The sequence below is a fragment of the Mastigoproctus giganteus genome, chromosome 5, assembly GCF_048544385.1.
Source record: "Mastigoproctus giganteus isolate SK-2022 chromosome 5, ASM4854438v1, whole genome shotgun sequence".
In the NCBI taxonomy this organism is placed as follows: domain Eukaryota; kingdom Metazoa; phylum Arthropoda; class Arachnida; order Uropygi; family Thelyphonidae; genus Mastigoproctus; species Mastigoproctus giganteus.
In genome coordinates this window covers 162998270-163070358 of record NC_143579.1, presented here as the reverse complement: position 1 = coordinate 163070358, position 72089 = coordinate 162998270, and the positions used below count along the sequence as shown (strand labels likewise).

Genomic DNA, 72089 nt, shown 5'->3' with positions numbered 1-72089 from the left:
ATATTCTTATAGAGTGCGATCATTATCAGTCTATCAGATTCACAACATTTAGATCCCTCCGTAACTTGAACGAATCTCTTGAACTAAGACATATACTTGGAGATAACTCTAATCTATCTGAATTGTTTCACTTTCTGAAACAGATTAATATATATATGCTCTTATAAACTCGCTTTACTGATCTGTTCAGTGTCTCTCCACAGAATTAGGCGCAATTTGGTCATAGTAGCCCTTGCGCCAAAAAACAACAACAACAACAACAACAACAACCAACAATCGACAAAAGAGGTAAACAAATAGAAAATCTTCTCGATGTGTGCCAACTTACCCTTTTGAATACTGGAGAGCCTACCTATATACATTTTTCTACAGGATCCATGAGTGCTATAGACCTTTCAATCTGCTCTCCCTCCATATGTACTAATACGGAGTGGTCTGTTCTCGAAAATCCACTAAATAGCGATCATCTACCAATTCTCTGCAAGCTGCAAACACGGGTAAACTCCCCTTTGCCGGGTCGCTCCAAATGGAAATTTCGTAGGGCACACTGGAATGAATATGCTTCAAATGTTCAGTTAGATGATGAAATAATTCAACTTCAACCCATAGATTATGTCACACAACATATAACTAATCAAATATTACAAGCTGCCAACTCTACAATACCAAAGTCCTTGCCTGGGAAACGCAAACACAATAATTACTGGTGGAATCCGGATTGTACATACGCTAAACAGAAAAAAAATAGGGCTTGGAATTTGTTCCGCAAATTCCCCACAACCAGTAACCTAATTAGTTTTAAACGAATGAAAGCTAAATTCCGCCAAATAAGAAGGAAAGCAAAAAGAGAAGCATGGATTAGCTTTTCCTCTAGTATAAACAAGGACACAGATATCAGACTCATCTGGAAGAAAATACAAACAATTGATGGCAAATATGTCCAGTCCCCGGCCTCAATATTAAACTGGAAAGGAAAGGAGTTGTCCTCTCCAGCAGAAATTGCAAATGCCTTAGCCGAATCATTTGCCAGTATATCAGGCATATCCACTTACAACCCAGTCTTTCAGAAAATTAAAAAATCATCAGAGCAGCATAAGATCAATTTCTCCACTAGAGTTTCACACTCGTACAACCAGCCATTTACATTAACAGAACTTTTAGGGGCGCTCAATAAAACCTCCAGTAGTGCTGCTGGTCCAGATGGGATCTACTACGTCATGATAAGCCAACTAAACAACAGAACAAAAAGGGCATTGTTAAAATATTACAATCGAATATTTCTAGAAAATACTTACCCAAACTCCTGGCGTCACTCAATTATACTAGCCTTTCCAAAGCCAGGAAAGGATCGCAGCTTTCCACATAATTACAGGCCGATTTCACTGACCAGCTGCTTAGGCAAAGTCTTGGAAAAAATGGTTCACAGGCGGCTAACGTGGTTCCTGGAAACTAACAACTTGCAAAATAACAATCAGTACGGGTTTCGAAAGAACCGGTCCACGTTAGATGTAATGATAAAAGCAGAAGCAAACATCCGAAATGCCTTCATAAGGGGACAACATCTGGTCATGATCAATCTTGATATTGAGAAAGCTTTTGATAACACCTGGCGATACGGTGTACTTCAAGATCTTCATTATTTTGGCTTGAGAGGTCATTTACCCCACTTTATACAAAACTTCCTATGCCACAGAACATTTCAGGTTAGATACATGAACAATTTATCTAAATCATTTGAACAAGAGGAGGGTGTTCCTCAGGGGTCCATTCTTAGTCCGACGTTATTTTCAATACGAATTACAAACATGACACAGGATGTACCTAATACAGTAGAATCGTATATGTTCGCTGATGACCTCGTTGTTTCTTGTCAATCCCAATCCATGAACACCATTGAAAGACAGCTTCAAATTTCCATCGCTAAAATTGAATCATGGACATTGCGGAATGGCTATTCCCTATCAGAAAAGAAATCTAGTGCAATTCATTTTTGTAAAAAACGCAAACTTCACCCAGATCCAGAAATATTTTTAAAAAACAATCTGATTCCTGTGACTAACAATTTCCGTCTGTTGGGGTTATATTTAGATAACAAACTTAATTTTGCTTCCCATATTGCTTTCCTTCGAACTACATGTCTTAAAAAACTGAACATCCTGAGAGCAGTCTCTGCTAAGTCCTGGGGTGCTGACAGAAGCTCTCTCCTTCATCTGTATAGAGCATTAATAAGATCACGATTCTACTTCACAATAAAGATTTATTTATTTATTTATTATGGATCACCTGTCTATGACTCCGCTAGGAAAAGTTCACTATTACGTCTAAACACCATACAGCATAGTGCTCTTAGGATAGCTGTGGGAGCCTTCAGAACATCTCCGGTCCACAGCCTGTATATTGAGGCCAATGAACCCCCTTTGCATCTCAGGAGAAAATCCTTATTGTGTAATTATGCAGCAAAAATTAAAAGCATGCCATTCCACCCTAGCTGGCAGTACCTGTTTGATCCTCAATATGTTGAATTATATCACAATAAGCCTAATGAAAACCGCCCCTCAGGGATTCAACTGCAAGAACTCACGATCAGCTGGGATCTTAAATTTCACAACATATTCCAAGACATTGCTACTCCTGAAACTCCCTGGACTGAACTCTCACCTCTCTGCGACAATTTCTTTTCAAGATGGGGAAAATCCTCTCTGGCAAATATAAACTATCAACAGCTCCATAAAACTCATTTGTTGGAAAACTCAGATAAAGTACCTATCTATACCGATGGCTCCAAAACAGACGCAGCCGTTGGTGCTGCAGCGGTTTCTTCTGCCTTCTCAGTTGCTGTGTCTCTTCCTACGGAATGCACTATCTATACTGCAGAATTATTTGCAATTAAACTAGCTCTAGATAGAATACACAACAGCTGTATAAAGCAATCTCTGATATACACAGACTCCTTAAGCGCAATCACTGCCATTCAAACTACCATGTCGCCCTCTCATCCGATTCTTAAAGAGATACAGTCCAAGTTATTTTACTGTAAAAAAGCCAACCAGAAGGTTACCTTCTGCTGGATACCTGGTCATGCAGGCATTCCAGGTAATGAACAAGCGGACGCCGCCGCTAAACACCCTAACTCAAACACTTCCATTCAACAAACAGTGCCCTACACCGACTACAAATCCATCATTGAAACATCATGTAGGAAGCAATGGTCTGACCTCTGGAAAGCTCAAATAAATAATAAACTGTTGCAGATAAAAACAGAGCCAAAATTGTGGACATCTAGTATCACGAAAAGCAGGCGACAAGAAGTAATTCTAGCAAGGCTCCGCATCGGACACTCACATCCAACTCATCTGTATTTGCTTATGGGAGAGAACCCTCCTCAGTGTTTGTTCTGCCAGTCACAGTTGACAATATATCATGTTCTCATTGAATGTCCCCAACTTTCAACTACCAGAAAATCAACCTTTACCTCCCTATCCCATTTGAAGGAACCGATAACCTTATTGCAGATTCTTGGCAATGATGCAAATTTGGAGGAACTGTTTACTTATTTGAAACAGATAAATCTCTATAATAGCCTATGATCACAATAACATGAGAAATTTGTGATAAGCAAATATCGAACAGGCACAATATGGCCCAAGAGGCCCTTGTGCCAGAAAACCCAAACACAACAACAACAGCCAGAAAACCCCCCACAACAACAACAACCACTGTCATTTCGACGAAAGCAATTATCTTTAAAATATACCATTAAATTAAAATCCCTGCCAGACAACCCTACTTGGACGTCCGTTTTCAAGCCACGATGGGAAAACCTATATAACACTCGTCAGACTGCCAATCGGCCTTTTGGTATCCGTGTCCAAGAGCTTCTCAGAGAGCTCGACATCATGGTAGACAATGTTGCCCAGTCACCAAGGCGACCACTTCCACCCTGGCATGCTCGCTTACCATCATGCGATTTCTCCCTTAAAAATTGGGGTAAGTCCATTACTCCATCTTCTGTCTACCACCAACTCTACGCTGCCCACCGGGCCGAATACTCCGACTTCTTGCCTGTCTTCACTGATGGCTCGAAGTCGGAGTTGTCTGTTGGATCTGCTGCTATCTTTTCAGGTCGTTCTATATCTGGAAAGATTCCCCAAGAATGCAGCATATATACAGCTGAGTTGTATGCTATAGAGTTAGCCTTGGACCACATTAAAACCCATAGGTATCAAAGGTGTATGGTGTACACTGACTCTCTAAGTACACTGCAGGCTTTGTCGGGTATGAGGTATAATCCTCATCCATTTGTGACCCGGATTCAGTAGACGCTACACTCTCTGTCTGAGTGTTCTTTCGACATTCGTTTCTGCTGGATTCCAAGCCACATTGGGATCGTGGGAAATGATCTGGCAGATGCTGCGGCCAGGTCACCCGAACCCCACAACACTTATTGCCTGTTAGTCCCCTATACAGACTACAGGCAGTTAATACACGATAAATTACTGTCCCAATGGCAACAATCCTGGCATGAGCAAGTCACAAACAAGCTCTATCAGATAAAGCCTGTAATCCGACATTGGCAGACTAGTCTGCGCAGGAATCGCAGAGAGGAAGTTATTTTAGCTCGCCTCCGCATACAAAGTACAAAGTACAAAGTATGTTGAGGGTCAAACGGCACCAGGAATTTCTCCCATCTCCGCGAGTGTTCGCTGTATCGAGGGACAGTACTCTGTCAAGACCAGAGATTTAAAAGTGTGTGGATCATGTGTTGTGTAGTATGTTGTGCCCATTGTTCTTCTAGCCTATTGGCCGTCGAGCCCCTGATGAGACCCGACGTTGTCCGTACTATGCCAACGAGGAGGCTGGCCAGGTGTACCTTGAAATTTATTATACTCTGGCAGGTCCCGCCGCCTAATTTCCTGGGATTTCAGCGGCTGGGTCCTATAGAAAAAAAAAAAAAGATAGATAATCGCGGTGGTATAATTGCAAATTCGCTATTAAGTTAGTATGTGGGGTTTGTTCCCCGAAATTACCATGGGATTGTACGCTAAAATGACAAGTTCTAGAGGCCTAATGGGGCGAGCAATAATTTTGGTGCTAATTTAAATTTGGATGCGTGGGGCTTCCGCGGTGTATAGTCAAAGAGAAGGGTAGGGAGACTGAAGGCTGGGGGGAAGAAAGTGAAGTAAGGGGCCGATAGGGTAGATGGCCCCTGCAGTCAGTGGGGCATGCCCATGCCCCACCAGAGAGAAAGGGGGATGGCAGGAGGAGGAGAAGACAGCGAGCCATCTCCCCCCCTGCCAAGGAATAGGAGTGAAAGCAGGCTGGTCAAGGTTGCCAGCCCAGATCGCCATATGGCTAGGTGGCAGCAATGTGCTGCAATCATTTCTCTGAGCCCTTGCATGGTAGTATCTGGGAAGGTTTCCGTGGTTGTGTAGACATTCTGCTGGCCTGCACGGCATGGTTGTTTACTGCAGTGGTTGAGGCTGTGGGAGCGTCCTTCTCCTTGTGAAGAGGTCCTGGGCCAGCTGCGCGAATGCCTTGTATGTGTCAACTTCAGTTATGGCGAGGTCTTCTTGATTACTGAGGTTAAGCTGTGTTCTAGTAATGAACCTGCAATAGAGGTCCTCATATAGTGGGCAACTGTACATTAGGTGCTCCCACGTTTCACGTTCACCACAGAGGCAGAACAGTGTATCACTCAGTCCAAATCCTTGTAGTTTGTCTCTAATGGCCCCGTGTCCCGTCAGCAGGTATAGGTGGTGTAGAGTCCTGGTGAGAGCCACGGTGGATATTTCGGGTATACCAGCCGTATGGTGGGTAGAAATTTTCTAGTTATTGCACCTTTGCTGGTCTCGCAGCGGGCCTGCCAAGTTTGTTGGAGGTAAGCGGAGAGACGGCTCCTTTCTACTTTGGGATCATTTGACAGATCTATGGTGTAGTCGAGGCATGTTGCCGTTCTGCCTTTGGTCAGTTGATAGAGTAGCCCATGCTTAACAATCTCCAGGTCCAGAGGGAGGGATCACCGTTAGAGCCTCCGCATAGGACACAATCATCTTACACATGCATTTCTGCTGAGGGCAGATGACTGTCCTATGTGTGAGAATTGTGACACCTATTTAAGTATACGCCACATTTTAACCGAGTGTCCACGTTTTAGAAATGAACGTGATTTTTATTTTATCGTTTTTTAGTCATCTGGCTGAGCCTTATACACTCAGTCTGTTGAATTGTCATTCCTTTGTTCATATATTTTGTACTTTTACACCTTTTATATCTCGACATGGTGGCCTAACTACTTAGGTCACTGAATGTTTTAACTTTTTATATATGACCGGTATTTGGCGCATTATAGCCTCAGTTGCTGATGCGCCAATAAAACCCAAACTAAACTAAAACTAAACACGTCTCCAATACATAGTCTATACGCCAAAGCTCACGAACCCCCTCTCTCTATCAGAAGGAAACAACTTATATTACGCTATGCATATAAAATTATATCTATGCCTGAACACCCAAATTGGGAATTACTTTTCACCCCCCACCACAGCAGGTTATACCAAAACCGCCTTACTGCTAACCGACCGTTAGGTATAAGAATAAGACAGCTTCTAGAAGAACTTAATCTGAGTTTTGGTAATATCGCAAATACCCCTCCACTACACCTTGCTCCATGGAGCATTACTCCACCTTCATGTGATAAATACCTTCATAATTAGGATAAATCTGCACTACATAAAGAAAATACCTTGCAGTTGTGGAGCAGTTTCCAAACTTTGTTGTAGTTCATACAGATGGGTCAAAGAATGACGCCCACGTTGGAATCGCCACAGTTTTTCCGAACATAGCGTTGGCCTACAAACTGCCACATGAGTTCAGTATATTTTCTGGCGAACTGAACTAATGGCAATTCAGGTTGCACTGAAGCATATCGAGACCTCCAATATTGAAAACAGTATAATTTTCTCTGATTCTCTAAGTGCACTTAAAGCCCTGGAAAACACCATGAACATCACTCACCCAGTCGTAAAAGAAATAACAAACTCTTTATATACCTTATCTGAGCTTGGAAGAACCATACACTTCTGTTGGGTCCCAGGACATATGGGAATCCCAGGAAATGAATTAGTGGACAACGCCGCAAAAGCGGCCGACTTACCACCTGATGTACAGTGGAGAGTTCCACATCAAGATTATAGACGAATAATACAGGAAAAATGCATGTACCAGTGGGAATCAACATTGCAAAACCAACTTGAAAATAAGCTTCGAAGTATCAAGCCAAAACTTGAGCAATGGCCTTCAAGCCTGAATGCAATTCGACAACAGGAGGTAATACTAGCTCGTCTGCGAATAGGTCACACTGATATTACTCATGGTTACCTTTTAAGAGGGGAGATTCACCCCCCAGTGTGATCACTGTAAAACAGTGCTTTCAGTGAAACATATCCTTGTGGAATGCACAAAATTTGCAATAGAAGGCCAGAATCTCTTCACTGCAGCCACAACTGAAGACCCACTAACGCTTATTTCACTTTTGGGCAATAAAACAGATGTCTCAAAGATTTTTACCTTTCTCAAAGCGATCAATGTATACCACCTCCTTTAGCTAGTCAAAAATCAGTTGCCTGACTCTGGATCCATAAAGAAATAGCATAAATACTAACCTATGTATGGCGCACTATGGCCACAGACGCCCTTGCGCCAAAAAAATCCCCAAACAAACAAATCTAACTGTAGAGGAAGTTTATGTTTGTTTATGGCCCATTTTAAGAGCCAAAACTCAGAAAGAGTGGTCGAATTGTGCTAGGGGCAGCAGATGCCCATACGTCTGCAGCATATAGAAGCGGAGAGTATACTGTGCTTTTTATATATCTTCTGGTGGTCATTACTTCATTAATATAATGCAAATGCTGTTTGGCCATCCATCGGAGTCGAGCAGCTTTTCCACGTGGTTACCAAAGCAGAGCTTAGGATCAAAAACAACCAGCAGATCAATACGTTTTTGACGATGGGAATAGGAGAATTACATAGTGTTGGCTGAATATAGGAAGGCGTTTTCTTTAATGAGGATATCATAAATTCAGACTTTTCTGGATTTATTTTTAGTCCAGACTGGTTGAGGTAGTTTGGTAATTCCAGGAGTATATTGTTAATTGATGGTGTTATCATGAGAAGATCATCATGTGGAGAAATCAGTGTGAGGAGTTTCATATCATCAGCATAACATAGAGTATCATGCCTGGACTCAACAAGCGGCGAGATAAGCGCTGTAAACAAAAGCCCAGATAAGACATCACCCTGTGGCACGCCTGAAGAGACACATCGCTCGTATGTTTGTCCGTGGACAGTAAGCCGGATTATTCTATTTTGAAGGAGTGAAGTGAGGAACTGTAGAGTGTCTCCCTTAATTTGATCATGGTCTGAAAGTAGCTTCAGCATTGCAGGAACGTTTATTGAGTCGAAAGCTGCTTTGAGAGGCCCCGAGTGCCAAGCGAGTGATCATAGCGATATTTCCAAAGTGATTTGAAAGCGTTTTTTCTCTAAGCGACAGATTGTAGAGATTGTTAAAACCCTCTTTATTTATAAAATTATTTAATTTTGGCTTTTTCTAAATAAAGAACTAAGCTTCATATCAAGGAAGGAAAGACCCTTTCTTTTATATTTATATATATATAACCAATTTCTCTAACACACTAACCACTAATCTCTTATCGCTTGGTCACTGGTGGCACCGCTCCTGCCTCCACGTGGCGGGGCTGGTAGTCTGAGTATTAATCTAATACTCAGGGCGAAAAGGAGCAAATATGGATCCATTAATATCACCAACTGTAGATCCTACGTGCTCGCATGAACTTGAGTCATCTCAAGCAAAAAGAATCAAAAAAGATGATTCTTCACATGACATACCTGCTTTTCTAATTTTACACTCTTTGTCAACGAAACCTCTTAGTAGCTTGTCGCCGTTTCTTGTGCAGAAAAGCATAGAGGCTGTAGCAGGTACTCCCAAAATTGTCAAACGCCTTCGCTCAGGAGATCTTCTTATAGAGACTTCCCATCCCAGTCATTCTAGGCAACTCCTGAAGCAAACGACCTTCGGAGGCCTTCCCATTTCGGTAACCCCGCACAGAAGTTTAAACACCTCAAAGGGAGTCATCTCGGAATGGGACCTCTTTAATGTTTCTGAGGAAGAAATTGCCGAAGAACTTAAAGCACAACGTGTTGTCGGTGCTAAAAGAATTATGACCAAACAAGATGGTGTCCTTACACCCACAAGAAATGTTATCCTTACGTTCAGCAGTCCGAATCTACCAGAATCAGTAAAAGCTGGCTACCTTTCCTGTAAGATCCGACCATATATACCAAATCCACTTAGATGCTTTAAATGCCAGAAGTATGGTCATTCTCAAACAGCATGCCAAGGTAAGACAATCTGTCCCCTGTGTGGCTCATCAGACCATTCCCAAACTGAATGTACAGCAGCTACGCCAAAGTGTCCCAATTGCCAGGGTACTCACCCCGCATATTCTAGAACTTGCGAATTATGGAAAACGGGAAAGAAAATAATGAAGTACAAGGTAGAGAAAAATGTATCTTACCAAGAGGCACGTAAACAAATATTAAATGTGATCTCTGCCAAAACATATTCCAATGCAGTTAAAAACACTAAAGAATTTTCTACACAGACTTATATTACTATTCCTCCTAAATTATCTCTTATTCAATGGGCTAGATCCATCCTTGCGGATGGTGAGACACTAACAGCAACAAAGACAAAAAGTCCATCAAATTCTACTAATACAAAGCCATCCAAGCCACAACAAGACGTTCCAAACTCAGGCACATTATTAAAGGAGAAAGATGTTCATCGTACACAAAATAAACCAACTGAACGAACCATGGAAACCGATGAGAAATTAGACAATGATGATGCTGTTCTCATGCTTCATGCTGATGATGAGATGGATATTACTCGCCCAGTATTTTCAAAACGAGAGAAATATAAACAGGATCGAGGGAAAAACAAACGATCAGACCAATCCATCTAACCTAAACCCAAATAATGCAGAAAATTATTCAATGGAATTGTAGAGGACTAAGAAGTAATCTTGACGAATTAAAATACCTAATGCACCAGCATGATCCTGCATGTATTTGTCTACAGGAAACTTATTTATCATCAAATTATAGCCCACACGTCTCGCGGTATACACTATATAGACGTGACAGATGTTCCGATTCTCCAGCAAGAGGAGGAGTAGCAATATTAGTTCGTAGTAATGTACCATCGAAACCCGTTCAGCTTTCCACTAATCTAGAAGCAATAGCCGTTCGTATTGTTCTTGGGATTAATCTCACCCTTGTCTCCATTTATATTCCACCAAACGTTTCATGTTCCATTGCAGAACTTGATAATTTACATAATCAACTACCCCAACCTGTATGCTTTCTAGGTGATCTAAATGCTCATCATCCTTTGTGGGGTTCCCCGAACATGGATCGTAGAGGGAGGATGATCGAAACTCTACTTGATAACCATCACTTAACACTACTGAATACCGGTGTGCATACTTATATTCACTTGCCTACAGGTTCTAGCTCTGCTCTGGATCTGTCCATATGTTCCTCGTCCATTTATCCTAGCTTTGATTGGACAGTATTAACAGACCTTCACAACAGCGATCACTTTTCTATAATTTGTGAAATACAGACGGATACAAACTATACATCTAACCAAAAAATTACGTGGAATTTTCACAGAGCTAACTGGGAAAAGTTTTCGAAAACAGTGCAATTTGATAACCATTTGATTCTTTCTGCATCTATTAATAATGCCACTAGACATATAGTAGAACAATTACTTGAAGCTGCTTAACCCTCATCCGATCCTGTCCAGGATCCGGCAGATTCTATTTTCTCTCATAGAATTGGAATATGATATTCGCTTTTGCTGGATCCCAAGCCACATTGGGATCCGGGGAAATGAATCGGCTGATGCCGCTGCTAAATCAGCCATTTCCCTGGATAATCATTGTCTGTCAGTCCCCTATACAGACTACAGGCAAATAATACGTTCTAAATTACTCTCCCAATGGCAAGATTCTTGGCACGGACAGGCGACAAATAAATTACATCGTATTAAGCCTGTAATTGCGCAATGGCGGTCCAGTCTACGCAGGGACCGAAGAGAGGAAGTTGTTCTTGCTCGGCTCCGCATAGGTCATAGTCATCTAACGCATTCCTACTTGCTGAGGGCGGATGACCCACCTATGTGCGAGATATGTAACGTAATTTTAACCGTCAATCACATTTTTGTAGAATGTCCTGTTTTTATTGAAGCACGACGCTTGTGTTTTACTGATTTTAATAATTTGACTGAGCCATTTACACTCAGTCAGATAATATGTGACAGAGACAATTTGTCTGACGTTTTTAACTTTTTACAATTTATTAATGTTTACACAAAGATCTAAGATTTATGCTTTTACTTTTATACCTTTTTAAACATAATAATTAATTGTTTGACGTGGTAGCCTTTGCTACCAAAATGTTTAATAAGATTTTAAATTTGTCTTGGCGCATTATGGCCTTAGCTGCCAATGCGCCATAAAAAACCAAACCAAACCAAACCAAACCAAACTTGAAGCTGCTACCAGCGCAATACCGAAAGTTAACCTTACGAAACAAAGGTACAATAATTGGTGGACAAGGGACTGCTATCTTGCCAAAAGGAAACAAAACAAAGCTTGGAACACTTTTCGCCGAAATGCTACAATGGAGAACCTTATAAACTATAAACGGCTGAAAGCTGAAGCACGCCGAATTCGTCGAAAAGCTAAACAGGATGCGTGGATTCGATTCAGTTCTATCATCTGCAGAAACACTGACCCCAGAATAATTTGGAGAAAGATCCGTATCCTCAGTGGAAAGTGTCAACAAACCAAAGCCCCAATCTTGTCCTGGAAAGGAATAGATATTTCTTCTCCAACTGATATTGCAGAGGCTTTAGCACAAACATTTGCAGTCACTTCATCATCTCAATCTTATGAAGACTCATTTAGACGCAAAAAAATTTCCGTGGAAAAATATAAAATTAACTTTGTTACAAAACAATCTCATTCTTATAACCTTCCGTTCACTATGAATGAACTCAACGAAGCTCTCCAGAATTCTAGAAATAGTTCTGCTGGACCAGATGGCATTTTCTATATAATGCTTTGCCACCTCAACTCAAACTCAAAATCTATATTACTGAAATTTTACAATAGAATCTTTGAGGAGAATGTTTACCCTGATACATGGCATCAGTCAATTGTGGTAGCCATAGCGAAAGCCGGGAAAGATGCTTCCTCTCCCAATAGTTATCGTCCTATATCTTTGACCAGCTGTTTAGGAAAGATAATGGAAAAGATGGTACACAAGAGACTTGTCTGGATTATTGAAGATCAAGATGCTATATCATGCCATCAATTTGGTTTCCGCCGTAACAGGTGTACAACTGATGTCCACATCAAGGTTGAAGCTCACATTCGAAATGCTTTTCTTAAGAAACAGCACATGGTAATGATAACATTCGATATTACCAAAGCATTCGATACAACCTGGAGATATGGAATCCTCCAAGACTTATACAAACTTGGACTGAGAGGTAACCTGCCTAGATTCATTCAGAATTTTCTTCACCTCAGGACCTTTCAAGTAAGATTCCAGAATGAGCTGTCCAAAATTCACACACAAGAAGAAGGAATACCTCAGGGATCGATTTTAAGTGCCACACTCTTTGCATTACGTACCAGTAGCATTATAAGAGACATCCCAGCCGCGGTAGAAGCTTATATGTATGCAGATGATCTTGCTATTTCCTGTCAATCATCGAACATGGCTACCATCGAAAGACAACTACAGATAGCAATAAACAAAATTGAAACTTGGACAGAAAGCAACGGCTATCAACTAACCGAGGGGAAAACAGCAGCAATACACTTCTGTAAATTACGATCGCTTCATCCGGAACCTGTATTAAAACTGAAAGGCAGAGAAATACCGATGACAGACTGCATAAGATTATTGGGTCTGAATTTAGACACCAAATTAAATTTTCGTAAACATGTGACCTATCTACGAACTACGTGCCTCCAGAAACTAAACATCCTTCGTGCAGTATCCTCAACATCTTGGGGTGCTGACAGACAGTCACTGCTCAATTTATATCGTGCTCTAATCCGGTCACGATTAGACTATGGAGCCATAGTATATGCATCAGCTAAAAACAGCATCTTACGGTCTGTGAACACCATTCAACACAGTGCCCTTCGATCAGCACTAGGTGCCTACAGAACCTCGCCAGTTCAAAGCTTGTATATAGAAGCACACGACCCTCCGCTTTATCTTAGAAGACAACGCCTACTCTGCCAATACGCTGCTAAAATAAGAAGCTTTCCAACTCACCCCTGTTGGGTATATCTCAACCAACCTTTATGGTCAACACTTTATGAATCCAAACCTAATGAACCCAGACCTGCTGGAATTCGTCTTCAAGAAGTAATAAAAAAGTGGAAACTCGATCTCAATAAAATTGCGGAAAGTGTAAATATGCCTTTACCTCCATGGAATAGACATCATATAAACATTGATCTTTACTTCGCTCAGTGGCCAAAAAATACCATTCCACTATGTAATATCCGACTGTTGCATGCCAATCATACTTCGCAACACACTGGAAAGCTCATAATCTATACGGATGGATCTAAAACCCAATCACATGTAGGTGCAGCAACCGTGTTCCCTTCGCATGTAATTTCAAAATCCCTTCCAGTTGAGTGCAGCATTCTATCTGCAGAACTGTATGCTATACAGCTTGCATTAAGTGAAATATGTCAACAGTCATCCCTCTCTGTTTTAATATACTCGGATTCACTGAGTGCTATTTCAGCCATACAGGGTAAACGACATTCTCGTCACCCTCTTCTACAAGAAATTGAGTTTTTAATCAACCTTTGTCAAAAGAAACACTCTGAAATAACTCTTTGCTGGATCCCAGGACACTGCGGAATAGAAGGCAATGAAAAAGCAGACATTGCAGCTAAGTCAGCATCAGAACTGCCAAACAGAACAATGATAGTTCCACACACTGATTTTAGTCCAATCATTATTAGAGAAAGTGAAAATGAATGGACCCAAATATGGAAAAATGAAGTCAACAATAAACTACATGAAATAAAACCTAATCCAGAAATATGGAACTCAAGCATCAGAGAGAGTCGCAGAGAAGAAGTAATACTTGCCAGACTGAGAATTGGCCATACTCATCTTACTCATTTTCATCTATTGGCAAACAAAAATCCCCCACTCTGTTTTCAATGCCAAGTTCAACTTACAGTAAAACACATTCTTTTGGTATGCCCTCGATTCAGAAATTCCAGATTGCTTTGTTTTCAGAGTTCATACAATAACCAGAATCCAGTTACCCTTCAACAGATCTTAGACAATAACGCGAATATACATGAATTGTTTAATTTTATTCGGCAAATCAGATTTGATAAACAAATCTGAAAAAATGTTTGATGTACATCAAAAACTTGGAAAGACACATCTTGGCCATTGATGCCCTTGTGCTTAAAACCATTAATCAACAACAACAACAACAGCTGCTTCGAGGTCTACATTCATGAGATTCCAACGCAGAGAGGATAGAGCTGGTGGTGGCTAAGAGATCAGTCACAGTGGATATATTACCTGGTCTTGGCGCATTATAGCCTTAGTTGCTAATGCGCCAATAAAATCCAAACCATTCGTTGTGGATAGGTTGAATAAAATCAAGAAGAACTAGACAAACTATTGGAGGGGATGGATAGGTAAAAATCTAAAATTATGTTTTGGTTGCTTTCTCGCATCATTTGCCACTATTACTATTAAGTAGTGGAAATGATGCGAGAAAGCAAGTTTAGTAATTAATACTAATACTAGTTGCCGTTGATTTTATGGCCATCTTAGTCAGTACACATTTGCTTAATTATTCTTTCACTCTCCCATGGATTTCGAATCTATACCTCATCAAACAAGTGAGAAGTGTGAAAACAATGCTGTCACGGAGGATATATATATATATAATTTATTTTTGCAGAAATTACTCTGCAGAATCAACTCTGATTCTGCAAAAAATAACTCTGTCCTTGATAATATACAAAATGTGAAATATTTGTAAATTGTACTGTAACTATATTGTAAAAATGTAATATGTGATTTATTATTATATTAATATACTTTATAATAATATTATAATAATATAATAATATTATTACTTTATAATAATAATATTATACTGGTTGGATTGAAAATAATAAGTAAAATGCATTTCTTCGCATTTTTAATAATAAAATTAGTGACTATACAAATTTAAAGGGATTTTTATTAGATTATTCTTATTTATTTTAATAAATAAGATTTTAATAAATATATAATTATTCTTATTTATTTTAATAAATAAGTATAATTTTCACGCTTAAATGTTGCTTTCTCAATGTTCACCTAAATGAAATTAAAATTAATAAATAAAATTGCGGTTGTGTACATGAGTTGCGTAGAAAAAAAAAAACAGAATGCGCTTTAAGGAACTTTCATTTGATTTTAATTGTTTAATTAATTAATGAAATTCAAAATTCCATACACGTGAATTAGAAGTATTAAATTACCCTCGGTTTCGATCCTATTGTTTTCCATTCCTTCTCTCAGAAATTAAACTATTCTGCTAAATCTCCAGTAAACGTTTAGTTACAAAATTGAACAAGAGATGGCGACATAATAGAGGTGTAGAGTTCATAAAACGCTGCAAATACAGAATGCGTACGATGCACTGTGACACGTAAAGCAAAGTTCGAAGTCAACGGACAATAAATCAACTTCTATTTTAAGAAAGAACAAAATGGGAGGGTGGAGATGTGGGGAAATCATTTTAGGTGATATGCATCTATTTGAAATAATTTTTTCCATTCTCAATGTTTATCTTTTGTATTTTTAGTTATTTTTTTATTATAATTTGATGTATTATTATTTATTTAAAATACGAAGAGTGTTCTAGATGAACTTATAAAAAATATATCGAACATCGAATTTATACGTTATGTGCTTACGTATTTAAAGCAGTGATACCAGTCTTCTGCAGTCTTCTGATGTACACCTTCTGTAGCTATGGTCGTAGCTACACAAGGTGTACATCAAAAGTGTTCTTCCTTACCAATGCATTGATTGTCAGCGTGGGCTTTTGTTGTTAATTGTAGAAAGATAATTATCATTTGAAAATTGATAAATATGATTCACAACTGTTTGCACTTATAGGGCGCGGTAGAAAATTTAATTAATCTGTAACATGACTATAAGGACAAACTTATGTCTCGGATTATGCTGAAAAAAAAAAAAAAGAAAGAAAGAAAGAAATTGGAATAGTTAGAGTTTTTGGAATAATTGAAATAGTCCCCCTTCACATTGAATTTTAGTTTTAGAATCGGTACATCGGTTCAACGCTGGACACAAGGTCTTAAGGTTTTGTTCCATCATCAAACAGCATGTAAGTTGTCTTAAAGACAACTTACATGCTGTTTGATGATGGAACAAAACAGTTCAGAAACTGGTCACAGCAGTACCATTAAAATTTTAATGGATAACGAATTTGTTTCCTGGTGAAGTTGTTATTCGATTTAGTTATTTTTGGTTGACTACGTGGACAATGTAGTCGCTTCTAAAATTAATGGCGCGAGATATTTGTTTGGGTCTTTTGACAAGGGACTAAATCAGTCGGTTTCAGGTGAGGGTTGCATGGTTTTTAATTCCGGAAAGCCAGATGTTCTGTTCAGCAAACAGCAAGCCGACCAATGATTACGCGCAGTTACAGACGCAGTATACTGATGCTTCATAACCTTAGTTTCTTTGGCGCTTGAAACACACATTTCTATATATATATATAGAAATGTGCGAGAGTTCCTATCTATGCGTTCAATTATCTACATTACGCGGGTAACTACTAAAAGTACCAGATCGGATATTATTTTGTTGAAAAATAATTACGAAATTAAATTTAAAATTCTGCTTCCTTTACCATGATAGGAAGGCATTGGGAGAAGTGGTTTTCATGTTATTACAATTTAAAGTGATGTGATTCATTTTCGGTCTTAACGGTCAACTCACTTTCCGGCTCCCTTAATTTGGGGTTATCTTAGCGTTTACGTGTCCATTTTTTAAATATTTTATGTGTAATTTTACATTAGATAAACACCGTCCTTGAGACATCAGCGAATGTTTCAAGTATCTGGGCTTGATGGTAATGACGCATTAATTACTTCTTATGTCTTTCTTCAACCTTGAAGCAGAGGTCACAGTTTGGAACGCCTAAAATAGCATTCCATAAATACTTTAGACTTTGAGCGATCAATGACAGCAGCTTAGAACGTCATTAACCCCTGGAAAGGACATCGAATTTCATTGATCTTTCGTCTCTCGTTTGTTGAAATGAGTTTAAACAGCTACCCGTATACGATGAATTTTGAATTTGGATTGAGCATATTTTGCGCATGGTGCTGCTTCCCATCATGACATAACAGTAAAATAGTAACAAATTCTTTACATTGTGTTGAATACTGCCTTGCAACTCAAATAAGTTCCTTGCAGGAATTTATTTGAGCACCTCAAAGGGTTACACTTTAAATTAAATAATGAATTAAACTTATATACAGTATAACGAAATGGTTTACATGTTTTATATAGGAATATTATAGCGTATAGTTTCTCTTATCTCATCGCTTCTTAGAGTGCTATTCTTTGATTTTGTTTTGCGTTCTTGATTTAATTGAAAGCAAAATGGAATTTAGTTTTTCCAATAAGAGTTGAATTCTAACGTTACTGTATTTATTTAGAATTATTGTCATGTTTCGTGTTTAATGGTATTTAAATATTTTTTCAAATATATTTTAAGCTGGAAATGCATGTTAAAAGAAGGAAAGCAAAATATTCATTTAATATCTATTATTTCTTCGGTAGAAAGATGGAGGTAAATATCATTTGTTTTTCGGCGCATCATCATCTTTGGTCATTCGCAACCGTATTATAATTATACAAGCGTACAGGCGTATCCACTTGCTAATTTTTCATGTTATGGATGGGGGTTGAAAAACCTAGACTAACTCATGCCAAAAAAAAAAATAATAAATAATTAAAAAAAACCCTGACCTATCAGCTTGTGATCGATTGACTACAGCAGATTTAAAGACTGTTAAGACCTCTTCCAGTCTCCGACGGAATTCAAACTCAGACTTGAGAGCAAGATAAAAAGAGAGACGTTAGAAGCTATTTTTTATTATTTTTTTTAATATATATATATTTTTTTTTCATGCTATGTTTCGGTGTTGAGAGATACTGTCAAAGATTTTGCAATAATACGTGTAATCCATTATGTATAGATTGTTTACTTATGAGGCCCCCTTCTTTGTTGAAGACCCGGGTGTTTTCCATCCAGTTTTCCTCTCGTTTCACCAGTCTGAGTTTGTAGTTAAAACATTTTTTTTTTAGATCAACATTTCAAAAAAATGAACTTGAAATGATCCTAAACTATTATCACTTTATACCTATATAAAAAAAAAAAGTTGATGTCTTCTTCAAGTTATTAATACAGTCCACGTTGATATCCACCTGTTCATTTAATTCTCGGCCAGTTATTCGATCACTGTCCTTCCACGCCTTGTGGAAGGAATGCATGTGAATCCTCTGTACAGCTACAAAAATGACCTGCCCAAATTGCAAAGGTAACCATCCTGCATATTCTAAGACGTCAAAAGTGGAAAACAGAGAAAAATATAGTAAAACACAAGGTTGAGAACAAAATTAGTTACCAAGAAGCGAGAAAACTAGTTGCGCTTACTATAACCGAAAATATGACTTATGCTAATACTGTAAAAAAGTATCAAACAGTCTCCACTCAAAGTGATGTAACAGTTCTCACTAACAAATGAATTTCTGATTAGGCTAGAAATGTTCTTTCTGAGCAACAGGCCCCGGGTGCCAAGCGTTCCGTGACCAAGTGATTTTTGTGCGTTCCAAAAAGCGTTATATCCAAAGAGCCTTTGAACAAATTATATTTCGTTCCAACTACCGTTTTCTTTATTTATAAATTACTGCAGCACTTTCGCACTACAAGAAGTAGGCAAAGGCCCAGAAAGGGAAGCCACCTTTCTGTTTCTATTTCTAACAGTACTAACCAATTAACTCAGCCGCTTGGTCACCTAGTGGCACTGCTCCTGCCTCCCCGTGGCGGGGCCGGAAACCTGGGAGGTAAAGCAAACCCCCAGGGCCAAAAGGAGCAAAACATGGAATATGACAACTTCCCCCCGATTAAGACTGCAAATCTGAATAATACGGATTTGCATCAACCTGATATCGACTCTACCAATCCAAAGAGACTGAAAACGGATACTCATCGAATTGAACATCCGAGTTTTCTGATTCTCCATTCACTGACAAACCAACCCTTAGGCAATCTATCGCCATTTCTAATTCAAAAATGTCTTGAGAATGTAGCTGGTTCCCCGAAAATGGTGAGGCGACTAAAATCTGGCGACTTGCTTGTAGAGACCACAAGCTCTAAACACTCTGAGTCTCTACTTAGACTCAATTCATTTGGTGGAATTCAAGTCAAGGTGGAATTCAAGTCAAGCCACATGCCACACTAAATACATCCAAAGGCGTAATTTCAGAATGGGACCTAATGAATGTTTCAGAGGAGGAAATTGTACAGGAATTGCAGGAACAGAAAGTCACACAGGCCAAAAGAATCATGATGAAAAAAGATGGCGAGCTAACTCCAACTCGGAGCATCATACTAACATTCAGCTCACCAAACCTACCTTCGTCAGTGAAAGCAGGGTATTTGCATTGTCGCATACGGCCATACATTCCAAACCCAATAAGATGTTATAAGTGTCAGAAATTTGGACACTCACAAACAGTCTGTCGAGGTGACCCAGTCTGCCCAAACTGTGGATCGAAAGAGCATACCCAAACTGATTGTAATGCCCAGTCTTCTCTTTGTCCCAACTGTAAAGGCAACCATCCAGCCTTCTCCAAAAATTGTGAACAGTGGAAATACGAGAAAAAAATCCAGAAATATAAAATAGAAAACAAAGTCTCGTTCCCAGAAGCACGAAAGCAACTGCAAATACAGATGCCTAGACGTACATATGCCGAAGCCTCTAAAAAATTTCATTCAGTATCCATCCAAACTGACACATCAATTCCACCAAACATCTCTATTGCTGAGTGGGCTCGATCCCTGCTCTCTTCTGCACCACAATCATCAAAGCAACATATATCAAGCAGGGCTAACAACACGCCAATCACCATACCACCTGCTGTCCATGCAGCCCCTGTAATATCCGTTCAAACAGAGAAACCAGATCCCGTTAGCAAACAGACAGTTGACTCCATCCTTATGGATACCAATGAAATCCCCAGTCAGGAAGAAACAGAAACGATTCTGGAGATCCATCCGGAAGATGAAATAGACAAGAGACCAGTTTTCTCAAAAAGAGATAAAATCAAAATTGACAGCGGTAAACAGACTTTTAAAAAGCAGACAGACTCAGCTCCCTCATCTAAATCTAAACAATGAATAATGTAGTCCAGTGGAATTGCAGAGGCTTGCGTAGCAATATTGATGACATCCAGGAAATAATTAAACGTCATAATCCAGTTGGCATCTGTTTACAGGAGACATATTTAACTCCTAAGGTATCTCTCTCGATCAAAAATTATTCTCTTTTCAGAGAAGATAGACCAGTTACAAATAAAGCTCACGGTGGGGTTGCTATTCTCATAGATTCACGAGTCCCTTGCAGGCGTATTCCTTTGCAAACCTCTATTGAAGCGGTTGCTGCGCGAATAGCAATTGGAGTCACTATAACAGTTGTCTCTATCTATCTACCGCCCACTCAGCCTTGCACTATTCATGAACTTGAAGATCTAATACTGCAGTTGCCAACCCCTTTCTGTTTATTGGGCGACTTCAATGGACACCATCCATTGTGGGGCTCTCCCAATGCAGATGGACGGGGACAACTTATTGAAATGCTCATTGACAGGCAGAATTTATCCATCCTAAATACTGGTTCACCAACTTACATTCATCTCCAAACAGGAACTGTGTCCTCAATAGATCTATCTATATGCTCTCCAATCCTTTTTCCTTGTATCGAGTGGACAGCTTTGGATGATCCACTGAACAGTGATCACTATCCACTAATCTGTAAAATTCAAACTTCACACTCTGTGACTTCAGAAAACTGCATGAAATGGAAATTTTCCAAGGCTGATTGGGCAAAATATACTTATCATGTATCATTTGATAATCAGATAATTGAATCTTGTCCAATTGACATAGTCACCAGCCATATCACTAAACAAATCCTAGCAGCTGCGTCTATTGCCATTCCACAGTCACAGTCAAGCTCTCGTAGATCCACAAATTATTGGTGGAATGAAGACTGTAGAAGTGCCAAAAAAGAAAAAAACCGAGCCTGGAATATATTCCGCAAACATCCTACTACCAATAATCTTATAAATTATAAAAAACTCAGAGCCAAGGCTCGCCATATCAGGAAAAAAGCAAAAAGAGACTCCTGGATCCGATTTGCAAATTCAATTAATAAAAATACAGATTCTAGAATAATATGGAGAAAAATAAAACAATTAAATAGCAAATTTCCTCCTCCATCCTCCCCAATTTTCAACTGGAATGGACAGTTGCAGAAATTGCAAATGCTTTAGGCTCTGTATTCTCACAGCTGTCTGCATCGACCGCATACGACCAGTCATTTCAGAAGATTAAAGCTTCAGCTGAAAAATCTCGATTGAACTTCAAAACCAAATCGTGTCTATCATATAATCGGCCCCTCACTATGATTGAACTTCAAGAAGCTATACATACCTCAAAGAACAGTGCTCCTGGTCCAGATGGAGTGTATTATACAATGCTTAAACACTTAGATAACAAAGCATTATCCTTGCTGTTAACTTTCTACAATCGTATTTTCACTGAACATTCATTCCCCACATGCTGGCATCACTCCTATGTACTGGCAATTTCCAAACCAGGGAAAGATCACTCTGTCCCTCACCACTATAGACCTATTTCTCTTACCAGCTGCGTGGGCAAAACCCTGGAAAAAATGATACACCGCCGACTAACCTGGTATCTTGACTCCAAACATTTAATATCTGATAGCCAATTTGGATTCAGGAAAAATCGATCATCCCTGGATCTCATGGTCAAAGCTGAAACAGACATCAGGAATGCGTTTATCCTAAACGAGCATCTCGTTATGGTATGCCTTGACATAGAAAAGGCCTTTGACACCACTTGGCGTTTTGGTATCTTGAAAGATCTACATTCCCTTGACCTCAGAGGCCACTTACCATATTTCATACAAAACTTCCTTCAGAATAGAACTTTTCAAGTCCGCTATCGGCACTTCGCTAGGAGCCTTTAGAACATCCCCTGTCCAGAGTCTGTATGTAGAGGCGTATGAACCTCCACTTCACCTTAGAAGGAAAATGCTGCTCCTTAATTATGCAGCCAAAATTCAAAGCCTTCCAGCCCATCCTCTTCGATCATTGATTCTCAACCCTGATTGGATCACGTTCTACAACAACAAAGTTACAGAAAATAGACCCACTGGTATTCGATTAAAAGAATTGATACATGCCTGGGACATAAACTTTGACAATATGCTTCAAGAGAAAGATGTACCTGATCCACCCTGGTCTGTAACTCTCCCTCACTGTGATAACTATTTTCAGCAATGGGGAAAAAAATCCCTGCCATATGAAAGTATTAAACAGCTACATAAAGACCATGCCCTCAACAATGCTAAACGCTGTATAATATATACAGACGGTTCGAAAACAGAGTCTTCTGTTGGTGCTGCAGCTGTCTTTTCCACTTTTACGGTTTCAATATCATTACCAGTTGAGTGTAGCAGTTACACTGCAGAATTATACGCAATAAAATTAGCCCTAGAAAATATAAACACTTCCCACAATACTAGCAGTATAATATACACAGATTCCATGAGTGCAGTATCCGCTTTGGACAATAAACTTTCAATATCGCATCCGGTCATAAAACAAATTTTTTCCTGCTTAAACCAGCTACGAAGTAAGAATCATGCAGTGCTATTTTGCTGGATCCCAGGGCACTCTGGTATCACAGGTAACGAGAGAGCAGATCAGGCAGCCAAACAACCAAACAGTGCAATACCATCACATTACCATGTACCATACGTAGACTATTTGAAGCACATTAAAAAAATCAATACAATCCAGTGGTCTGAAATCTGGAGGTCACAAACGAACAACAAATTGCTTGAAATCAAAGAGAAACCAGCACTATGGAAATCTAGCTTAAGAAAAAACAGACAAGAAGAGGTTGTGCTAGCAAGATTACGCATAGGGCATACACATCCAACCCATATATATCTACTCAAGCAGGAGGTCGGTCCCACCTCAATGCACTCATTGTGCTTTACCACTTACCGTCAAGCATATACTCTTAGATTGTAAGCAGTATTCCTATTTCCGAAAAAATAGTTTCCCTTCACTGTCACAACTGAAAGAGCCTCTATCACTTGCCCATATTATTGGAAACAATGCGAATTTAAAAGAACTATTTACCTTTCTTAAGCAGATACAAATATATGATTTTCTATGATTACAAACTGGAACCAAATTTTATATAAAAACAGGTCATAAGAACAGGCACATTTTGGCCCTAGTTGCCCTTGTGCCCAAAAATACCAATACCAATACCAATACCGCTATCGGCAAGTCCTCTCGCAAATCTATATACAACAGGAAGGAGTCCCACAAGGCTCAGTTCTGAGTTCTACCTTATTTGCAATAAGAATAAATAATATAACCAAATGCATACCAGTCCCTGTAAACACATATCTCTATGCCGATGATCTGACTGTTTCCTGCAGTTCACAGAATATGAACTTCATCGAAAGGCAACTACAAACCTCTCTTAACAATATTGAATTATGGATGACACAGAATGGATACCGACTATCACATCAGAAATCCAGTGTCATTCATTTTTGCAACAAACGAAAGATGCATCCTGAACCAGAGCTTCACTTAACGAATCATCCTATATTAGTCATGAAAAGTATTTGTCTCCTGGGCCTCATTTTTGATAGTAAGCTTAATTTCTTAGAACATATCAAATATCTGCGGACTACTTGCCAGAAAAAAATGAATATACTCAGAGTTCTTTCTTCGACAACATGGGGTGCAGATCGCTATACCCTGCTTCAATTGTATAGAACTCTAATTAGGTCTCGTCTTGATTATGGTGCCCCAGTTTATGACTCTGCCAGGGAAAGCGTACTTACACGCCTTGCACCTATTCAACATTCTGCCCTCAGGATTGCTACAGGAGCTTTTAGGACATCGCCAGTACAAAGCCTTTATATTGAAGCCAATGAAGTTCCACTCTGTCTCAGAAGAAAGGTGTTACTTCTGAATTATGCAGCTAAAATTCGAAGCATGCCTACCCATCCAATTTGGCCTATACTTAGTGACCCACAGTTTAAAATCTTTTATAGAAATAAACCCAGTGCTGTTCAGCCTACTGGTATCAGATTACAAGCACTATCAGAAACTTGGAATGTCCATCTCGAAAACGTCCTCCAAGATCCAACCTGTCCAGTCGCCCCATGGGCCTATACTATACCATCCTGCGACAATTACTTCGTAAACTGGGGGAAGCATTCCCTGGCAAATATCAATATACAACAACTCCATAGTGCTCACACAGAGAATTATCCTCTTTTTACAAAAATATATACCGATGGATCAAAGTCTGATAGCGCAGTAGGTGCTGCAGCAGTATTCCCTTTTAACACCATCTCTCTATCACTTCCCACAGAATGCAGCAGTTATACAGCTGAGTTATTTGCCATCAAGCTTGCCCTACAAAATATTCTCCATCTGTCCATCAAAAAGGGTATAATATATACGGACTCGCAGAGTGCACTTATAACCCTACAAAACACCTCCCCACCAAAGAATCCTTTAATAAAAACTATAAGAGATATGTTGATACACACTCAGGAACGCCAGCTTGTAGTTATCTTTTGCTGGATCCCAGGCCACACTGGGATACCTGGAAATGAATGTGCAGATTATGCAGCCAAACATCCTTCTAATTCAGAGTCATCATGTGCTCTCGTTCCATATGCTGACTACAAATCTAATATACAAAGAATATGTAAGGAACAATGGACACTTATATGGCAAAATAAACCAGATAATAAGCTCTTTCAAATAAAACCAGATCCACAATTATGGGCCTCTAGCTTCCGGGAAAACAGAAAGGAAGAAGTAATCCTAGCCAGAGCAAGAATTGGTCACAGTCACATTACCCACCTATTCCTCCTCACAGGCAATGATCCTCCTCAGTGTACACACTGCAATTCTCAACTCACAATGAAGCACATTCTTGTTGAATGCACCTTATACTCGCATGCCCGGCAACTCTCATTCAGTTTTCTTCCTAATCTTAAAGAATCTTTAAACCTCTGTCATATCATAGGTAATAATGCCAATCTCACAGAATTTTTCTCATTTATCAAACGGATAAACTTATATGATCAGTTCTGATTGTTTGCAAAACAGTCATCATGAGTATCGTCCACATCGCTGATCGGCGCAATATGGCCTGAGCAGCCCTTGCGCCAAAAATAACAATAACAACAACAACAACATCTGAGCAACAAACAAGTATACCTAAGAAACAATCCAAGTTCTCTGACAGGGCAAATAATACTCCTCTGACAATGCCAGCGGCATCTCCTGCTCCAGTGATAGATGCCATATCTCATAATACAAACGCAAATGTAATGAAAAATATTCAGGACACAATCATGGACACAGATGGCACATCCATACAAGAAGATCCCCTTCCAGAAATCTATCCAGAAGAAGAAATGGACACTGGCCGGCCAGTTTTCTCCAAAACAGATAAACCAAAATTGGAACGTCATAAGCCTTCAGAAAAACAGTCAGATACAGCTCCATCAATTAAACACAAATAATGCCTTGTATTTTACAATGGAACTGCAGAGGTTTTCGTTGCAACACATGATATCCGTGATATAATTAACCGATATTCTTCAGTTTCCCTTCAGGAAATTTACCTAACTTCGCAAATTTCTCCTTCGAAAAAGAACTATTGCCTTTATCGAAAAGATTGTAATACAGAAAATGCTGCCCATGGTGGTGTAGCATTCCTGATAAATTCAAAGATCCCAACTAAACATATTTCACTTCAAACTGAAATAGAAGCTGTTGCTATTCATATAACTCTCCACATTTCAATAACACTTGTCTCAGTTTAAATACCACCACCCATACTTATTTTTAAAAGATCTTGAAGATCTGTTCATACAGATACTGCCACCTCAATGTATATTAGGGAATTTTAATGGGCACACTCCTTATGGGGTCGGGCCTAAACTAGACAGACTTGGTCAACTCATTGAAAGCTTTCTAGAGTCACTAAACCTCACCATACTCAATACTGGTGCACACACTCACATACAGCTCCCAACTGGAAACACCTCGGCAATAGATCTCTCAATTTGTTCTCCAGCACTGGTCTCGACCATAGAGTGGTATGTTTTAAATGATGCTATGGGCAGTGACCTCTTTCCAATCATATGCAATTTTTTAATATGAAAGACTCCTCAAACAAACTCCGCAAGAAATGGAAATTTGTTAGTGCAACTGGGCAAAATTTCTATCATCAATCTCTCTTGATGAGGAAAAAATCCATCTCCAGATTATTGATAATGTAACAGATTACATCACGTAGCATCTCCTAAAAGTGCCCAAGGACACAATACCATTATCAAATTCCCCTGGTCGCAAGCATTATAATTATTGGTGGAATGAGGAATGCACAAAAGCAAAGAAAGCAAAAATTAAAGCCTGGAAGTTATTTCGACAATGTCCAACCACAACCAACCTCATTAATTATAAGAAGTTAAGGGCAAAAGCACGTTTTATTCAAAGGCAAGCCAAGGAAGAATCCTGGACCCGTTTTGCAATGACCTTTAACAGAAACACATCCCAAAATAATATTGGAAATAATTAGACAGTTATTTGGTAAGTTTCCTACCATACCTTCTCCAATCCTCTCCTGGAAAGGACAAGACCTAACCAGGGCAAGACCTAAGGCCTATCCAGTACCTTAGATATTGCTAATGCTTTCGGCAATACTTTTGCAGAAATCTCAGCAGCATCAGCCTATTCTGCGTCATTCCAACGAATTAAAAACACTAAAGAAAAGCATGCCATTAATTTTCAAACTGCCCGCCTTCTTCCATATAACAAACTTCTGCAGTACTCTGAACTTTTGCATGCCATTAGAACAGCCCACAATGGTGCTGCCAGGTTAGATGGGATTTATTATGTCATGCTACAACATCTTGATGAAAAAGCTTTGCGCCTGCTTTTAGTTTTTTACAATCATATATTTTTAGAAAATGTTTTTCCAGCTTCTTGGCATCACTCTACTGTTTTGGCAATCCTAAAGCTTGGGAAAGATTCAACCAATCCCCATAGCTATAGACCAATATCTTTCTCAAGCTGCCTGAGCAAAATCCTAGAAAAAAATTGTCCACAGAAGACTCGTCTGGATCATTGAATCAGAACATCTAATGAGCCATAGTCAATATGGCTTTCGTAAAAATATATCATGCTTAGATCTTATGGTCAGGGCTGAATTCGCCATTCCGCCTTTGTCAAACGTGAACATCTTGTAGTGGTTTCAATAGATATAGAGAAGGCTTTTGACACCACCTGGCGGCATGACATACTTAGTGATTTTTATTCTTTTAGCCTGCGGGGAAACCTTCCTATATTTGTTCAGAACTTCCTACATACTAGATCGTTTCAAGTTCAATACCAACATGCTCTCTCCGCAACGTCCATGCAGGAAGATGTTCCCCTGGAATCAGTACTGAGTGCCACACTGTTTGCTCTTAGAATAGATTCCATCACCAGACAGCTTCCAAAAATACAAATAAACCAACCTACGCTCAGAAGGTAGCAGGGAGATGTTCCATCGGAACTCAGACCGAAATGACGATACCACCAAAGGAGTCATTCACTCCTATTGCTCGCTACCTGCCAAGTTCAATAAAACCCGCACAAAAGGACCACTCAGCTGCCACTCCAATATCTGTACCTCCTAATTCCCCACCAGTTATAACACAAGTTTCTGGAGAAAAGAATAAGAAATCTGACGTATATCCTAGTTCTCAGGAAAAAATGGATGTTGAGGAGAAAGAGGTACATGAAGAAACAGTCTTGGAACTCTTTCCTGAGGAGGACATGGACAAGAGCAGCGTCCATATTTCCCCAGAAAGGATAAATCTAAGACTGACAAAAATAAGCCCTCAGCACCTCGGAAGCCGCCTGAAGGAACCACCAAGCCAAAATAATGGCTAAATTCCTACAATGGAATTGTCGTGGATTCCGGAAAAATGCAGAAGACATCAAGGCACTCCTGCAAAAGCACAAACCATCTTGCATTTGCATACAGGAGACTTACCTAAGGGCAAATGACGACCCCAGGATGCATAACGTTACTATCATTCGCAAGGATAGAATTGGGGATGACCCGCTCAGGGAGGAGTCACAATCCTTGTGGGCAACCATACCCCTTTTCAGCCTCTGCGACTTACTACCAGCATAAAGGCAGTAAAAACTCAAATAACAGTGGGGTTTTTACTAACCGTTCGCTCTATATATTTGCCACCTGGTACTGACATCTGCCAGAAAGACCTTGATGATCTCGTAATGCAGTTGCCTCCCCCTTTCTTACTTCTTGGGGACTTTAATGCTAGCACTACCCTGTGGGGTGGTGCTAGCATCAATAGAAGGGGACGAGTCATAGAGCGTATGCTCATTGACAATGACCTCTCCCTTCTTAATGTGGGAACAAACACTTTTTTCCACATGCCTACCCGTACGTTTTCTGCCATTGATCATTCTGTCAGCTCCCCTTCTCTTCTCCCTTCACTTACTTGGGAGGTACAGGGGAACCCATATAGAAGTGATCACTTCCCCGTGATAACCACCTTAATTACTGGGAGACGTTGTCTTCCTGTCAGGTTACCGCGGTGGAAGTTTGATCAGGCTGACAGGAGTGCCTTTCAACACCTGGCAAAGTTTAACAACTCTGCAGTCAGTCAGGAGCCTATCAATGATGCAGTTATGTACATAACAGAAAATATTTTCAATGCAGCTGCAACTAAATTCCAAAAACATTCACACGCGGTTTCCTCCCTTTCCAAAACCATGGTGGAATCCAGAATGCACAGCAGCCAAAGAGGCTCAAAACAAAGCTTGGGGGATATTTCGACAATATCCTACCACGATAAACCTATTAGCCTTTAAACGTGCACGAGCCAAAGCACGCTACATCCGCCGTCAGAGTCAAAGTGAATCGTGTATCCGTTTCACATCATCCATCACCCAGACGTCCAGCGCTAAGGTGGTCTGGGAAAAAATCCGGAAAATGAAGGGAAAATACACAGCACACCACTCATCGGTCCTTGAATACAATGGATGTACTATTGCAGACTCTACTGCAATAGCCAATGCTCTTAGAGAAACATTTTCTAACATCTCTGTGACATCATCCTACTCCCCAGAGTTTCTGGTCTTAAAACACAACACTGAAAAACAGGCCCTTAAATTCACATCGAAGGGTTCCTACCCATGTAATGGGCCATTTACCATTCATGAGCTGTAAACTGCACTTGCCCGTACAAAGGCTACCGCTGTTGGACCAGAAAACAACATCCATTATGAAATGATAAAAAATCTTTCACCAGAATCCATGAACCATCTGCTCTTCCCGTAAAACAGAATCTTTCTTGAAGAGCATTTTCCGGATACCTGGCACAAGGCAACTATAATTGCTTTTGCCAAGCCAGGAAAGGATCCGAAATCTACAAAAAACTATCGTTTTATTTCTCTGACCAGCTGTCTGTGCAAAATATTGGAGAGAATGGTCAATGCTCGTATCTTATGGTATTTAGAATCCAACGACCTTCTCCCCCGCTTTCAGTGGGGCTTCCGAAGAAACAGGTCCAAACAGGACCACTTAATTAGACTGTAAACATCTATCCGAGATGCTTTCCTTAAAAGAGAACACTTGGTGTCCATCTTCTTTATCATGGAAAAAGCGTACGACACAACCCGGAGATTTGGTATTTCAAAAGACCTTTACAACCTCGGTCTAAGAGGCCACCTTCCCATGTTTATTAAAAATTTTTTATCCTGCCGTTATTTCTAAGTTCGTGTAGGATCCTCCCTCTCGCAGCCCTTTTGCCAAGAGGAGGGGGTACCACAAGGATCTGTCTTAAGTGTCACGTTTTTTGCCATTAAAATTAATTCTCCGAACAACTTCCTCTACGTCGATGACTTTCATGCAATATGACAGTTATTGAGAGACAACTGCAACAAGCTATTGACCGTCTTAACTCCTGGGCCACGGCCAATGGTTTTAGGTTCTCACCGGAGTAGACCAGTTGTGTCCATTTTTGTCGCAAACGTAACCTCCACCCTGAGCCTGAATTACGACTTGGACAAAGCACCATTCCAGTTGTATCAGAGACGAAATTCCTGGGACTCATTTTTGATAAAAAGCTGACATTTGTCCAACATGTTCGTCACCTACGTATAAAGTGCACGAGAAGCACTCTACTCCGTTTATACTGTGCGCTAGTACGCTCAAAATTAGATTATGGTTCTCAGGTGTATGCATCTGCCAGAAATGGCGCTGTTCGTTGGCTTGACCCCATCCATCATCAAGCCATTCCTATTGCTACTGGTGCATTTAGAACTTCGCCTGTCCAAAGTCTGTATGTCGAAGCAAATGAACCATCCTTGTCGCTTCGACGAATGCAGTTGTCTCTACAATATGCCTTCAAGCTGAAATCCCTGCCAGACCATCCCACGTGGATATCCGTTTTCGAGCCACGATGGGAAAATCTTTAGAACCCAACGGACCGCCAATCGCCCATTCGGCTTTCGTGTTCAAGAGCTACTCAATGAGCTTAACATCTCGGTAGACAAGGTTGCTCGATCACCAAAGGAGCCCCTTCCACCCTGGCATGCACAAACACCAGCATATGACTTCTCGCTCAAGATTGCGACAAAGTCTAATACTCCGTCTTCTGTCTACCTTCAGCTCTATTCACAACACCGTGCAGAACATTCTGACTTCTTGCCAGTTTACACGGCCCCGGGTGCCAAGCGAATTCGAGGTCAAGCGTTCAAAGTGCGAATATATAGCGATCTTTCCAAGTGATAAAAGTTTATATTAAGTTATATCGTTTTTTACTGGAAGTTCATTTATAATTCAGTTCTATACTTGAAAAATCACAAGTAAGAACAAGGAAGGAAACTCACCTTTCTTTTTAATTACATATATTTACTCTATTTTACTAACCAACTAACTTATCTAACCGCTTGGCCTCCTTGCGGCACTGCTCCTGCCTCCCCGTGGCGGGGCCGGAAACTTGGGAGGGAAAGTCAACCTCCCAGGGCAAAAAGGAGCCTAACATGGACTACGACAATTACCCAGAGCTTGAGCAGCCTAGGCGCTCATCCAGTACCATCAACAATGCTGATCATGAAATTTCTCACGATGTAACAAAGTCTAAACGACTGCGTACAGACACAGACCAACAGGAATGCCCATCATTCCTTATCTTACATAGTCTGTCGGACAAATCTATGAGCACTCTCTCACCATTTCTTATACAAAAATGTTTGGAAAATGTGGCGGGCTCTCCCAAAATGGTGAGAAGACTAAGATCTGGAGACCTCTTGGTAGAAACAGTGAGTCGTGCACATTCTGAGAGACTGTTGAAACTAACAGTATTTGGCGGGCTACCCATTCAAGTTACCCCTCATGCAACACTAAATACTTCCAAGGGAGTAATTGCTGAGTGGGATCTGATAAATGTAACAGAAGATGAACTGGCCCAAGAACTCAAACATCAGAAAGTAATACAAGCCAAGCGCATCATGATCAGGAAAGATGGAGAACTTGTTCCCACCCGCAACATCATCCTGACATTCGGAACACCTATCTTGCCATCCAGTGTCAAAGCCGGCTATCTCAACTGCCGAGTACGACCCTTTATCCCGAATCCTATAAGATGCTACAAGTGTCAAAAATTTGGTCACGCACAAATGGCTTGTCGAGGAGATCCAGCCTGCCCAAACTGTGGGTCGAAAGAACATTCGCACACAGACTGTGACGCCAAAACACCGCACTGTCTGAATTGCAAAGGCGTGCATCCAGCCTACTCCAAGTCATGCGATCTATGGAAAACTGAAAAAAAAATCCAAAAGTACAGGGTAGAACGAAAAGTCACATACCAAGAGGCAAGAAAGCAAATTATGCTTAACGCACCTAAGAACACCTATGCAGCAGCAATGCAAAAACACCAAACAACAGCAACACAAACTGAAGTATCAGTTCCCCCAACAATGTCGATTGCAGATTGGGCCCGATCTATACTGTCACCATCAATGAAACAGACTCCAAAAGAGCTAAAGGTAGTAGATAGAGCCAACAACACCCCTGTCTCAGTCCCACCAGCAACCCCACATAGACCACCAGATATTTCAAAGTCAAAAACCGACTCAGTTACAAATAGGAAGACAAACAATATCACTTCAGAAAATATGGACACTGATAACAATGCTGACCCAAATGAACCTATCCTAGATCTTCATGCAGAAGATGTCTTGGATACCGGACGCCCAAACTTTCCAAGAAAAGAGAAAATGAAACTCGATCGCCACAAACAGCCTGGAAATAAAAAAGACTCAGAATCTTCCTCAAGTAACAAAACCAAATAATGCACCAAATCATACAGTGGAACTGTAGAGGAATTCGCAGTAACATTGATGATATCCACGAGTTAATTGATCGTTATCATCCCGTAGGCATCTGCCTACAGGAGACAAATTTAACACGTCATGTGTCACTCTCAGTTAAAAATTATGCACTCTTTAGAAAAGACAGAACTGCTACAAATAATGCTCACGGAGGGGTAGCCATACTCATAGACTCCAGAGTACCTTGCAGATTAATTCCTTTACAAACCTCCATCGAAGCTGTTGCAACACGTATTGTGATTGGTATTACTTTGACAATTGTTTCTATCTACCTTTCGCCCAATCAGTCCTATACCATCCATGAACTGGAGGATCTTATTCAGCAGTTGCCAACCCCTATCTGTTTATTGGGTGACTTCAATGGACACCATCCATTGTGGGGTTCTCCCAATGCAGATAGACGAGGACAACTTATCGAACAGCTTGCTGACAGACAAAATCTGATTATACTAAATACTGGCTTGCCAACTTACATCCATCTCTCTACGGGTACAACTTCTGCAATAGACCTTTCGATATGCTCTCCGATCCTCTTCCCTAGTATTGAGTGGACGGCCCTCGACAACCCGCTAAATAGTGATCACTTTCCGCTAATATGTAAAATTCAAACAGCACAATCCATAATTTCCCAAAACTATGTAAAATGGAAATTTCACAGAGCAGATTGGGCAAAATTCACTTCCCGAGTGTCCTTTGATGAACAGATCATCGAAACCTGTCCTATTGACACAGCTACCGATCACATCACAAGACAAATACTCGCTGCTGCATGCACTGCGATTCCACAATCACAGTCAACAACCCATAGAACCACAAACTATTGGTGGAACGAAGAGTGCAAAGGTGCAAAAAAAGAAAAAAACCGAGCATGGAATCTGTTTCGAAAATATCCCACCACCGCCAATCTTATAAACTACAAGAGACTCAGAGCCAAGGCCCGTCACATTAGGAAGAAAGCTAAAAGAGAATCTTGGATTCGATTTGCGAGCACGATTAATAAGAATACTGATTCAAGAATAATATGGCGGAAAATAAAACAACTAAGTGGCAAAGCTCCCCAATTATCCTCTCCAATTCTGAACTGGAATGGACAGGATCTTTCTTCTCCTGTAGATATAGCCAATGCCCTAGGGACTGTTTTTTCACAGCTATCTGCCTCAACAGCATATGATCTATCATTCCAGAAGATCAAAGCATTAGCTGAAAAGTCCAAACTGAACTTCAGATCTACGAGTAAATGTACTTTACCTTATAATCAGCCGCTTACAATGCTTGAACTTCAAGAAGCCATATCTAGCTCAAAACACAGTGCTGCAGGCCCCGACGGAATATACTACATAATGCTCCAACACTTAAATAAAGAATCGGTCTGTTCACTGCTCACTTTTTTCAATCGCATCTTTCTTGAACATTGTTTCCCCAGTTCCTGGCACCACTCCTATATAATAGCAATTCCGAAACCAGGAAAAGATCATTCCATTCCTGAAAACTATAGACCTATTTCTCTCACCAGCTGCTTAAGCAAAACCCTGGAAAAAATAATTCACCGTCGACTTACTTGGTTTCTCGACTCTAAGAATATAATTTCTGACAATCAATTTGGATTCAGAAAAAATCGATCAGCCCTGGATCTCATGGTCAAAGCGGAAACAAACATCAGGAATGCATTCATTCGAAATGAGCATCTCGTCATGGTATGCCTTGATGTAGAAAAAGCCTTCGACACCACATGGCGTTTTGGTATCCTAAGAGATCTGCATTCCCTTGACCTGAGAGGCCACTTACCGTACTTCATATTGAATTTTCTTCAGCACAGATCTTTTCAAGTCCGATACCGACAAGTTCTCTCTCAAACATATATACAAGAAGAAGGGGTCCCACAAGGCTCTGTGCTCAGTGCCACCTTATTCGCAATAAGAATAAACCATATGACTAAATATATGCCCAGCACTGTGAATTCATACCTCTATGCCGATGATTTCACTTTTTCTTGCAGTTCTCAAAACATGACTTTCATTGAGCGGCAGCTCCAAATTTCAATTAATAATATTCAGTTATGGATGGCACAGAATGGGTATAGACTCTCTTGTTCAAAATCTAAAGTAGTTCACTTTTGCAACAAAAGGAAGATGCATCCAGATCCAGAAGTACACTTAACAAATCAAACTATCTCAGTTGTGAGCAGCATTCGTCTGCTTGGTCTGACTTTTGATAGTAAGTTGAACTTCATAGAGCACGTTAAACATCTAAAGACGTCTTGCCTGAAAAAAATGAACATACTCAGAGTCATTTCTTCTACATCATGGGGTGCAGATCGGTACACGTTACTGCATTTGTATAGAGCCCTAATCAGATCTCGCCTTGATTATGGTGCCCCGGTGTATGATTCTGCTAGAGAAAGTGTGCTAGCGCGACTTGCACCAATTCAACACTCTGCCCTGAGGATTTCTACAGGCGCTTATAGAACTTCACCAGTCCAAAGTCTTTATATTGATGCTCATGAACTTCCTCTAACCCTCAGAAGAAAGATGTTAATTCTTAACTATACAACTAAAATCCAAAGTCTACCTACCCATCCCATTAGGCCGATACTTAACGACCCACAGTTCACAACATTCTATAGAAATAAACCAAGAGCAATTCAACCTTTTGCTCTCAGAGCTCAAGCACTATCAGAAACCTGGAATATAGATCCCGATAAAGTTCTTCAAGATTTAAGCAGTACGGATCCCCCATGGAGGTGTATTATGCCACTCTGTGACAGTTATTTTCTAAACTGGGGAAAACACTCTCTTGCAAATGTTAATATACAACAACTCCATATAGCCCATACACAAAATTATCTGCATTTTTCAAAAATATATACTGACGGATCAAAATCTGAGAGTGGAGTGGGTGCATCAGCCGTTTTCCCTCATAAAACCTTTTCTGTATCACTTCCCAATGAATGCAGCAGCTATACAGCTGAATTATACGCCATCAAAATTGCAGTGGAAAATATCCTCCATCTGACCATCCATAAAAGCATGATATATACAGACTCCCAGAGTGCGATTATAGCTTTACAGAAAAATTCTTCTAAAACACATCCTTTAATAAAGCTCATAAAATCCAAACTGATGCATCTTCAAGAACTCCAACGAGTGGTCATTTTCTGTTGGATCCCAGGCCATGCTGGGATACTAGGAAACGAACGTGCAGACTATGCCGCTAAACATCCATCCGACAGAGAATTATCACAGCATTACGTCCCATATCTTGACTACAAAAGTAACATTCAAAGAATGTGTAAAGAACAATGGAGAATTCAATGGCAAGCCCAAACACACAATAAACTCCGCCAAATAAAAATTGAACCGCAATCGTGGACCTCCAGTTTCCGTATGAACAGGAGGGAGGAAGTAATTTTAACTAGAGCGCGAATTGGCCATAGTCACCTTACCCACCTTTATCTCCTCACAGGTAATGATCCTCCACAATGCACACAGTGCAATTGTCCACTCACAATAAAGCATATTCTTATTGAGTGTACTTTATACACCACTGCCCGCCAAGTCTCTTTTAGCTTTCTACCAAACCTTAAAGAACCTTTGACACTCTGCCATATCATAGGTAACGACGCTAATCTACTGGAGTTCTTTCACTTCACAAAAATTATCGAATTATATGATCGTTTTTAAGTAATGCCATCACAACCACCATGCATATGTACCATTTATAACAGTGATAGGTGCAATATGGCCTAAGCAGCCCTTGCACCAAAAAACAACAACAACAACAACAACAACAGCCAGTTTACACAGACGGCTCGAAGTCAGAATCGTATGTGGGATCTGCTGCTGTCTTTCCAAATAATACCATATCAAAGCAGATACCCCTTGACTGCAGCATTTACACTGCAGAGCTGCATGCGATAGAGTTAGCTCTAGATCACATAAGAAAACACCGTTACCAACGGTGTATTATATATGCCGATTCAGTGAGGGCACTACAGGCTTTATCAGCGGTGTCACGCACTAATCATCCAACCCTGTCCCGAATTCAGCAGATAATAGACAGTCTCTATGTAGGTGGATTCGATATCCGCTTCTGCTGAATACCCAGTCATATCGGGATTAGGGGAAATGATTTGGCTGACATTGCAGCCAAATCGGCAGCCCTGACGGATATAAAAAAAATTACTATATTAGGGTTACCCGTAAATGATTACATTAACCCGTATTCGTGTCTGTAAATTGCGTGTGTTCTCTGGTCGATTTGCCTGTTTTGCTGGACGAAAAAACCCCAGTTTCTGAGGTAAAAAACCTTGCTATCTACGCCTGAGACCGACTAACTCTGCCACGGAGTGAAAAAAGCCCACTAAAGTTCCTCGCGTCATCGACGGGATTCGAACCCGGGTCTTTTCCTCCCGGTGTGGGGAGGACGGTGACGATACCACTGTACTACCCACGTAGACGCCCTGACGGATAATCTTGACCTGTTAGTCCCCTATACAGACTACAGGCAAGTGATCCGTAATAAGTTACAATCTCAGTGGCAAGATTCGTGGCATCGACTGATTACTACAAACAAACTATGTCGAATTAAGTCTGTGATCCATCCTTGGCGGTCCAGCTTACGCAGGGATCGCAAAGAGGGAGTTGTTCTTGCTCGGCTCCGCATAGGACGCTGTCATGTGACACTCCTTTTTGCTGAGGGCTGATGACCCTCCTATGTGGGAGCAATGCGACACCATTTTATCCGTCCAACACATTTTATGTGATTGTACCAGTTTTAGAAATGCTCGTTTTACCGCTTTTACACATCTGACTGAGCCATATACACTCAATCAGGTTTTAAATGACAATGTGTCAGCAGTTTTTAAATTTTTAAAATCGATTAATATACAAAGGGTACTAGGAAAGTTTTGCAATACAGCTTTGTTTATTTAATTTTTTCAAAGTAATTTCCTCTACATTCAATACACCTCTCCATCCTCCGAAACCAATCTTTAAACCAGTTCTGCCAAGTTTCACTAGGGAGTAAAGCACACTCGTTGTCCCAAGCCCGTAGAAGGTCCTCATCACTGGAAAACCGCCTCCCTTTTAGCTTCATTTTCACATGCGGGAACAGTGCAAAGTCGCAGGGAGCAAGGTCTGAACTGTAGGGTGTTCGAGAAGTTTCAGTCCTGTCGTGGTCAAATATTCGGTGCAGGCTTTGGCGCGGTGAGCTATAGAATTATCGTGATGGAGGTACCAGGTGTCCATTCTTGACTTTGGCCGCAGGTTCTTCATAGATCCAATGACTTTAGGCAGGCATTGTTCAGTATACCACTTAGCTGTGACTGTCTTCTGCGTGTCCAAAACGACACGTTCCACAATTCCACTCGATTTGAAAAATACAGCTATCATTTTCTTCTTGACAGATCGGGATTTTCTGACAATTACGGGTGTGTCGTCATCATCAAAGACCCAAACTTTGTTTTGAGCCTTGGTCGGCAGATCGTAATAGTACAGCCAAGTCTCGTCACCTGTCACGATGTTGTTCACATACCGAGATTGTCCCTTATCAAACTTTTTTAACATCTCCCGGCACCAAGTCACACGTCGTGTCATCTGCTCTTCAGTCAGTTGATGCGGCACCCAGAGAGAACAAAGTTTCTTCACGTGCAAATGATCTTGCAGAATCGAACGAATTGCTGGTGCATTTAGGCCCAAAGTATCCTCTATCTGTTGGTAGGTCACTCGCCTGTTTTCGTCAAGCATTTTCCTCACAGCAGTAACGTTTTCCTCCGTAACTGACGTTCGTGGCCTTCCCGGCCTCTCAGAATCCTCCAGAGTGAAATTTCCCCTTTGGAATTCTCTATACCACCTGAATATCGTTGTACGATGTGGACAATCATCATCTAGTGCAAGAGTCATTTCTTCTAAGCACTGGTCTATGGTTAAACCACGCACGAAATTATACCGCAAAACTGTCCTTATCTCATTTCGTGACCACGATGCCATCGCAAGCACTTTACACTCTCACTACTAATGAATAACTGAGCCCATCGACTTGGCGCGGCGGCTACTATGCACGTATGAACATGTCTCAACATGCAGCAACAAGCAGCTTCCTGTGATTCATTGTTGCGTCATATTGCAAAACTTTCCTAGTACCCTTGTATATACATTCATATGAAATATACAATTTGCTTTTATCATTGTACTGATTTTATTTATTGATATGTCCGTATATATATATGCACTTTTCGACGAAGTAACCTTTTTAAAAGTTACCAGTCTTATGTTTTTTTTTTTTGAATTTTAATCTTTCCAGGGGACACTATAACCGTGCTGTTTTTGCGGCACAAAAATCAAAATCAAATCCAATCAAATCTCAATGGCTATCGACTCTCGCAGCAGAAAACAGTTGTTATCCATTTTTGTAGGCAATGCAAACTTCATCCGGATCCTGAACTTCAAATTTCTAATGTCTCCATCCCGGTCACTAATAATATTAGATTTCTAGGATTAACCCTTGACAACAAGTTAAATTTTATAGACCATATTAAAAATGTATGTACGTACTTCCTCTCTAAAAAAGTTAAACATACTCGGAGCTTTATCCGCCCAAACATGGGGCGCAGTTGTCCCTCCTGCTTCGGCTGTACAGGGCATTAATCAGATCCCGCCTTGATTATGGAGCTCCCATCTATTATTCTGTCAGAGCGAGTGCATTACGCTGGCTTGATCCCATTCAACACAGCGCTTTGAGGATTGCATTTATTGCTTTCAGAACGTAGCCCACACATAGTCTCTACATTGATGCTCACGAGCCCCCGCTAACTTTACCTAGGAAAACACTATTACTAAAGAATGCTGTTAGGATACAAAGTTGTGCTTTGCATCCTCCAGTTGAATCATACCTTTTCAATCCACCATTAGAAAACCTCTACAGAAATAAACCTAGTATAGTAAAACCAGCTGGTCTTTGTCTTCTTGAACACGTTTGGAATGTTTCCGTCCATTCCGTACAACAGATAACAACTTGCTCTCAACCACCATGGGCTTCTTTTCCTCTAGTAACTTGTGCACTTACCTTTGTCAATGAGGAAAGAATATTTTAAAAGCATCAAATGTCAGACAACTTCATGCAGTTCACAGTCAAATATATACTGATTTTTCCTCAATTTCTACAGATGGCTCTAAATCTAATGCAAATGTTGAAGCAGCAGCAATGTTTTCAAATATCATTATTTCACCAACCCTTTCATCTGAATTCAGTATCTTTTCAGCTGAATTATATGCAATCAAACTAGGTTTTGAAAATGTTTGTTCTGACTGTTGTTTAAAATCTGTGATTTACACCTATTCCTTCAGCTCAATCAGTGCATTATCTTATTCTTCAGATAAAGTTCACCCTGTTCTAGATGAAATCAGAAGCTTATTGTTACAAATTGAAAAACACCATCAACTGGTCACTTCCGTTGAATTCCAGCACATTCTGGTATTTTGGACAATGAACTGGCTGATAAAGCTGCAAAAAATCCAACTACCTTAGATTTAATCAATATCCCTGTTCCGGCATCAGATTGTGCACTAACCATTCAGGCTACATGCCTGTCAGAATGGACAGCACTCTGGCACTTGCAGACTAACAATAAACCTTTTCAGTTTGATCAGAATGCTAAAATTTGGCGCTCCATTGTCCGTATATCAAGATGAGAAGAAATAGTCATTTCAAGAGCAAGAATAGGTCATACCCATCTGACCCACTTCCATTTACTCACAGGGGATGATCTACCACAGTGTCCACATTGTTCTATAAATCTGACTGTGAAACATTCTGATTGACTTCTCGTACTATAAAGAAGACAGAACTTCAATCTTGCTGTCACTGGTTAATCTTTGTAAACCAATGACTAGAAAATCTCATTGGTGACAAGGCAAATACAAAATTTGTATATCTGAATTTTTTAACTTCCTCAGGCGAACTGGACTTTTTAATCGTTTCTGATTTCAGATTTCTTTCTTTCACAGGTTAAAAATTTCTCATTTTTTTTATCATTTTTTTATATAATAAATGAATAGGTGCATTATAGCCATAACAGCTTATGCGCCATTAAACCCCCCATAACAACGATCACATTTGAGGGTAGCATTATTTTTTCTCCCCGAAACTCAGGTTTTCCGTCCAGAAAACAGCAAATTGACCACAGAACACAAACATGGCGCACTATAGATGTTGATGCACCTTCAAAAATAACTGTTATTCTTAATATTCTTCTGATTCATTCCCGTTTCTTCTCTTCCAATTTTATTCTCTCCATTTTCTTCAGTTTCTTTATCTAATATCGAAGAGATGAATGATCCATATAATAGAGGGTTTTCGTATTAGGTGATTTCGCGGTAGCTTTTATCCTATGGATCAATCATCCCTTTCCTATGGATCAATCATCCCATCAATCATCCCTTTTGTGCCCATGCATTGGACCCTATATCTGTTCTTTTTTATTCTCTCGCTCTCTCGAAATATCGGAGGCAATTTACTCAGTCGCTTTTGATCTTGTTCTCGACCAATTGTTGGCTCTCGCAATATTTGTATGATTTTCAGGACGTGACAAAAGCGACAAAAGCGGCAAAATTGCCCCAATCGGGCCCGTTGTCACAACTTGGATTCTCGTGTACTATGTTAGTTATTCATATTCATGGAAGACACACGACTGTGTCAGAACTCATTGTTGTGCCCATGCATTGGACCCTATATCTGTTCTTCTTTTTTATTCTCTCACTCTCTCGAAATATCGGAGGCAAGGAGAATTTAGAAGATAAATTTCAAAAAAAAAATAGTCGAAAAATTGGAAGGTAAGCGTACATTTGATAATTTTAGTACTTAGCAACTGAAAACTATGAATTAATAAATGATAAAATTCAGCTTGATGTTTTTAAAAAGGTGTTCATTTCTTTTGTGATTATTTAAAAGTTAATTTATTGGATTTTATTTGCATTATTCTTCTGGTAACCAAGTGTTTCTTTCATGTTTTCTGTTTTTGATGCCCTCTTTTCTTTCATGATTTTTTTGTTAAATTTTTTTTCATGTTTATGTTTTTTCTCTTTTTATCTTTTCTCATTTATCGTACGCCCTCGAATTAAAAACATTTGTACGATAAGTATGCTTTAAATTCAATGAAATCTAATTAAACTCAGTTAATTAAGTACGTCGTCAATATCTTAAATTATTCTATATTTCTTAGTATATCTGAATTGTCCTTTTGTTTGTTTGTGTTTAATTAGTTTTTTTGCAGATACACTTTCCGTCATAATATTAAAAATATATATTTTTTAAGTGCTGTAAAATTCTTTAATTCGGTTTTGAAGAAATTAAAACTTTTGTTTGCTTTATATAGGTTTAAGAACATTTTCAAATGAAACTTTGCATTATTTGTCGATCAACGCTTCGGTATTGATCGACAAATAAATAACACTTCCATTTTGAGAAACCTTTATGATATCGATGTCATTTTCCTTTCAAGAAACCTTGTCGATGTCTTTGTCCTTTCAAGAAATCTCGTCGATGTCTTTGTCCTTTCAAGAAATCTCGTCGATGTCTTTGTCCTTTCAAGGAACCTTGTTGATGTCCCAGTCCTTTCAATGGATATACACTACATTGTACACTCCAAGCATTGTAAACCGAAAGTCTCAGGATAATATACATGTAATATGTAAAGAGCTTAAGATACTCAATTAAAAAGCAATTAAAAAGAAAAAATAAACTGTTTGGTCCCTAATTTTTTTTTTTTTTTTTTTTGTTAATTTTTTTTTTGTTCATCACTGTTGCTAAAAGATCCAATTTGTAATAGGATATTCTCCACGCTTTCTGTTCTGCTCTATTTCAACACGAATTCTGCAAGAATTCTGCAAAGAATTGTTGGATAAAATTCTAGAAGAGATAGAAACAACGCCAGAATTCGTATGTGCTTGCATTTCGCTGAAAATTTAACAAATAAAGTGTATACCACAATGCATAATATCTTACAGAATGTGAATATTTATGTTTTCATCTATGAATTATTGCTTTAATTGTTATCAAAGCTGCAATGTTTATAGACAGACAACTTCTGTGTTTTATACTCAGCCGTTATTGATTTTAATTTTAAATCTGTTTTTTTTTTTTTCAATTAGTTTATTTATTTTATTAATACTCACTGAAAACACTTTTCAATTAGGAGAACTCATGTAGACGTTACTTTTCGAATTTTCTATTAGATATAGCTATAGGCACGGGCTTATAAAAAATCAACTTCTAAAATAAAGACCTTGTTAGTTCCTTGACTTTTGTTTTGCTTTGCGTTGTGTTTGTTTACTGTAGAAATCATTTCTTGTACTTTTATCTGGCTATCAATGCGCCATATCAGAATTGTTTAGAACAGGGGTCGACAACCTATGATACTAGAGCCAAAGGTGGCTCCGAAGTTCCAAATGACACCGCTAGACAGTTAATCATCCTCATCTTGACGGAACGATTCTATGTAAAGAAACACGCGTGTCCGTGTTCAAATATCACAAAGGATCAGTAATGACTGATCACAACCAAGGATCAGTAATAACTGATCCTTTGTGATCCAGTATATCTGGAAAATACGATATTTTAGTTTCGCATGGTTGTAATCTAAAATTATATTAAATTTTATGGAGATTAGTCAGATAAAAGCTTTTTTTTAGCAGTAATTTGTTTCATTTTTTTCCAGGAGGTGTTCTCAAACTTGAAAAATGGGGCCATTGTTGTCTTTATTGATAATACAGGCGAATGCTTCAATGTCTTCAAGGAAGTAGCTGAGCAATGTGATATGGAAGCTGTGATGGGTCCGTATGATCGAATTCGCTATAATAAAGTTATATCTGGAGGTTCTACCTTTGAAAAAGTTTCCAAAAACTGCAAAAGCGAATTTGGAATTTCTCCAGTGAATTCCCTTATTGTGTCAATGGGGATATGGTGTAAAAGAGCTTTGTCATCTACTCGAATTAATTCTTTAGTGGAGGAATTAATGAAAGGAACTGACTACTTTAAATTTATTACTGAGGTTATTCAGATGAGATCTTAAGACGCTGTATATTATACATACGGCGAAGTTTTATACTCTTGCTATCGCACAATTTTTATACTCTGTTATAAGTTAATATATTTAACTGTATTTTTATTACCAGATTAAATGAATCTGAACTGATGTTCCAGTTAATACTTAAGGGTCTTAAGTGAACCGATAACTGGTTCATAAATATCTTATATTTTAATTAGTTTTTTATATTTACACTACTGTTGTTATATAGTCATTGTTCATCTGACAATTTGAAAAGTTTATACACCTGCAATCAAATTTTTCGGATTAAGAATTAGACTGAAGTTGGATTCAGATTACAGCATGAGCCAATGATATCTAGGACCTTATACCATCTAGAAGCTTCGTTCACTTATTTGTTAGCATTTTTATGCGATATATATCGCAAATGAATATCAGCAGATAATTAAATAAAATTAAAATTGAATTGAAATTAATAAATTGAATTGCATTACAGTATTGTATGTTCTTTTGGAATCAGTTCATGTAACGAATGACGTATCTAAGTTGTAATTAAAACTGAAACTTCAAATTATACAGTGCATATGATAATTAAGGCCACCAGTATTTTTTTCTATTAGCAAGGTGTGTTAATTATTTATTATTCGAGGACTAAATTTTAACCAAGTATGTTAAAATATGATAAAAAAATAATAGTGATCTGGTGAAGTGAAAATAAACACATTGTTAAAGAGTTACTTTATTTTTCAAGAGTAACAGATTCAGAAATAAAAAAATATTATTTTGCATTGGTGATTCTCATATTTCAATCACATTAAGGAAGTTGTAAGGACTGCCTTTCATTGCTATGCCGTGAAATGCACCAGACTAAGTGGGATTGATATAAATGACATTAAAATGGAATCAAATAATGAAAATATATTAACTTATTTTCAAATCAGAAAGCCTATACATTCAAGACACGCCAAAAGTGCATTTTAATGAAAATGCATTTCAACAAATTTCTCGCGGTTTTTGAACACCGGACCCCATGGATTTACACCACTACTGCTGCTACCACTGTTGGCAGTGCTGGTACCACTGGTTTTTTTGTCACTTTCTTTCTTCCATTCGGACCAGTTAAAGGTCTGTTTTTCTGTAGCAGATTTGCTCGTCCAGGAGGAAAACGCGGACGACCTAAGAAAGAAAGAAAGAAAGAACTCATTGTTTATGGCAATCTCTTTAAGTAACCATACTATGTGCAAAACAAATCTTAATTATTTATGCTAAGGGAAAAGTTCATTCTAGTGGCATTCCCAAAGCACACACGTATACATATATGGACACGTATTGCCCTGTTACAATTTCGTAAACCTTATTCATTAATCTCTCAATAAAAACATGTTTTATTTATGGTATTTGCTAGTATTATAGAACTCGCTTATAATTTGTAAATATAACCTCGAAGGAATTTATGTTTGCATGGATTAGTTTTATAGGCATAATTCTTCGAAAAACATAATACTTCCAACAACAACCAACCAACTAGGCTAGGGTAGCATGGTTTTTCTCCCGGAAACTCGGGTTTTTCGTCTAGCAAACATAAAATCGATCACAAAACACAATATGGCAAAAAACGCAATAAGGCATTATGGGCCTTAGTCCCTGATGATTCTAAAACCCAACAACAACAACAAAATACACACGGATATGGGTCACGCCGCGGACCGCTAAAACAGTACTCATTATAATATATTCTATTGTGAGTGTTCTTATAAAATACATATAAAAGCTATTTAAGAATGCTCTAGCTTTTCAGCTTCTACTGTTAAAACTATTGGATTAGAGATTTAAATGAAAATGTATTTACCAAAAATCACTCGTTCTTTATTAATTCTCTGCCATAACATTTAAAATAGAATTTTTAAAAATATAAAAAATGCATGAACGGAATTTTGGTGATATTGAGCAAGAACACCAATATACAGTTTAACCAATCCAAATTTTTAGCACATTCACTTGAATGTAGACCTACCTGTCAGTACTCTGTTCATCAGGTTTCTTAGCAACGGGTTCATATCCCATGCCTCTCATTTTGACGGTATTAGTTTTAGAATTAAAACTTTAAGATCCAGACCCTTTAACGGGATCACCGAAAGACTGTTTCCTGAAGCCCACCTACAACAAAGAGATTGCGAGCCGTTTGCCCAGAAGATCTGTGTTTTTTACTGGTGAACCTTCGCAGAAGGTATGTGAAGTTGGTTTTCAACAATGGGATAACTGCAATCTATTTTACGAATTCCTAAATAAAATAAAAGAAACAAATAAATATATACGCCATCATTTTCAGGAAATTCCATATGTGGAGATTCTAAAAGCAGTTTAAAATATGATATGATAAACAAAGCCTTTTGTATCATGGAACTCACCTGGATTCCCATCAAATAAGATATCCTTGCTTTACTAACTGGCATTTCATGATAAATGCCTGACGGGGAACATTCGTTTTCGAGCCACAATGGGATAATTTCTATAATGCTCTTCAGACTGCCAACCATCACTTTGGTATTCATATCCAAGAGCGTAAAATTACGGTAGACAACGTTCTCCAGTCAACAAGGCTTCCACCCTGGCATGCCAACTTTACACCATGCAATTGCTCCCTTAATAATTGGGGAAAGCCAGCACATCAACATGTGTCTACCTGTAACTCTATGCTGCCCATCGATCTGCTTACAATGATTTAATGGCTGCCTTCACTGCTGGCTGGAAATCAAAATAATCTGTGTGACCCGCTGCATTCTTCCCAAATAGATGTCTTAGAAAATCTTTCACGAGTGCAGTATATACGCCAGTGAGTTGTAATGCTAATAGAGCTAGCCCTGGACCACAGTAACACTAACAATTATCAAAAGTGTATGGTATACACAGTTTCCCCCCTCGATTTGGCCACCTTTACGTTGTGAAGGAACCTACCATGATGCTGCTCGGCTTCTGGATTATCATCACTGGGAACCAAAGCCCATACCTAGGTTTCATGGTTACATCATTGGAACCAGGAGTTTGCAGCCATGCGCTGCAACCCGTGGAAACTCAGAAAGGGGAATCCCGGTGAGTGAGGGCCCAGCCCTAATACACCACATTGATCTCTGCTTCGACAAGACAGGAGGTCCTGAACTAGCCCGACTGGGATCAATTGGCATGCTGTTGTTACTAATAGTCAAATGTATACGCATTGTCGTCTAGTTAGTGATGGTATCCTAGTAGAGTTCTGTGGTTGGTGAGGTACTTAGGGCATCAGAAATTTTTATTTTACTCATATGGGTAACATAAATCCTCTTTGTCTTCTGGGGCTCCAACAAGGCCTCTACCTAATCGAATATGAGATGCTGTCACCAATTCTGTTAAAAGAGCCAGAACAGGATACACTACCATGAGTGACAACACTTTTTCTCATTCTCCATTCCACCAGAGCGCAGGCAATCGGAAAAAAGCCACTCTTTATTAAAATAGGATCACCCAAAAACCTGTGAATAGGGCTACAATCTGGAGATCTTTTAAACGAAGCCTTGTGTCATAAACATGTTCAGTCAATTTTGAGAGCCACATCTATAAGCGAAATACCTATCGCAGTAACTCCATAGAAAACCCTGAACTCTTTATGTAGTGTTATATCAGAGTAGGATCTTCACGACTCAGAAAGAGATTTACTCTGAATTGAAATATCAAGAGAGGCAGCTATCAAGCGAATATTATTGCGAAACAATTGGTATCTCTTTCCTACTCGATTTCTCTTGTTACATTCCACGGCCTCCAAATCCTATCAAGGCAGGCAAATTAAACTGCACAGTAAGGATTTACATTCCAAATTCACTGTGGAATTTCATGTTAAAAAGTACAGCCACTCGCAAACAACCTCTTGTTGCGACCCTGCCTGCCTGTGCTTGATGTAATGCCAAAACCACGAGAGCAAGGGGTCCCGAGTGACAAGACAGTGACTATACCGATTCCGAAGCGATTTACTTAAAAGAGCAGTTGATTATAGAATAGTGTTATTTTTCTGAATTTATTTAATTTTGCATTTCTGAAATAAAGTTTGTTCACTTGACAGAAAGGCAAGACACCTTTCTTTTTGTATATCGGAATAACTTATTAACACACTAACAACTAATCTCTCCTTATCGCTAGGTCACTGGTGGCACCGTTCCTGCCTCACGTGGTGGGGCTGGAAGTCTGGGAGAAGAAATCCACTCTCCCACGGCTAAAAGGAACAATGATGGAAAATACAAAACAGTCCAGCTGCGGATCTACTGATCCAGATCTAGATATGCATGACCTAGATCATGACTTAAACCCATCCCACGCCAAGAAACAAAAAAAAAAGGGACAGATTATTCTGCTCTTCTCTTTTTAATATTGCATTCCTCCACAGACCAACCACTGAGTAAGTTATCTCCATTTTTGATTCAGAAATGTCTCGAAAACGTGGCTGGCCCTCCAAAAATGGTTCGTCGATTAAGATCTGAAGATTTATTAGGGAGATGAATGAACACAGACATGCTGAGAGACTCCTGAAAAGTTCTAACCTTTGTGGAATTCCCACAAAAGTTACCCCACATGCCACCTTGAACTCCTCTAAAGGGGTAATATCAGAATGAGATCTCCTAAATGGATCGGAAGATGAACTTTTCCATGAATTAAACAACCAAAATGTAATCCATGCAAAAAGAATTTTTATCAAAAGAGGTGGAGAGCTTGTCCCTACTCGCACAGTCATACTGACTTTTAAAACACCAATTCTCCCCACAACTATAAAGGCTGGATACCTCAGATGTCATGTTAGACCATACATTCCCAATCCGGTACGGTGCTTCAAATGCCAAAAATTTGGTCATTGGCAAACTGTATGCAGAAGTGTAGTCACTTGTGCTGTTTGTGGTTCAAAAGAACACACACACATACCGACTGTAACAAGGAAACTCAAAACTGTCTTAACTGTCATGGTAATCATTCTGCCTTCTCTAAGGACTGCGATCAATGGAAACGAGAGAAGAATATTCAGAAATATAAAATAGAGCATAAGGTGTCATATCAAGAGGTAAAAAAACACTTTACAATTCCTGTTAAATCATCTACATACGCGTCAGTTACTCAACGACTACGCTCAGTATCAATTCAAACTGACTGCTCAGTCCCTCCAAATATCTCTATATCTGGTTGGGCTAAATTAGTACTTTCTTCATCCAAGGAACAATCTCCCTCCAGATATGCAACTCAAGAAGTAAATACACCAGTAACAATACCTCCAGATAAGAATCCCAATCAGTAACAGAAAGAACAAATCAAGAGCGCTGAAAGAACCGATAAATACAAACTCAGATTTGATGCCATGGACATCGATGAAAAAGCAGGCGAAGACGGTACAATTCTTCAAATTCATCCAGAAGATGACACTGACACAGGCAGACCAGTTTTCTCAAAGAAGGAAAGGACAAAAATAGACAGGCGTAAGCAGACTACTTCACGGACATTAGCAGACACCAGTTAAAACCAAACAATGTGTCAGTTATTCAATGGAATTGAGGAGGGATCCGTGATAACTTAGATGACTTTTACGATCTATTAAATAAATATAAGCCTGTTGCAGTATGCATTCAAGAAACCAATCTCAAAAATACAGTATATATGACAATTAAGCATTATACTATATATAGAAAAGATAGAAGTTCCTCTAATTCAGCTCATGGAGGAGTAGCAGTCATAGTGAACTCTGTAGTTCCCTGTAAACCTATCCCCATGCAAACATCTTTAGAGGCGGTTGCAGTTCGTGTCACCATTGGTATAACAGTAACATCAGTTTCGTCGTATCTATCGCCAAACCATACATACAGCCTTGATGATTTTGATGATATAGTAAAGCAAATACCTGTTCCCTTTTGTATTATGGTGACTGGAATGGCCATCACCCCCCCCTATGGAGTTCACAACATCTTGACTCTAGAGGACAGATAATAGAAAAATTTTTAGATAAACATAATCTAACTATTCTAAACACCGGTGATCACACACACGTACACTCTCCATCTGGTTCAAGTTCAGCTATTGATCTTTCAATATGCTCCGCAGCGATATTTCCTATCATAGACTGGACTGTTACTGATACCCCTTGTGGTAGCGATCACTTTCCTATAATGTGTACTTTCAGCTCAAGTTCTCTTCCCCAGTGAGACATTAGGACAACCTGGAAATTTGACAAGGCTAACTGGAATAAATACCAGGAAATAGTCAAATAGATACTTCCCTCATTACAACCCTCACAATTGATTCTGCAGTCAGATATACTACACTAAAAATAATGAAAGCATCTGAGTCTGCTATTCCAAAATCTTCATCCAAAATCCGGCTTCATCCAAAAATGTGGTGGAATGAAGCATGCAACAATGCTAAAAAAGAAAGGAATAAGTACTGGAATCTGTTTCGAAAATATCCAACCACAGCCAACCTCCTACAGTTTAAGAGAGCCAGAGCTAAAGCTCGTCATATAAGACGAGAGAGTAAAAAAGAAGCATGGGCACGTTAAGCTTCCACCATGAACAGATCCACAGATACTTCTATAATCTGGAAAAAAAATCAAACGAATTAATGGCAAATACTCGCAAACAACTTCTCCTATTCTACTTGTAAGAGGGAAGGAAATTTCTGAACCTGTAGAGATTGCCATTGTCTTAGGTACTTCATTTGAAACACTTTCAGCTGTTGCCACATATGAACCAGCACTTCAATTGTCAAAATTCCGGACAGAAAAATGCAAACTAAAATTTAATACTGCCGTCCCATATTCGTATAACCTACCTCTGACCATGATTGAATTGCGCAGTGCACTTGCCCGATCGAAGAACAGTGCTCCAGGCCCTGATAGAATTTTTTACTGCATGATCTATCATTTAAGTGAGGATTCGTTAACTGCCCTCTTACAACTGTATAACACAATTTTTCTAGAGGAGTATTACCCTGCTAGCTGGTGCCATTCTTATGTGCTAGCTTTCCCGAAACGAGGAAAAGACCACACAGATCCCAGAAATTACCGCCCTATTTCTCTAACCAGTTGTCTGGGAATAACATTGGAAAAAATAGTTAACGCTAGACTGACATGGTTTCTAGAAACGGAAAACATTCTAAGTCCAAACCAGCATGGCTTCCGGAGAAAAAGATCTACGCTTGATCTCATTATCAAAGCAGAAACAAATATCCGGAACGCTTTCCTCAGAAATGAGCACCTAGTCATGATATGCGTTGACACAGAAAGCCTTCGATACAACTTGGCGATATGGGATTCTTCAGGACTTACATAAATGTGGACTTCGGGATCATCTGCCGAAATTCATTAAAAACTTTCTAGGGAATAGATCGTTTCAGATCCGATTCCATTCTTCATTGTCTCGAGCATATGTACAAGAAGAGGGAGTTCCCCAAGGTTCAGTGTTGAGCGCCACACTCTTTGCCATTAGGACTGATGCCATAACCAAGTGTATACCTAATACAGTTGACGCATACCTATACGCTGACGATCTAGCCATCTCATGTCACTCTCAAAATATGCGACTAATTGAAAGACAACTACAAGGTACCATTAACAAAATAGTCTCTTGGGCTAAAAACAACGGATATCGACTTTCTAAACCAAAAACAACTGCCGTACACTTCTGTCGCAAACGTTCTTTACATTGTGATCCAGACCTTCAGTTAGATTCTCATCGTATTACTTCCCAGTCTAGTATTAAATTCCTTGGTGTAATACTTGATAAAAAATTAAAATTCCTGGAACATATAAAACATATTCGTACAAGTTGTCTTAGAAAACTAAATCTTCTCAGAGTAATTTCTTCTATGTCATGGGGCGCAGATCGTTACGTGTTGCTACACCTATATCGCTCGCTGATTAGATCCAGGTTAGACTATGGGTCTCCTGCATATGGCTCGGCCAGACCGAGTGCACTGAAACGGCTCGATCCCGTACATCATAGTGCCCTACGAGTTGCACTGGCGCTTTTTGTACTTCACCAATCTTAAGCCTCCACACCGAAGCCTACGCACCGCCGCTACATCTTCGAAGACAAGTTCTGTTACTAAATTACGCAGCCAAAATCAGCAGTCTTCCACATCATCCTGCTGCTTGCCTATCACAACAGACAGCACTCTAGCACTCTCAGACTAATAATAAACTCTTTCAGTTTAAACAAGAGCCGAAATTTTGGCGCTCCAGTGTCCGTACATCAAGACGAGAAGAAGTAGTCCTTTCAAGGGCAAGAATAGGTCATACCCATCTGACCCACCTTCATTTACTCACAGGAGATGATCCACCACAATGTACACATTGTTCTAACAATTTGACTGTTAGACATATTCTCATTGGCTGCCCCTATTACAAACAAGCCAGAACTTCATATTTGATCTCACTGGTTAATCTTCATAAACCAATAACTCTTGAAAATCTCATTGGTGATAAGGCAAATATTTCTGAATTTTTTGACTTCCTCAGGCAAACTGACTTTTTAATTATTTTTGATTTCGGATTTTCTTCTGATTTATGGAAAACTCATGTTTTAATATAATAAGTGAATAGGCACATTATAGCCTTAGCAGCTTATGTGCCATTAAGCCTCCATAACAAAACAATCCACATCATCCCATGTGGTAACATCTCTTTACGCCTAAATGGAGTGAACTCTATGAAAGTAAACCACCGCTCAATAAACCATCTGCCATTAGGCTTCAAGCTCTTATCACAAGCTGGGACCTGAATTTTACTAACATACTTCAGGATACTATCATGGAAACCCATCCATGACAAATGACCCCAATACATATTGATATATGTATTGGGGTCATTTCGAATTTCGGGGTCATCGTATTGGGGATATATCGAATTCCATTAGCCCTGGATGGTAGGCCACTGATGATAGACGGGGAAATGAATTGGCTGATGCCGTTGCTAAATCAGCCATTTCCTGGATAATCATTGCCTGTCAGTCCCCTATAAGCAAATAATACGCTCTAAATGATATTCCCAATGGCAAGACTCTTGGCACGGACAGACCGCGAATAAACTACACCATATTAAGCCTGTAATCATGCAATGACAGTCCAGTCTACGCAGGTTCCGAAAAGAGGAAGTTGTTCTTGCTTGGCTCCGCATAGGTCATAGTCATCTAACACACTCCTTTTTGCTGAGGGCGGATGACCCACCTATGTGTGTGAGACGTGTAACGTTATTTTAACTGTTTCTCACGTTTTTATCGAATGCCCTGTCTTTAGACAATCTTTTTTTAGAACTTTTAATAATCTGACTGAAGCATTTACACTCAGTCAGATTTTAGTTGGCAGAGACAACGTGTCTGACGTTTTTAACTTTTTACACTCGATCAATTTATACACAAAGATTTAAGTTTATATTTTATACCTTTTATATAACCTTTAACCACAGTATCATTTTTACCTTTTTGACACGGTAGCCTGTTCTAAGGCTGACCAATATTTTTGTATTAGTTTTATTTTTGATTTGGTGCATTATGGCCACAGCTGCCAATACGCCATTAAAAACCCAAACCAACCAACCAACCCATGTCCATTTACCAACAGGGACTACCTCCGCAATTGATCTCACCATCTGTTCCCCAGCTCTCTTTCCTCTTCTTGACTGGTCTGTTTCTGATGATCCCTACAACAGTGATTATTATCCAGTTGTGTGCCACCTACTAGCAAATGACGTACCGCAATCTGTAAGAGGTACAAAATGGAAATTTTGCAAAGCAAACTGGGAAAAATACCAATGTGTTGCTTCTTTAGATAACAAAACTATAAGGCATTCGGATATCAATAGTGCGGTTACTTATGTCACAAATCAAATAATCTCTCCAGCAAATATTGCAATACCAAAGACAGCTAACCAGTTCCATAAACATTACAAGCAGTGGTGGAATGAAGAATGCTTGGAAACAAAGAAAGAAAAAAATAAGGCTTGGAATCAATTCTGAAAGTATCCCACCACCACTAATCTCATAAAATATAAGAAAGCCAGAGCAAAAGCACGTTATATACGCCGGAAATCTCAGAAAGAGTCCTGGATATCTTTTGCAAGCAAAATTAATAGAAATACGGACAGCAGCATAATCTGGAATAAAATTAGACAAATATACAACCGTCCCTAAACCGATCATAAGCTGGAAAGGTCATGACATTACTGAACCAGAAAAAAATTGCAAATCTACTAGGAGAAACATTTGAGGAATTATCAGCAACAACATCATACAGACCAATCTTTCAAACATATAAAGCTCAAATCGAAAAATACAAAATTAATTTCCTTGCAGCTCATGAGATTACATACAACCAACCCTTTACTATAAATGAATTTCACAAAGTCCTAGCCAAATCTAAGCAAAGTGCAGCAGGTCCGGATGGAATCCACTATCAAATGATAAAACACCTCACCGAAAATTCCTTATCCATGATCCTACTGCTTTATAATAGGATATGCCTTGAGGATACATATCCAGACTCTTGGCGACATTCGTTTGTACTGGCCTTTCCAGAACCTGGTCCCAGGAAATAATCATGCAGACCAAGCCGCAAAAAATCCAGATCTTAATATACAAGATAACTTTCAGTTTGTACCATTTACAGATTATACCACAAATATACCTCCATTTGGAAACAACTTTGGAGGGACCAACCGTGCAATAAACTCCGCAGAATAAAAAAAGATCTATGTTCATGGCATTCTAGCTCACGTACAAATAGACAGGAAGAAATTATATTGACAAGACTGCGCATTGGGCATACCTTCCTCACTCACAAACATTTACTTCTAAGAGAAGATCCTCCGCTCTGCTCTGTCTGTCAGATACACTTACAGTAAGGCACTGATTGATTGTCCATCCTATTCAGCCGTTCGAACCACATCCTTCCAATCATTAGTAAACTTGCAAGCTCCTCTAACCCTCTTTCATATACTTGGTGACAAAACAAACCTAAGTGAGCTCTTTATATATATTAAACATCTTGGAATAATAAATACATTTTGATATACCCATAAATCATTAAAATGAACAGTGACTCTGACAGAAAAATATTGGCATAGTTGCCCTTGTGTCGTGAAATTTGCATAACAACCAAAACCTTGGAAGGACCATTCTAACCCATATAGTTATCGCCCCATTGCCCTCACTAGCTGTTCAGGTAAAACGTTAAAAAAAATTGTTGAATAATCGGTTAATATAATTTCTTTGACTTCCATAACCTCCTTAGTCCTAGTCAATACGGTTTTCCGAAGAACAGATCAACAATGGACATAATGACAAAAGCTGAATCAAACATACGCAATGCCTTTCTCCGAAACAAACACCTTGTAATGATATGCCTTGATACTGACAAGGCGTTCGATACTACCTGGAGATATGGTACCCTTCATGAATTGCACAAATTAGGACTTCGAGGCCATCTACCGAAGTTCCTTAAAAATTTCATGGCTAAAAGAACTTTTCAAGTTCGCTACCATCATATTCTGTCTCTAATATACAATCAAGAACAGGGGTCCCCCAAGGCTTAGTCCTCAGTGCAATCCTTTTCGATATCAAAATCAACCCTATAACAGAAGTTATTCCAGCAACAGTTGAAACCTACCTATATGCCGACGACCTGACAATGTCATGTCACTCACAGAATATGCGGACAATCGAGAGGCAGCTTCAATGTGCTATTAACAAAATAGAGTCCTGGTCCATCTATATTGGATATCGAATCTCAGTACAAAAGACAGTGGCAATACAATTCTGCAGAAAACGAAAGGTGCATCCTGACCCAGAACTAAGAATAAGCAATCAACAAATTCCACTCAAAAAGAGGACTAATCATGGATCACAAATTAAATTTCCTAGAACACATAAAATATCTACGTACAATGTGCTTAAAGAAATTAAACATTCTACGAGCTGTATTAGCCATGACATGAGAGCTGATCGTTATTCACTTTTGCACGTTTATTGGGCAATGATAAGATTATGGTTCTCCCATTTACTCCTCAGCTAGGAAAAGTGTGTTGAACTGGTTAGATCCAATTCATCACAGTGCATTACGTGTTGTTTCCGGAGCCTTTCGTACCTCACCTGTGTATAGTCTATACACAGAGATCCATGAACTCCCACTCAGTCTTCGTAGACAAGTTCTTCTTATGAACTTTGCTGCGAAAGTTCAAAGCCTTCCTGGCATCCAACATGGCAATATCTGTATAAACCGAAATGGGAAACCTTATATGGGAATAAACCTAACGCATGCAAACCTGCAGGCATCCGACTAAAAGAAATACTCTCACAATTGAACTTAAGTATGGATAAAGTCTACCAATGATAACCCAGCATCCATTCCACCGTGGGAAATCATGGTGGAAGGGATGTGAGGGTTCAGTTGACTGTGACATGGTGCTCAAAAAATGGAAACGGAACAATATCCCAAATCAACATATAAAACAGCTACATTCCTCTTATGTAACGCAATTCTCTGACTATTCTCATCTGTACACTGATGGATCCAAGACGGCTGCACACGTTGGTGCTGCAGTCGTATTGCCAAACAGCATAATTTCACAGTCTCTTCCAATAGAGTGCAGTATCTATAGTGCTGAATTGTTTGCAATAAGTCTCACACTAGATCACATTGCCAAAACTTCCCTCCTAAAAAGTATCATTTTCACAGACTCATTAAGTGCAATATATGCTTTACAGACAGAAGATCATCCATCTCATCCGTATGTATGAAAAATTCTTTCCTCCTTATCACACCTTAGGAAAAAAAAACAGTTTTTTTTTCCTAAGGTGTGATAAGGAGGAAATGAACGTGCGGATGATGCTGCAAAACATCCGTCTGACGAAAATTCTCACATTCTCACTCTAACGAAAATTCTATACACATAGAAGTGTGTAGTGCACAGTCTATCGAAACCGAAGTTAGCACAGTTGGTATTATCACCGTCCTCTCCACACCGAGTCGAAAAAGACTTGAGTCCGAATCCTCTCAACGACGTGAGGAATTTTTAACAAAAATTGGCTAAGTTAGTCGGTCTCGGGTGAGTGTAGCATCTGCCCCTACCCCGAAACTGGGGTCTTTCATCCAGAAAACTGTTAATCAACTAGATAACACACAATTTACTGGCATATTATATACAAGGCGCAATACGAACTAAGATGCTGACGCGCCTAAAACCGTACTACAACCAACCAACTTGGAATGCTGAATGCAGAACAGCAAGAAAGGCGCAAAACAAGGCATGGGGGAAATTTCGTCGTTAACCCACCACATATAATCTTCAAAAGTGCACGCACCGAAGTATATTACTTAGACACCAGTTTCTTTGTTTGCTTGTAGGCTTTACGGCACAAGGGCAGCAAGGTCACTATGGTGATGTTAAATACATAGTTATATCTGTATAGATGTTATTCAAATTTATAATGCGTTGTACAGTTTTATCTGTTTGAGGAAACGAAAAATTTTGGTCACATGTGGTGTATCTGCTAGGAGTTAGGAAATGCTGAAAGAGGTGTTCGTCGTGGAAAATGAGGTAAACATAGCTTGTCGCTCAGAATTGTATTTGGGGCAATCAATAAGTAGATGGTGGACAGTGAGCTCAGTGTTGCACCTTGTGCACTGTGGTGGAGAAGTGCCTGCAAGATGATAAAGATATGTTAGATGTGTATGGCCTATTTGCGGTCGAGCTAATACTACCTCTTCGTGTCTGTCCTCACGTATGCTCGACTTCAAAGGTTTGAGATCTTTCTTTATACGGGGTAGTTTGTTACCAACTTGATTTTGCCAGATGTGTTGCCATTGCTCCAGACATCGCTTCTTAATAATTAACTTGAAATCGGAGTGGTATGCTAAAGGGGTGATCTACAGGACATATAGATGTTTTGCAGCTAGGTCAGCACGTTCATTTCCAGCAATTCCAGAGTGACCAGAGATCCCACAGAAGAGAAATCGTTGTTTGTTCTTATTTAACTTGGCCATGGTATTCCAAATGAGTACGAGTAAGGGGTTATGATGATTTTTATTCTGCTGTATAGCTTGGATAGCACTAATTGAGTCTGTGTAGATAACACTGTGCAAAATAGTTGTTGAGAAGGTGAAATTTAATTCTATGTAGATAGCGTAGAGTTCTGCAATGCAGCTACTGCATTCAATGGGGAGTTTTTTGGCTATCGTAAGGTTGGGAAATACTACTGCTGCACCAACATGGGTGTCACTTCTAGATCCGTCCGTATAGACTGGCGTGTACTCTGCGTGCTGGGCTCTCAATGCGACATGAATTTGCAGTATGTTCTGCTGGGATAAGGTGTGTTTTCCCCAACGATGTAAGTGATAGCTCGCAGAGCTATCACATACATCGTTGGATGTAAAGTCCCACCTTGGATGTAAAGTCCCAACTTACATCGTTGGACGTAAAGTCCCACCTTGGATGTATCACATACCGCAGAGCGGTATGTGATACATCCAAGGTGGGACTTTACGAGAAGTTGGCTGTATCATGCTAAGGTCGATTTGCCAGTCACTGAGCAGGGAACGCAGGCGTACCCTGTTGATGGGTAGGCTCTGTAAAGGTTCACCCATTTTGGCGGAAAAAAAAGTCCATTCAGAGTAGGGTTGTCCAGTTGCCCTTTGACTTTTGCTGCTCAATTTAGCAGAAGCATTTGTCTGCGTAGATTTAAAGATGCTTCAGTTGCTTCAGCATATAAGCTCTGGACTGGCGATGTACGGAATGCCCCTAGTGCGAGACAAAGAGGACTGTGGTGTACGGGATCAAGCCAACGTAAGGCACTTGGTCTAGCAGAGCTGTAGACCACAGAGCCCTTGTCTAGGCGTGACCGTATTAATGCATGATACAAATGCAGTAGCGTGTAACGGTCAATTCCCCATGTTGTGCCAGATAGTAAGTTGTTTAGCTTCTTAAGGCAAGTAATCCTTAGCTCTTTTATATGTTCGAGGAAGGTAAGTTTTTGGTCAAGAACCACACCAAAAAAGCGGACACTACTAACCACTGGGATGATTTGATATTCTTGGTGAAGATCCGGGTCTGGATGTAAGTTACCCTTTCTACAGAAGTGTATCCCGACAATCTTTTGTGGCTAGAAGCGAAAACCATTGTTTTAGGACTATTTCACAATTTTGTTGATGGCACCCTGCAACTGTCTTTCTACAATTCGCAATGGCAGGAGATACTGAAGTCATCGGCATAGAGGGTAGTGGACACTCTTTTTGTTAGATCCTGTGTTATGGAGTTCATTATTATGTTAAATAGGGTGGCACTTAGACTGAACCTTGTAGGACCCCTTCTTCCTGGAAAAAAAAGGAAGATAATTGGTTATTGACTGTAACTTGAAAAGAGCGATGATGGAGGAAGTTTCTGATAAACCCTGGCAAGTGTCTGCATAATCCTTGGTCGTATAAGTTTCGCATTATGCGGTACCTCCAAGCTGTGTCAAAAGCTTTTCTATGTCAAAGAAAGCCATGACATGGTGTTCTTTTCGTACAAAGGCATCGCGGATGTTTATTTCTGCTCTGATCAGTAAGTCAAGAGTGGATCTACCTTCACGGAAACCGCATTGTACCGGGTTAACTAGGTTTTTTTGGACTAGAAACCAGGTTAGGCGGGCATTGATCATTTTTTCCAGGACCTTGATCATACAGTTGGTGAATGCAATAGGTGGACAATGTTGTGGATTTGTAGGATTTTTTCCTGGTTTTGAAAATGCCAAAAAAAACATAAGGGTGATGCCATTTGTCCGGGAAGGTGTTCTCTTTGAAAATTCTGTTATAAAAAAGTAACAATGTCTTAAGGGCTGGTTCAATAAGTTGTGCTAGCATGATGTAGTTTATTCTATCTGGTCCTGCTGCACCAAGTTTGGTAATGGCTAAAGCATGGTGCAATTCTGACATTGTGAAGGGGAGATTGTATGCAGCACTAGATGCTGATTCGAAGTTGATGGAATGTTTCTCAGCCTGTGCCTTGTATATCTGAAAAGGAGGCACGCAAGATTTCGTGGCTGAGATTTTCATGAACAGAGAGATTCGCCCAATGTATTCGCAATCTCCACTGGTATTGTTATCACGACTGTGTACAGTGAGTATGGGAAGGGTGATGCGGGGATGTTTTGAGTACATAAGTCGTATTTTGGTCCACATTGTTCCACCATAATTTTCAGCGTGCTGATGGTCACTTTTTGCTGGATTCCATCCCATTCTGGTATTTTAGGCAATGAACTGGCCGATAAAGCTGCAAAAAATCCAACTACTTTTGATTTAACCAATATCCCTGTTCCAGCATCAGATTATGCACTAACAGTTCATGCTGCTTGCATATCACAATGGACAGCACTCTGGCACTCTCAGACTAATAATAAACTCTTTCAGTTTAAACATGATCCAAAAATCTGGCACTCCAGTATCCGTACATCGAGACAAGAAGAAGTAGTCCTTTCAAGGGCAAGAATAGGACATACCCATCTGACCCACCTTCATTTACTCACAGGAGATGATCCACCACAATGTACACATTGTTCTAATAATTTGACAGTAAAACATATTCTTATTGGCTGCCCCTATTATAAACAAGCCAGAACTTCATCCTTGATCTCACTGGTTAATCTCCATAAACCAATAACTCTTGAAAATCTCATTGGTGATAAGGCAAATATTTCTGAATTTTTTGACTTTCTCAGGCAAACTGGGCTTTTCAATTATTTCTGATTTCAAATTTTCTTTTGATTTAGGGAAAACTCATGTTTTAATATAATAAGTGAATAGGCACATTATAGCCTTAGCAGCTTATGTGCCATTAAGCCTCCAGAACAACAACAACAATCAGCGTGCTGATATTTTGTTGGATTGCTTTGGAATCGCTTGGTCTTCTGCCTGTATTTGGTTAGATATATATTCTGTAACCAAGTTTATGGATGATTGCTGGACCTGCTTTTCTTCTAGTATTGCTAGTTGCTTGTACATGTTCCATTTTGCTTTGAAAAAGCTCCATTTGACAGTTCTGTTAGAAAATTAGGGATGTTTGTGTCAATCTGGCATATCACTGGGTAATGGTCACTACCCAGCGGATTGCTATGAATAATCCATCTAAATAGAGGATATAAGGATGCTAAGCACAGAGAGATATCAATAGCTGAAGTAGATCCTGTAGATAAATGCGTATAAATGGTGCACCATTATTACGAGTAATCAAATGTGCTAGTCAAGTAATTTTTCTATAATTTGTCCACGTTTATCCATGTTTTGATTTCCCCATAACGGATGATGACTATTGAGGTCCCCTAGTATGAAATTGGGTTGAGGAAGTTGTACCACTAGTTCGTCTAGGTCGGCTTAGCTTATAATTTGATTAGGAGGCAAGTATAACGAGACAATAGTCAAGTCAAAATTAAAAGTCAAAATTAACTTGACTCGTACTGCAACTGGCTCAAGGTTTGTTTTTAATGCGAGTGGTTTGGAGGGTATTTGAGCGTTGATTATCAACGCTACACCTATATGTGCCAGATTACTCAGGTTGTTTACAACACGATCTTGCCGACGAATTATGTAGTTCCAGAGAGAAACAGTTATATGTGGCGTTAGATTGGTTTTCTGTAGGCAGAGGGCGATAGGATCATATTTTCTGCGACACCATTTTAACCATTAGTCATAATTTAAACGAATGTCCACGTTTTAGACATGAGCGACGTATATCTTTTATCCCTTTTAACCATCTGTTCCGAGCCCTATACACTCAGATACTCTCTGACAATGTCCACTTGTCAGCTGTTTTTAACTATTTAAAACTGATAAACTTATTTACATCTGTTTAAAATATACTCCTTTGTTACACTTACTTTTATCTCTTCATTATACCCCTTTTTGACGAAATTTATTCTTACATTGTGTACAAATCCTTTTTCTGACATGGGATGTGCTAATAAAATTACTTTAACCCTACTTACTAACCTTTTCGTCTGCGCGGGTAGCACAGTGGTATCGTCACCATCCTCCCCATACTCCATGTTGAGGAAATTTCCTACTTTTTCCATGGTGTAGAAAAACAGCAAAGACCTAATGGCTGTCCTGGCCAGGACAGGGAAGAATGTGTGCCCAACATGTATTAGCTGTCTTTTAGTAGGTGTTTGCGAATTTCCTTCATTCTGTTCATAACCAGAACTTATACAATTAGCAAATTCTTTTTGGGCATGTTTGTTGTAGGGTTTTAGGATCAATAGCGACTACAGCCATATTGCTCCGTGTAAATTGTCTGTAAATTGCATGTCTTCTGAGGTCGATTTTCTGTTTGCTGGATGGAAAACCAGAGTTTCCGGGAGAAAAAAAACATGCTATCCTCGCCTGAAACAGACTATCTCAACACGTTGTGAAAAAGACCCCGAAAAATTCCCCTCGTCATCAACGCAACTCGACCTCTGGTGTTTTCCACTCGGTGTGCGGAGGACGTCGATCCTACCAACTGTTCTACCAAGAGGTCCATCTCTGTATGACTTTTAATTCTTGCACAGGTACATCAGCATTATAAAAAAAACTACGATTTGTTTATGTGGCACTATTCTGCTATTTTGCTTGTCGATAGATTTTTCAACGTGCACTTCGAGCTTACATGTGCAAAAATGTTATTTTGCTAAACCTTCGAGACTGAGGATAAACTTTTAATCCTCATTCCTATGAATAGGCGCATTATAGCCACAGCACCTTATGCTCCAATAAAATAATTGAAAAGCCTCTCCTTTTTCTTACTGTGGCTTATAAACTTCCATTTGTTTCTATAATATTGTCATGTGCCAATGGATTATGATGAACTCAAAAAAAAAAGGAATAGAAATGTGTGTTGTTTAAATTTTTCTGAGAAAATTGGTAAGAAGAAATTCGCCTTCGTGCTGCATATCCATCTTGATTAGTCAAGGTCAAGTTATCAATAAATCGGCTAACGTCTGCCGGACTTCCGGTTCTTAACTGTTTTCAAATTTAGTGGTATTTTATCAGCTGTTAAGCAATAATCGTGTTTAATACTGTTGCGAGGTTTTCCCCACAGAGCTGGCTGAATTCACCTTGAACGAAGACCTCCCAAAATTTGTATCTGCAGCAGCACACACACTTTGCCCACCTAATTCACCAATTGCATTTTTTCGGTTAGGCAGACATTATCTGGGAGGATGTGATATGTGGGTCCGCTCCCAAATTCAAAGAAAAATGAAAATAACCAAAGAAACAAACAAAAACAATTTTGTCTGATGCTGCGTGAATCACCAAATATTAAAATTCCATTGCAGAATAGGAAATAAAGGCTTAACGCTATACTTTTTTTTATGCAAGTCACCACATGCATGAAAGGGTTCAAGGGTCATGGGGTTTGTTGCCTATTCCTGTTCTATACGTTTTTGAAGACTTAAGAAAGCGACCAAAATAATGCCAGTTTTATTGTGATTAATCTGGTAATCTCTGAAAACATACATATACGTAATCGTATTAAATGACAGATGATCAAACTGCGAAAATGTCTTTTTTGATTTTCTCTTCATTAAGTGACAATACTAAAGTCAGAACAAACGAAACAGAGTAAACAAAATGGCTGTTTATATAAATGGTACTTACTTCACGGTACGTGATGAAGCTGTGTGAGCACCTGGAGTTCCAAAACGTTACCGCTATTACCTAGTCGACTGCCCTTGGAAGTATTCAAATTATCCAGGAAACGGCTCACGGACTCCGGGTTCCACCTAAGTCCCGTCGCACTTCGCATAGGTTGGCAACGCTGACAACTTGAAAGAGGAAAATGTTGAAATAACGAGGCGAGCCACGGTTTTGAAAATGACGGAGTAGAAAACTCTAATTCAAGATCTGAGATTCCTCGAATAATCCGTGAGCTGCTACCGCGGCCGCTTGGGGTGTCTGGATCACTGGATGCTCGATCTTGAATTAATCAGTAAACGGAGGGCTACAGGCGTCGTCCGTTTTTATACGCAAGTTTAGATAACCTTCGCAGCTGCGACTGGCTACCAAAAGAGGCCCGTGAGTGGCCAGTTTAATGTAAGTATTATTAAGCATTTTCAACACGTGAAAGAGAAGCAAAATAGAGTAAATCGAGGTCAAAGCTCAGATTTCACTTCGTCATCCGGATGTCGTAAAAGTCCAACCAACTCGTATAGCAACAAAAGTTTTCCAGATAAAGATTCCTCGCATACTGTTTAAATCGCTAAACGAGCTACCACGTGGGCTCACAGAACACGTGAACAAACCGTGTTTTCACGAGATTAGAGAGTAAAGAAGGAAAAGAGACGCTCCATTGAGCACGTAGTAAAAGGAAAAATAGTTCGCTTTCGGAATGGTTTTCCTTCGGTAATGAAAGAAAGCGAACAAGTTCATTGATACGTAGAAAATGGCATCAGATTTATAAATACGTTGGCAAGTTAGCTGTTTTTTTTTGGGAAATGCGACAATACGTACCATATATTTATTTCTTGTCTTTAGCAATGCCATTTTACCACATACTGTCCCTAAATCATAATAAACTCATCATTTGACTCAGTTTTCTTTAAACGATTTAAATAAAAAAAAAAATAGTTATGTCTAAAAATAGACTTCTCTCTCATGTCTTGTATTTTTCTCAACACAAGCATCACATAGAGTTCATTTCATCAATCTGGTGATAATTAAATGTATAAGTAAAGTAATTTGAAGTGTAATCGCATATATTTATTTATTTTTTCAGGACACTCATGAAATCAATTCTCAGAAATAGTTATTCGGCTTCTATTGTGATCACAACCATAGCTGGTTTTAGTGCAAAGCTATAATGTTCACCTGGAACCAACTGCATAACAGTTTTACTTCTAAAGATCATAAATTTGAATTTGTAACGAAATTTCCGTCATTTTAAGACTGATCAGTCTAATGACTGTAGGAAACTCAAGCCTAAAGATCACATGATGTAACTAATATAACTAATACTCATTACCTGAAATAGAGCGACCATTTCTATTTTGAAACGACCTACTCGACAAGTTGCGTAACCCAAACATAAATATTTTGTTCGGATTGCGTAACATTTGCACTAAATAAATAGATTTTATCATTTTCAGAAACAGCTGATTCTTTATTTTAAGAACAGAGCATGAATAAACAAACTGTAATAAACTAAATGTGTTATAAACTATCTTTAAAAGCAAAATCTGTTAAAAATCTGCTTCCACAGTGTTTTCTTTAATATTCAATGTCAACTTGTTTTTCGCACAATAACAAAGGCGGGGGGGGGACCCAAGATCAGATCGTAGGGCCCTATTCATTTACATATAACCCATGTGGCTTCGTCTGAAAAGGGACACCCACTAGAACTGTTATCACGCGGGGCCCAAAAGTCTTAAGACCACTGTTAATACTTATATTTCTGAAAAATATATTGCAGCTACATCGGTATATACTTGAATTAAATGAGAATGGGGAGAAAAAGGAAGGAAGGTTTTCAGCTGAGTACCACCACCAAATGGCTTCGAAACTGTGCCGCCTGGGTGGTGGTACGAGCTGAGAATAAGTGACAGGAGACTTCTTTAATGGGAAAGTGTCTTAATCGAAGTGTTGGAAGAAGGCAACTCGTGAAGGATTTCAGAATATGAGACGTTATAATAATGATCCCTAACTTGCAAACTTACTTCGGTTTGTCTTAAAATTCAGCTATGTAGCATTTTCTTCTCTCGTGCATAAGCATGACAGCGTGATTTTGAAACGTATTACAGGATATAAGGATAGTGAAAATTTGAAGGATTGTAAATTTTCCCCTATTTTTTTGCTTATACAGCGCTTTAATCAAATTAGTCAAAACTGTGATCAATGTTTTTAATAAAACAACAAAAGGGGAAGAAATGTAAATCAGGAAAAACCAACCGAAAGGCACAATATGGCCACAGCAAAAAAAAAAAAATAAATAATAAATAATAATAATAAAATAAAAATAAAGAAATAAATAAAAATTTAAAAATATATAAATAAAAATAAAAAATAAATAAAAATTTTAAAACTAAATAAAATTTTTAAAAATAAATAAAATTTAAAAAATATAAATAAAAATAAAAAAATAAATAGTAAAGCAAATAGTTTTAATATTTTACTATTTAGACTCCATTTATTTTATTTTATTTTTCTCCTAAAAAAACAACAATTGCTAATATCGTTTCGGAACGAAAATGTGCAGTATTTCCACAGTCTTTTCAACTATTTCGATTTATGTGATTTAAATAATTTTGAAAGAAATTTGCATTAAGATGCCAAACTTCGCTCAAATATAAAAATACTACAAGCAAGTTGTGAAGTTTCACGTGAAGGGGTAATGCCTTCTATATCGCGTAACAAATCATGATATCAACAGGTTGGACAGGTTACCATTCAGTTCGGTAGTTTCCTGAGGTAAAAAAATTGTCAATTCTGCATTTTTTGTCTACTAGATTCGTGCTTTCTTTTGCCTGTATAGCAGCATGTATTTAATATAATTATATATTACGAGGGATCATAAAGTAATCAGAAATCTGTTTCTCATTTAGAAAAGGTGCTAGCAAACCATCTCTATGCGAAAAATGTCGTGTATGTGTCTGTGTGTCCATTAAATAACTAGGTGGCAGCACCGATCAACTTCTGATTCTTGTTGGGTAGCTGTTTGAAATGGCGACGTCGGCATATAACCAGGTGCAAAGTGTTGTTCAATTTCTTAAGTTCAAAAACCCCAAACTTGCTGAAATCCATGAATAGTTGACAAGACACGTATGCAGAAAATGCCACGAAAAAATGTCAAATGTTCTAGTAGTGTGACAGCTCCATCCGATGAAGAACCTTGTCGTCCTGAATCAGTCATTACGATCTAATCGCTTCTGTTTCTGAATCATAATGACTGATGCCTTTCTCATGACCACTCACCGATGAAGCACCATGACGCTGGCTCTAGATGGCACTTAGAAAACGTTGAAGGTTTCTATACCATAATAAAATCCCCGTGTTTGCAGAAAACTAGATATTTTGATTAATTTGGTATTTTAAATATAACATTATATAATTTCACAATAATGGAAGAAAATAACAAGTAATATCTAGTCGAAGAAATCATTCGAGAAACCAGGTGCATCCTATGCTCTTTCTCTCTCTCTTAGAGTAATCCTACAACATTTTTTCCTCCATTCCAAGTTACCAGAAAATCTCCTAAACATCATCAAGGATTTAGGAAAGAATTCAGATGAATTTGTTGATAAAATATCATAGAGGAAGAAGAAGAAGATAATCTATTTTCTATTATCTCCCCCATCTGTGAGTTTTCCATTCCTTCATGGTCTTTTTGCAAAATATTCATCGAATACTCAACATCGATTAACGCGTACTGTTGTCATGCGTTCAATGCCGAATATTATTGTTACTGCGTTCGACAAGTTGCGTAACCCAAAAATAAATATTTTAATTCAAATTGCGTAATATTTGGACTGAATAAATAGATTTTATCATTTTCAGAAACAGCTGATTCTGTATACATTTCTTCCGTGTTGAATACATACTGTTTTCGTGCATTCAATACGAGAGAAATGCATGTGTTCTTAATACAGTACCACCTGTCAACCACTCAAGATTTGGAGAAATTCTGATAGATGGTAGGAGAGCGCATGTCGAAGAATAAGCTGACAGAGATGCAAGTTTTGACATGCTGTGTGGTAATTGCAAATTGGCCCTAAATTACATGTTGTAAGTGTGATCCGTTTTGTGAGATATTTCTGAATTCTAATGACTGCAACTCTGTCAGTGAATTCTTCGACATGCGCTCTAATACCATCTACCAGAATTTCTTCGAAACTAGAGTGATTGCATGGTGGTACTACCATTCCGCTAATTAAATTATCAAGTTGCGTATTAAGTATTCTTGTTCATCATGTCACCATGTTTGAGATGTTTCTTAGAACACTTCAAACATAGTGACTTAGAAACACCTAAAAAAAAGCACTTAACTTACGGCCACTCTGCAGTTATCAGAAAACATGTCAGCACTTGTAACTGAGTCAGCTTATTCTTGGACATTTATACTCCTCGTCTCCTACCATTTACCGACAATTTGAGCGGTTGCACCGTGAAACAGCCACTCATCTAATTAAATGTGCTTAAAAATAGTTCACTTGTAGAGTCAGAGTCATTTGTAATTTAATACCATATGTCAATTATTTATTTAGAAAATAGAGTTTATTTTAATAACGTCTAGAATATTTACGCATTAAATTATGTATAAAATAGTGTTATACAACTGAACTCCGTTTATTTGCTTTAATTTTTCTCCTAAAACAATTTCTGTGTTAATAGAAATTAGTTATTGTTTGGAGATGATCCACCACACTCTTTATATTGCCATTCTCCACTTATCGTAAAACATATCATTCTAGGATGTGTTCATTATCGTGCTGATAACACATAATAATATGTTTTACGATAAGTGGAGAATTACTGCTAGAATCTCCTCCTTCCGATCCCCTGCTTAGCCACTGAGGATAAGCCACTTCATTGGAGATGACGCCAATTTAAATGAACTGTTCACTTATCTAAAAATAAACTTTTATCATTTCAAAGTTAGTGGCACGATTTGGACATAATAGCCATTAAGCCTCCACGCCAACAACAACAACAACAACATTGTAATGTTAAGTAGCTAATAGTCAATACAGTCTGTCCTCGTATAGCACGATAGTTGCGTTCTTAGAAACCCTCGTGCAATGCGAAATCGTGCAATATAAACAACAGGCCCTATGGGAAAAGTAGGGTTAGGTGCCGACCACCCAAGATTGAACACACATTTGGAACCAAAACATTACCAAACAATAAATAATCGGGTAATTTTAAACGTTATAAAATACTTAACGTATTTTATAACGATTAAAATACGTAATAAAAATATTATAATAAAGTATTTTTAGTATTTTTTAATACTAAAAAAGTATTTTTTACGAATAAAATACGTATTTTATTCGTAAAAAATTTATTATATTAAATAAAATAGTCGTAATAAAATACTTACGTATTTTATAATACGTAAGTATAAATTATAATACGTAAGTCGTAATAAAATATTGCTAATGCTTTTGCTTCTATCGTAAGCAAACTTGCTTTTTGTTTGATTTTCTATCCAAACAGATGACAGCCGTTCCATCTCTTCAAATTCTTTGTCTTAATCTAATGGATTTTTAATTACACTTTGAGTTGTTCCTGCTATCAAAGTTGTTTTTATTTTCTCTGCATTCTTTGTAATTCTCGGCGTTGCCTGATTTAGGTCTATAGCACGTGCAATATCACATGGCCTTTCATTTCGCTCAAAGCGTTTCACAATTTCATATTTTTTCTCTATCGACAGAGGCGGACAGAAGCCTTACGGGGGAAACCACGGTGGGCCGGAGGCCGGTGTGATTTTGGCCATAAACCGTAGTATGAGGCCACTATAAATTTTCCCAGTTAAGAATTTTTGATCCAGTCCGCCTCTGTTTATCGATATTGTTTTTTTTTTTTTTCTCTGAATCTGCAGTGTCTTAGCCAGAACGCTTGCTTTTCACACCTTTTAAGTATTTTACTCATTTTTAGGGAACAAAGCACAATTACAAAACGAGGAGGCACGCTTGATACACATAAACAAAGCTGCGCGCGTGTAGCAACTGAATAAACAACACCGTCAAGACACTATTAACACCTCACATTTTACTAAAGCACATTTCTGGGGGTTACTACCATAAAACAATAAAAACAATTTCCAGTTGCGTTTCTGCTAGTGGAATCTGTTATAAACTGGTAGTAAACTCCATCTAATTGCATTTGCGATTATATCGATAGCTGGAATTGTGTTGGTTTTTACGTTATTATGGTGAAATGTGTTTCCCCTTCACTGATATAAAAAACATAAATACATTTTCAGAATCTTCTTCGTTCCTATCGTGTTGCGTTCAGTTGGGGTGATTCCGCGTTCGACTGCCATTTCTTGTAAACACAAAGGCGAATCGTGTATAAGCGAATTCGGTTCGTGTTATATAAGATAACGTTCCCCTATTTATAAATCGTGTATGATCGAATTCGTGTAATGTAAACACGTGTTATACGAGGACCGACTGTACGTTAGTATTAACACATATGTTATGTTTATTATATAGTAGTATTAGTAGGTTGGAAGAAAAAAATCAAAGCTTAATCAGTAACAGAATCCTCTTGTCCATGTGCCGAATTCTAGAACAGATGAAAATACTGTATTTACATTTGGTAATGCTGAAAACCCTAAGTTTACGCCGAAACTAATCATTCACTATGTCAAACACTGGCAGAATGCAAAACAGTTGTAAATAGATGAAATGGCCTTATAAACTTTAAGGTCATCAGCAATAAGTCACCCGCCGACTTCAAAAGAATTAAGGAGAAATATAATATTATTTATAAAATACATAAATTATAATATTTGACTGGTGATACCTCTATCTTTTGTGGCTGGGAATCACGATGTAAAAGATGGCAGTGTTTTATTTATTTTTTTTCTGTACAGCAAAAAAATATTTATTCTGAGTTAATTAATTTATTCCACGTTATAAAATAATAACAAGAATGGAAGAGCTGTCTTGAAAGTATTATTAGTATTAATAATGTTGACCGGACGATAAATGCTATATACACCGAGTGCCCACTTTATTAGGTGCACCTGTCCTTTTGTGGGGGGGGGATTTGAATTTTTATTTTATTTTATATTTTTATTGAGAATCCTGTTCTTCAAAGGGGGCCTACATTTATATTATATTATGTTATATATATATTTTTTATATCCCCTCATTTTAACCCCTCCCACTTTAACACCTGACTTGATTGATTTCAGAAAATTCCCAGACTCACGGGGACCCCTAATATATTAAGGTATTCTTCCACTGGACTGGCTGAGTTTAGAAATGACAGACACACACACAAGAATGTAGAATATACAAATTTGTTTTTTATTGTCATATTATATATAAGAAAATTACAATAACCTTTAACAGAATACAGTATTTAGTTTGACACTTGTTATTTTACTAATTTTTAAATGTGTATATATCTTGTAATTTACAGTCAACCTTGTTATCAAAAGAACTACTAAATCCTAATACTTATATATATCTACATATATATATATATATATATATATCACTGTGTCTCTTCATGTTGCTCTACAAAGATTTCAGTAGGTCCGGGCATTTATTACCCCTCACAACGCACAATCTGTCTCTTTGCTCCTTAACAGTCCATGTAAGTCAATAAACCACCATCAGCCAATGAACAGACAAAAATATAATTTCATAAGTGCTCGTTTCCCAACTTATTAGGAAATACATATATATTCATTCAAGAATCCTTACTTGCAAACATGTCAACAGTCAACAATATCCAACCAATTTACTTAGTTACCTTTCCGTTCAGTTAATCCACTATTTCACAATTAGGGCTAGATGCTCATTTAATTGTTTACCTGTTTAATCATTTTCTACCCCAAATAAGTCATACTCACAGCAATTTAACATTCACAATAATTCAAGGACAAAATTTTTACTTCCTACTACAGATTAACTTACTCTTAAATTGCATTACTCTGATCTCTATACTAAATTGAATTATCACTCCTTAATTATTACACTCGTTCAAATATATATGTATATATATTTAGTACTTTGACATTCTCTCTTAAAATTTATAGCGTCCTCCTAGAGTCCTTTTCATTATTAAATTAGTTCCCCTTTTTACAACTTATATTCTCAGTACTTATTCTAGCACTTACGCAATGGTCTGGTATTCCTCCCTGCTCGGTCTCTCTTCCTATCTGCTCGGGGTTTGGACTGGAAAGCGAAAGGTTGCTCATCCGGGGAACACAGTAATCTATCCTGGGTTTCTCTACCGGGTACTGCACAGCTGAAGATAATACCGAATCTTATCTCCTTTCTTCCTCCAT

The 72089-nt window shown here is 38.8% G+C and overlaps 1 long non-coding RNA gene across 1 annotated transcript; it reads right to left on the bottom strand.

Annotated features, from left to right (window-relative positions):
* Window positions 1-44791: 44791 nt before the first annotated feature.
* LOC150085804 (uncharacterized) lies at window positions 44792-64258 on the bottom strand. Its single transcript, XR_016546938.1, has 3 exons — window positions 63728-64258; window positions 46083-46349; window positions 44792-45244 (listed from the first exon to the last, which is right to left on the bottom strand). It is a non-coding gene; the product is annotated as an uncharacterized LOC150085804 (long non-coding RNA).
* Between the last annotated feature and the right edge of the window lie 7831 nt (window positions 64259-72089).